At 52.0% G+C, this 67,541-nt stretch overlaps 6 protein-coding genes across 14 annotated transcripts in view; 2 read left to right on the top strand and 4 right to left on the bottom strand.

The window, feature by feature from the left end:
- Positions 1–6,518: 6,518 nt before the first annotated feature.
- Positions 6,519–11,636, bottom strand: CRABP2 (cellular retinoic acid binding protein 2). Its single transcript, XM_059902327.1, has 4 exons — positions 11,409–11,636; positions 7,762–7,940; positions 7,431–7,547; positions 6,519–6,962 (listed from the first exon to the last, which is right to left on the bottom strand). The coding sequence occupies exons 1-4, from the start codon at positions 11,476–11,478 to the stop codon at positions 6,912–6,914; spliced, it is 417 nt and encodes a 138-aa protein (XP_059758310.1). The 5' UTR covers positions 11,479–11,636; the 3' UTR covers positions 6,519–6,911.
- A 12,665-nt stretch (positions 11,637–24,301) lies between these two features.
- ISG20L2 (interferon stimulated exonuclease gene 20 like 2) lies at positions 24,302–31,567 on the bottom strand. Of its 2 annotated transcripts, XM_059934109.1 has the most exons (4): positions 31,226–31,567; positions 29,771–30,616; positions 27,457–27,657; positions 24,302–26,743 (listed from the first exon to the last, which is right to left on the bottom strand). In XM_059934109.1, exons 2-4 carry the CDS (start codon positions 30,500–30,502, stop codon positions 26,630–26,632), a joined length of 1,047 nt encoding a protein of 348 aa, XP_059790092.1. In that variant the 5' UTR covers positions 30,503–30,616; positions 31,226–31,567; the 3' UTR covers positions 24,302–26,629. The 2 variants fall into 2 exon arrangements, with proteins under 2 accessions (XP_059790092.1, XP_059790102.1); XM_059934119.1 differs by having other exon boundaries at positions 29,771–31,567.
- On the top strand, positions 31,255–38,502 carry METTL25B (methyltransferase like 25B). 7 transcript variants are annotated; one of them, XM_059934051.1, is made up of 9 exons: positions 31,305–31,391; positions 31,838–32,045; positions 34,807–34,931; positions 35,084–35,276; positions 35,741–35,803; positions 36,038–36,181; positions 36,650–37,134; positions 37,548–37,732; positions 38,164–38,502. In XM_059934051.1, the coding sequence occupies exons 2-9, from the start codon at positions 31,935–31,937 to the stop codon at positions 38,283–38,285; spliced, it is 1,428 nt and encodes a 475-aa protein (XP_059790034.1). In that variant the 5' UTR covers positions 31,305–31,391; positions 31,838–31,934; the 3' UTR covers positions 38,286–38,502. The 7 variants fall into 7 exon arrangements, with proteins under 7 accessions (XP_059790023.1, XP_059790054.1, XP_059790074.1 ...); XM_059934061.1 differs by lacking the exon at positions 31,305–31,391 and adding an exon at positions 32,551–32,692 and having other exon boundaries at positions 31,963–32,045; XM_059934040.1 differs by lacking the exon at positions 31,838–32,045 and having other exon boundaries at positions 31,255–31,391.
- A 333-nt stretch (positions 38,503–38,835) lies between these two features.
- On the bottom strand, positions 38,836–42,405 carry MRPL24 (mitochondrial ribosomal protein L24). 2 transcript variants are annotated; one of them, XM_059902341.1, is made up of 6 exons: positions 42,306–42,405; positions 40,057–40,298; positions 39,881–39,976; positions 39,565–39,668; positions 39,166–39,296; positions 38,836–39,066 (listed from the first exon to the last, which is right to left on the bottom strand). In XM_059902341.1, the coding sequence occupies exons 2-6, from the start codon at positions 40,237–40,239 to the stop codon at positions 38,930–38,932; spliced, it is 651 nt and encodes a 216-aa protein (XP_059758324.1). In that variant the 5' UTR covers positions 40,240–40,298; positions 42,306–42,405; the 3' UTR covers positions 38,836–38,929. The 2 variants fall into 2 exon arrangements, with proteins under 2 accessions (XP_059758324.1, XP_059758331.1); XM_059902348.1 differs by lacking the exon at positions 42,306–42,405 and adding an exon at positions 41,671–41,907.
- Positions 42,406–44,127: 1,722 nt separating this feature from the next.
- On the bottom strand, positions 44,128–53,481 carry HDGF (heparin binding growth factor). Its single transcript, XM_059934132.1, has 6 exons — positions 53,096–53,481; positions 46,741–46,817; positions 46,459–46,597; positions 45,602–45,781; positions 45,103–45,326; positions 44,128–44,919 (listed from the first exon to the last, which is right to left on the bottom strand). The coding sequence occupies exons 1-6, from the start codon at positions 53,180–53,182 to the stop codon at positions 44,913–44,915; spliced, it is 714 nt and encodes a 237-aa protein (XP_059790115.1). The 5' UTR covers positions 53,183–53,481; the 3' UTR covers positions 44,128–44,912.
- Positions 53,482–64,180: 10,699 nt separating this feature from the next.
- PRCC (proline rich mitotic checkpoint control factor) overlaps positions 64,181–67,541 on the top strand; it is a 22,509-nt gene continuing 19,148 nt past the window's right edge. Inside the window, exon 1 of the mRNA XM_059934142.1 lies at positions 64,181–64,910. Coding sequence (XP_059790125.1) covers positions 64,440–64,910 — 471 coding nt within the window. The 5' untranslated portion in view covers positions 64,181–64,439. The remainder of the gene's footprint in view (positions 64,911–67,541) is intronic.

Below are 67,541 nucleotides of genomic sequence, written 5' to 3' on the forward strand. Positions count from 1 at the left end.
CAGGCAGGAGAAATCCCTGGTTGGACTCCTCCCCACCTCCCCACCCCAGTCTCTCCCTTTCCACTGACACCTGAAGGGTCCTGAAGTCACTGCGGAGAGAGGCAGAGGAGCCAGCAAGAGGTGGGGGACTCTGGAGGACTCTCCTCAGAGCCTGCTCCCTTTCATCCTCCGCTACAAAGGGCCTGGCGGCCCCAGTCCCATCCATCTTGTGCCTGTGGCGGTCCTTAAGCAGCCCTTTGTTGGGACCTGGGGTCAGAGGGCCTGGGCAGCATGCCCCCTCTCCTCTGAGCCCCACCCCTGGGGCCCTTTCTTTCCCCCTCTTCCCCTCCTCCTGAGTATCTCCGCCTTCTCCAGCCTAGATCTCCTCCTGTCCCTGCCCACGCTGCCTTCTCCCGTCTTCCCCTCCCCTCGTCTCCTCCCTTTCCTCTCTCTCTCTCTCTCTCTCAGGGCTTCCTGCCTCTGGCTCCACCTCTGCCATTCCCTCCCATGTGGATTCCTGTAACGTGGCTCCTCCTGCCACACATGGGCACAGAGCTGCCCTCAGGCTCTGGAGGCCTCAGAGGTACCCTGGGCCCTGGCTTCCCCAGGGCTTTCTCCTCTCTGGTCTCAGCTGTGCCCTGATTCTCTTGGTTTTGACATTTCTAGACCTTTCTCTCAGCTCCACGCTCCTGTTTCTTGGTGTGTGTGTGTGTGTGTGTACTTCAGTTTCCCTAAGATGTCGGTGTAGACTGTCCCAGTGCCTGTAAGTGCCCCTGCCATGTGTGCCAGCCCTGACCTCAGGAGAGAATCACACATACCCCCTCCCTTGTCTTTGCCCTCCCTTCCTCTCTGGCTCCTCTTGCTCTGGCCCTTGTTGGGGCTCAGTGACCCAGGCCCCTCTGTTGCCCCAGAGGTTTCACCCTCTCCCTCTTCTCTGAGAAGCTCGGACTCTAGAAAAGACTCTGCCCACAGATATCTCACAGAATTTTCAGGATGCATGCAGGGGGTGGGGGGTCCTATGCATTTTCCCTCAAATGCACCGCTGAGTAATGAGGCAGGTAACAGAAGAGGAGCCCAAGAGGCCTTGGGTTGGGAGGGGAAGCTGGAGAGATTTTCTCACAGGCTGGGCTGGGCTGGGCCAAATGGGTGAGGTGGCCGCTCCCTGGTCCAATCTCCTGGGTCCAGGACTGTAACTTCCTCGTCATCTCAGGCTGGCAGGCAGGCAAGTACTGGAGAAGCAGAGCCAGGAGGAAGGGCCCGCCCAAGGGGAGCCTCCGTCTCAGGGTGGACACACAGCTACTGCTTTCAGAGGACCCCCAGTCTGATGGGGGAGTCCCAGTCCCTGCCCTCCGAGATCTCCTGGGAAAAATAAATGTCTCTTCTGTCTGCCATTCTCAACAACTTTATTCAGAAAGAGACAAGCTAGGCAGAGAAACAAGAGCAGATGCCCCAAATAGACAGACAGACCTCCAGCCGCAAGGGCCTGGGAAAGGCTTGAAAAAAGACCTCTCCAGGGTGGGAGTGGGGAGTCAAGTTGAGGCGGGAAGGGTAGGCTGGGGAGCCAGCAGCCTGGATTCAGGCCAGACAGAGCTGGAGTCAAGGATGGGGTGAGAGGGGAGGAGGTGATGCCGAAGATAAAGAAAGGGCTCAGGCTGACAAGTTAAGACTCTTCTGGGTTAAACCAAACACAAAACTGGCATCCAGAAGGCTCAGCCTGATTCATTCTTCCATTTCTGAAAACAGCACCATCAGCGACCAAAGCCAGACAGCCATTCTTTTTTTTTTTTTTCATAAATTTATTTGTATTTATTTATTTCTTATTTTTGGCTGTGTTGGGTCTTCGTTGCTGCGCGCGGGCTTTCTCTAGTTGCAGCGAGTGGGGGCTGCTCTTGGTTGCGGTGCGCGGGCTTCTCATTGCGGTGGCTTCTCTTGTTGCGGAGCACGGGCTCTAGAGCGTGCAGGCTTCAGTAGATGTGGCGCGTGGGCTCAGTAGTTGTGGCTCGTGGGCTTTAGAGGGCAGGCTCAGTAGATGTGGCTCACGGGCTTAGTTGCTCCACGGCATGTGGGATCTTCCCAGACCAGGGCTCGAACCCGTGTCCCCTGCATTGGCAGGCGGATTCTTAATCACTGCGCCACCAGGGAAGCCCCCAGACAGCCATTCTTGACACCTCCCTTTTTCTTCCTCCGTTCTAATGCATCACAGTCTGCACCCTCCCCCAAATTTTTCTCCACCTTCTGCCCAAGCATCTCACCAGTCTTCTGATGGCTTTCCTTCACGCCCCCTTTTCTCTGTTCCATCTCCACCTGGCTGCCAGAAGAAAATCCTTAGAACACAAATGAAATGCCACCCCTTTTTAAAAATCCTTCAATGGCTTCTCATTGCTCTTAGAGTAAAATAAGAAATAGTGGCAATTCCCTGGTGATCTAGTGGTTAGGAGTCTGCGCTCTCACGGCTGAGGGCCCGGGTTCGATCCCTGGTCAGGAACTGAGATCCCACAAGCCGCGCAAGGCACAGCCAGAAAAAAAGAAAGAAAGGAAAAGAAAAGAAATACTTACTGTGGCCCTCAGGTCCTTCAGGTTCCGCACGATCCAGCCACTGATGGCCCCCAGCTGCCAGGCACTCCAGTTATGGGACCTTGAACAGCCCCAAACTGTCCTTAGGGACTTTACCCTGTGGTTCTCTCTGCCTAGAGCACCTTCCCCTCTGCTCTACCCCACTGAGTCCTCCAGGGCCCCCCTAAGTGCTTTGTCCTCCAAAACACCTGCTCTTCTGATGCTCTGCCCACCCCCAATCTAAATGAGGTCTTCTCTATGGCACTCTCTCCCTCTACTCCGCTTCTCCTTCATAGCCCCTACCACAACAGGTAATTGCATATTTTTTTATTTTTTATTTTTTTTGGCTGCATTGGATCTTAGTTGTGGCACGTGGGGTCTTCGCTGTTGCGTGCGGGGTCTTCGTTGTGGTGCATGGGCTTCTCTCTAGTTGTGGCACCCAGGCTCCTGAGCTCGTGGGCTCTGTAGTTTGCGGCACACAGGCTCTCTAGTTGAGGCGCGCGAGCTCAGTAGTTGTGGTTCATGGGCTTAGTTGCCCTGCGACATGTGGGATCTTAGTTTCCTGACCAGGGATCCAACATGCGTCCCCTGCATTGTAAGGTGAATGCTTTACCACTGGACGACCAAGGAAGTCCCTTGCATATTTATTGATGCATTTACTTTTTAACCATCTTTCCCTACTAAAGGTCTGTTCCCCTCCCCCCCACAGGCCCCATGAGGGCAGAGATCTTGTCCATTTTATTCATTTCTGTGTTTCCAGTACCTAGCAGGGTGCCCAGCTCCTAGGAGGCTCTCAGGAAACAGTAGTTGGATGAATAAACAAAAGGGCCCCTCACCTCCCCCACCCCACACTCAGAGAGGGGACTTGCTTACCCAAGGACTCTGCACACTGTCTGCCCGCTCCCTGGCCCTGACCCTCTGCCCTCAGCTGCCGAATGTGGCCTCTCTTGGGGCAGGAGCAGGAGGCTCTGGCCCCAGGGCATCCCGGTCTTGCAGGGAGAAGAGGCTCCCCAGCCGACACAGAGACTCTGAAGCGTGACCACTGACTGTCTGTGCTGATGGAGGGAGAGGCCGCTTCAGGCCGTGTGAGGAGCTAAGCTTTGGAGAAGCAGCTGAATGCCAGCGGGTGAGAAGGCGGCATACCATGCAGGGGAGGTTGGAGCTGAGGCCTGCCTGGAGGAACACACACCCGAAAGGGCAGGGACCATGTCTTGAAGGGCCTCTAATACCTGTTTGGACTTTATTTTGGACAAAAAGATGGGGTGCAGCTAAGGGGATTTTGTGTCTTGTTTATTGTTTTTTAAACAGGGCTCTGACATAATAAAATGTATGTTTTGAAGGATCCTCTGGCAGCACTGTGGAGGATAGATCAGAGACACTAAGAGCTTACTATTTTTTTTTTAAATTTTATTTTATTTTAATTTATTTTTGGCTGCGTTGGGTCTTTGTTGCTGCGCCCGGGATTTCTCTAGTTGTGACGAGCGGGGCTTTCTCTAGTTGCAGCAGGCGGGGGCTACTCTTTGTTGTAGTGCGCGGGCTTCTCATTGTGGTGGCTTCTCTTGTTGTGGAGCACAGCCTCTAGAGCGCAGGCTCAGTAGTTGTGGCGCACGGGCTTAGTTGCTCCGAGGCACGTGGGATCCTCCCGGCCCAGGGATGGAACCCGAGTCCCCTGCATTGGCAGGCGGACTCCCAACCACTGCGCCACCAAGGAAGCCCTAAGAGCTTACTATTGCTAAGTGCTATGTACGTAATGAGATTTACTTTATTTAACTATTACAACATCCTTGTGAGGTAGATGTTATATATAATTGCTATTTTCTAGATTAGAAGCCTGAGACTCATAGCAGCCCTCTTCATTGGAAAAGTGCTCCTTCCCATCCCATGGGATTCTGATGGGATTGTTAATCACCAAGCCAGACCTGTTCCTTGGCCATGGGTGTGGCATGAGGTCCAGGCCTGGACAATCAGTGGGCCCCTTGCTCTGCCAACAGCACCTAGACCAAGGGTCCAAGGGATGGTCATGTGATATAAGCAGAACCAGACTGAGTCCTTCTGGGATGTTGAAGATATAGACCCCGGGAGAGAGTCCCACTTCTTTTTGGATCTCAAGAGGTAACCATGTAAGCTTGGGGCATATGAAGCCAATTTCCTATGATTTAGAGAACATTTCTTTGTGATAGGATTGAAGGTGACCAACGTACAAAGAAACAGAGGTGAGCAGGATGGATGCAAAGGGAGAGGCTGATGTACTTGTTTGGGTCCCTGGATTTAGCCACACCTGAAGCTAGACCCAGCTGAAACTTCCCAGTACATAAGCTATTAAATTACATTATTTTGTGTTTAGTTCAAAACTATACATGTACTCCCCCACCATGTTCAGAGCGGCACTATTTACAATAGCCAAGACATGGAAAAAAAATCCAAGTGCCCATCAACGGATGATTGGCCTAAGAAGATGTGGCATGCATATATATATATATATATATATATACACACACACTATGGAATATTACTCAGCCATAAAAAAGAATAAAATATTGTCATTTGCAGCAACATGGATGGACATAGAGATTATTATACTAAGTGAAGTAAGTCAGACAGAGAAAGACAAATATTATATATCACTTATATGTGGAATCTAAAAAAATAATACAGGGAATTCCCTGATGGTCCAGTGGTTAGGACTCCACACTTCCACTGCAGGGGGCCAGGGTTCACTCCCTGGTCAGGGAACTAAGATCCCGCAAACCGGGCAGTGTGGCCAAAAAAAAAAAATAATAATAATACAAATGAACTTGTTTACAAAACAGAAACAGACTCACAGACATAGAAAACAAATTTATGGTTACCAAAGGGGAAAGGGGATGGGGGAGGGATAAATTAGGAGTATGGGAACAACAGATACACACTAACGTATATAAAATAGGTGAACAACAAGTATTTACTGTATAGCACAGGGAACTATATTCAGTATCTTGTAATAGCCTAAAATGGAAAAGAATTGAAAAAATATATATATATATCCGAATCACTTTGCTGTACACCTGAAACTAACACAATATTGTAAACCAGCTATACTTCAATTAAAAACAAAAAGAAAAACAAAAAATCCAGACAACTGAAGCTCAGAGACACTAAGCAACTTGTCTGAGGTCACACAACTAGCAAGTGGCAGAACCAGGATTTGAACCTCTCTTATTCTAACCCTTGTGCTCATTTCGCCCTGTCACAGCATGATAATGTAAAGAGCAAACAGGCAAACCAGTTAGGAGGTGAGCAATGAGAAAGCATGGTCTAGGGCAGTGGCCTGGGGAAGCAGGGCAGGCATTTGAGAGAGATCATGATGGAATTTGGGAAGACACGGGACAGACCTGAGTGTGGAGGCTCAGGGAGGTGAGTGGGAGGAGGACCCAAGGGGCCTGGAAGACCCAGGAGACAGGGCAGATGGGGCAGAGTGAGGGATCTCAAGGCAGAGATGGGTTTGTCTCAGACACAGAGGATGTCTGGGCAAGAGCAAAGCCAGCCTGTGGGTGGTGACGAGCTCATCTGGAACCAGGTGGGAAGCCAAGGCCAGGCCCGGGGTCGTCCACAGATTGGGATTGGAGGAGAGAGAAGGAACAACTGGAGGAGGAGGAAGCTGTGTCACCATCATGGGAGAAGGTGGGAATCAGTTCCCCAGCGCCTGCTCAGAGTCAGGGGTGCCCTGGTGGCCTTGGAAGCCAGAGCAGGAGACAAAGGAGGCTGGAGGAGCGGAAGTGAAGGTCATGCTCATGGATTCAGCAGCAAATGAGGGGGTGGTGATGAGAAAGGTGAAGGGAAGGTGGTTCCCTCCCAGGTGTGTGAGTTGCACCGGTGCTGCTGAAACATCGACTCTCTCACACTGCAATTCAGAGGCGAAGTTGAACTCAGGTGACTTACCCAACCCCTTCCCAGTGAGCCAGAGACAGGTTTTATTTTCTAAAACATTTTAATAAAATTAACCAATAAATATTCTACACTGTATGGGCTACAGAGACAAAGAGTGGAAGACAGAGGGCCGGTCTTCCCAGTCGGGCCCTCGGGTCCCCTTGCAGAAAAAGAGAGAGCCGGTGCTCTGGGCTGGCTTGGGGCTGGGACTGCTCACTTGGGATGGGGGGAGTGATTCCGGAATGGGTGATCTGGGGTCCTGCCATCCATCCCACTCTGTTGGTGTATGGGAGGAGAGGAGGGGCCAAAAAAAGCAGAGCCCCTGCAGGAGGCATCCTAGCACCCCCAGAAGTGACTGGGGTGAGGGGAGAGCTAGCCTAGAAGGAAGGAATGGGGGAGGGGCAGCCCATGGGGCAGTGAAGCAGGGAGCATGGGCTGGTGGCGGGCTCTGGCGGCTCTTGGGCCACAGCCACTCACTCTCGGACATAGACCCTGGTGCACACGATGTCGTCCGCCGTCATGGTCTGAAAGGGGAGAAGTCATTGTTAGCCCGGGAGACCCCTGGGTCCTGTGCTTGGGAGCAGGAGGGTTGAGTGGAGGTACTCTGCTTGACCTCCAGGTCCAAACCTACTTCTTGGCTCAGGACTGACAGGTAAGAGCTGGTCACAAAATGCCTGGGCATCATGGGATGGAGGACAATACAGCCCCAGGGGTCCATCCTAAGTCTTTCTCCCCAAGCCAGGAAGATCCCCGCGGAGAACTGTTGGGACCTCTCAGCGCATGTCCTTTGCTCCACACGGAAGGGACACACTTTTACGTTTGCACAAGGACACTGTATGGGACAGGGACAGCCTAGTCCTGCCCCAGCAGCCTCATAGGAGACGGGGAGACCAGCCACAGTTGTTCTTAAATCTCCTGCACCCTGGAATGTCCTGGAAAATCTCTGAAGGTAGCACTGGGCTTGCTCTGAGCTGAGAGGACGCAGGCCTTACCAGGATCAGCTCTCCATCATTGGTTAGTTCTCTGGTCCACGAGGTCTTGGGACCCTCTCCCTTCAAAAGCCTCTGCTCGCAGACCATTTTGTTCTCACTCTCCCATTTTACCAGGCTCTGCATGAGAGGGTGGTCAAGTGAGGTGGGCCCACAGCAGGGACAATGCTGTGAGAGGTATAGGGGATGCACCCCGTTTCTACCCACCACCACTATCTAGGTACTTTCTCCATTGGAACTGGAGGAAAGACTCTAGGAAAAGACTGGAAAATGTCATGTTGAGAGGCAGGGCAATAGATGCCATGACCCTGAGGGACCCCGTCCCGGCACGCACCTTACAGGGTCTCCCGTCCACAGTCTGCTCCTCAAACTCTTCTCCGATATTGAAGTTGATCTCCGTGGTACGCACGGTGGTAGAGGTTTTGATGTAGAAAGTGTCTCCCTCCTGTTTGATCTCCACTGCTGGCTTGGATGCTGCAGCCACGGCGATCTTCCTCAGCATCACGTTTACCCCTGGAGGGAGAGGAGGGGCTCGACTTTTATGGGCACTCCAGGCACCTGTCTCACACTCTCCCCAGGAACAGCAGGAGCAGGCTAAACTTTGAGCAGCTGGGAAGAGGGGCTGGGTGCCTGGGTGTCCAAGAAAGTACCTTGGAGGGAGGGCAGGTGGTACAGCCCTGATGGCTGGTGGGTTCAGGGAGGAGCGACAGAGAGGCAGTGCCCTGCCCTTGGGAGTTCTGCTTCTAGCTACGGCCCCACCTGGATGAGTCAGCAGCCCTGGATCGGGATCCCCAAGTCTCAGCTCTTCACTCGATTCTTGGGGGCAGCTTCCCCCTATTCCTCTCATCCTGCTACAGCTCACCTTGGCTCAATTCACCTTACTTTTGGTCCTTTGTCCACCCTGCTGGAGACCATCTGCTGGGGTGGGCTCATCAGAGTCACTGCGTCTGCACCCCCGCCCAAGTGCAGGGCAGGCCTTCCCCAGCCAGGCCTCACTACTCACGTCCTGGAGCAGGGGCCACTTCCCTCTCTGCCCACTCACCTCCCCTGTCTTGTGGCCTTTATTTGCTGAGTCTCTGTCCCTCCCCAGGATGAGAAGGAGCAGGGATTCTCAGCAGGGGAAGAGGTGGGACAGCTGTTTCCCCCTACAGAATGGTCAGCAGCCTGGGGACACCACAGGCTGTGAAATAAGATCCATTAGGCTATGATTTCCACCTGGCTCACCCTCCCTTGCAGGCTGGGTGACCCTGGGCAAATGGCTTAACCTCTCTGAGCCTTAGATGCCACAACTGTAAAATGGAGACAGTAACTTCTTCAAGAGCCTATCACATGGGATGATGTGTGTTTAGGCCCTAGCACACACAGTGCCAGGCACATCTTTATGTTTTCAGGAAACAATAGCTACTCTTATTGTTGTTGTTATTTTCACTGATAAAAGGAAGGCAAAGAAAAAGCCAGAGTTGGGCTCAGACAAAGTTCCCTGCATCGGACTCCTGCCCACCTGCCCTCCTGGAACAGAAAGGGACACTCCCCTCCCCTCCCCTGATGTGGGCCCGACTCCAGGAACAACCACCCCACTTCAGGGGTCAGGTCTTCTCATTCAGCCTCTGTGGATTCAGAGTCCCTGTGCTGTCCCCCTAGCTTTTCCCAGATTGGACCCCTTCTCTCTATTCCCTAGTTATTTAAAAGGGGTAGAGGAGCTGGAGAGAGCAGCCCTCTGACAGGAAGTCAAGCAAGCAGGGAGGCACCTCTAGTCAGGGCCCAGGTCCAAGCTCTACACCGCTTCACCTGGCCTGGCCTCCTGACCTGAACTGGAGCAGAACGCTTCAGGGAAGCAATGGGTGGGATGAGGGGCCAAGCTGGGCTGGGCCAGGCAAGTGGGATTCCCTATCTCCCAATGTGGTCCAGATCCCCGGCCCTCCTCCAGACCTGGGTCCCTAGAGAAACAAATCCCCTTTCCCCTCGGCACCAGAGCAGACCCACTCTATTCCAGACAGAAGGGAGTGGGAGGAAGCCCTGTCCCTCAGGAGCCCCAGGAGCCCACTTCTTGGCTGCCGATCTCTTGGGTCCAGGGAGAAATGACTGAGGTTCCCAGGACCAATTGACTTGGTAAAAGAGACATATCCCACTCCACCTACTTGGACAAAAAGACTACTTCACTCTCTGGTGCTACCCGGGAAGTCCATCCTGTTATCCATCTTTCCTGTTACAGGAACAGGAGCTGCTAGCTATGTGTCATGACCATCACACTGGATGGGACGGGTATCCCTGAAACACCTGAGCATCCCTCCCCAGGAGAGAGACTCTTGCATAGGACAAAGAGGGGTGAGAAGGGACTGAGTTTCCTGTGGAAGCAAGGCTAGGTCCAGAGGAGACACCCCTCCAGCCAGCTTCTGGTACCTGTGGTGCTGGGGTCAGGCTCAGCCAACCTTGGCTGATTCAGGACTGTGTTTGTCTAACGGGTCTGTTTTCAATCTGCCCCCAAGCAAGCCCTGAGGAGGGCACGTGGCTCTGAGAGACCCCGCAGGGAGGACAAACAGACTGAAGACAGACAGACAACAAGGTTGGGTTTGGGATCTTATCCTCCAGCTGGGGCCTGGGGGTGTGCCAGGCCACTGCCTCCTCCACTGGGGAGAGGGGCCAGAATCCAGAGAAGTTGGGGGAGGGAATGGCATCTAGGCTTTCTGAAGGGAAAATTTTTATCCTTTGGCAGGATCTTGGTGGCACGCGGGATCTTGGTTGCAGCATGAGGCATGCATGCGGGATCTAGTTCTCCGACCAGAGATCAAACCCAGGCCCCCTGCACTGGGAGTGCGGAGTCCCCATTGGACCACCAGGGAAGTCCCTGGATCTTTAATTTCAACAAGGGTAGGGCAAGAAAGGCTGACATGATTACAAGAAATACTGTGGTCAGACTGCAAGAAGAACTAACGGTAAGGAAGGATGGAAATCCCTGCTTTCCTCACTGCGTTCCAGACCCTTCCTAGTTCCTGACTCATTTCTACAGCACCCTGCCCCACACAGGGTGCCCTCTGCTCATTCCAGCTGGGGTCTCTCTGTTCCGTTCAGAAGTTGATGGCTCCCGGGTTTCCAGGTGGCTTCCCAGTGGCTGGGTCCTTGACTAACCTCCATCTCTTTGCAGAGCCCTCTCCCCAGCCGGCCCAGGCTTTCCCCCGCCTCCCCAGATACCAGAGGGCACACAGAAGTTGGGAAGGGCAGTCTGGGTAGATTCAACTTCCTCCACCTTTAACCAACAGACCTAGCTGGGCTGCAGCCTGTCTCCAGGGAGGCAGGGAGAAGAGAATTCGGATTTTCTGAAAGGGAGGGGATGGCTGGGGTTTCACACGAAGCCATTTGTTGAAATCTAAGAAAGTGATAATTACCCAGAGCGAGCTTAGGATTCTGGAGTTGCTCGCTGTAGGAAAATATTTGTCTCACAGATGGAGGGTGGGGGGAGCAGAGCGGAGAAGTTCTGAAAGGGGAAGAAAGGGGGATCTGGGGGCCCTGCGGTGACGGATCACCTGGTGGGTGGAGCCCCGCGCAGAGAGATATGGAATCTGCCCGGGGATTGGGTTACCTGCGGGGGGCAAGGGGAAGGAGGCAAGAATGCCTGGGGTGGGGGTGGGAGGCTCGGCTGGGTAGGGACCCAGGCTCCCAGCCTGGATGCAGGGTTTGCAGATTCCGAACTGCGGAGAACCCCACTGCCTCACCCCAGGGAATACCGACCTCATGCTTCTGGTTTCTACTTGATTCAGAGGCTGAGTCGCCGCAGGAGTTGGCGTCTGTGGGCGCCCCGCCAGAGGAAGAAGGATTTAGGTGTTCGGACCCAGCGCCCCGGGACCCAGGCGTCTGACCCCTATTCTTGGGAATGCAGGCGCCCAGCTTCCCACGCCCTGATTCCAACTTCCCTTTATTTCTCGTACCCACCTCCGAGGCCTCGGAGCCCCCTCTCATCTCCCGGGCGCTCAAAAATCTCCTTACCCAGAACTTTGAGCAAATCCTCGAAGTTCTCCGATCGGATGATCTTCCAGTTGCCAGAGAAGTTGGGCATGGTGGCGGTGCTAGTGGCGGTCCCCTTAGATCCTTCGGCTGGAGCACTGGACGCTGAGTCCTTTAGTCGAAAGAGATGTCTCCGCCGCCTTCGCCGGATGGTGAGACTCAGGAACCAGGACTCGTCCGAGGACAACCCTAAAGCCGGCCTGGGCTCTCGCGCGGGCAGCTTTTATACCCTTCGTGGACCCGCCCTTGCCCAAGAATGAGGTGGCCCCGCCTCCCGCTCCCCCCCCTCCACCCCACCTGGGGGGCCTTGAGCCCCGGCCCTGCATTACCACCCCAACCCCACTCCCACCCCGTCCTCTGGATCTAGCCCAGTGGGCGGGTCCAGAATTCGCTAAGAGGGCCCGAAATTGCTGGCTCCCGCGCCAGTGGGTGGATGAGGAGGCGGACGGAGGACTAGCCCTCGGACTGGGCTCTCAACCAAGAGGAGAGGGCGCTAGGCCCGGGGCACAGATGCTGGGCTCTCATGTCCTGCAGTCCGAGGCACAGGGTCGCACCTCGCCTGTTCCCCATCCCTGCCCAACCTGACACGGTGCGCTCGACTCCTTGGCGCCGGACACCCGGCGACACCACCGGCGGGTGAACCCCTGCTTGCAAGCCAGAGCTGGGGAAGAGAGTGGGCGGCCGAGCTCCGGCTCCACTGAAGCTTGAGCTGGGTCCAGTGTGACCGCTCCGAACTCAAGAGTTCGGCTGGGGACCCCTGGGGTTCAGGGGCCAGGCACCTAAGTGAGGCAGCGGCGCCCCCTGCTGGAACAACTCGAAGAGGCTGGGAGGGGGCTTCACCCGCTACCCACCACCCTCGACTCCCCACCCGGTATCCGGCTCCAGTAGCGCCTGCGGACGCTGGAAGTTGGCGCAGGGAGACTCATTCTTCTTAAAGCGTTGGGCGGCCATCGAAGGGTTAAACAAGAGCCTGGAGCGCCAGGCTGGGGAGGGCAGAGGTCACAGCCAATCACTTGACACGAGCTCTTTATTACGGTGCTTTCTCTGTCACTCGGCTCCCCAGACCCCCGAGGGAATCGCAGTAGGCGGCAGGGAGGGGAGGCGGGGACTGAGGCGCGGAACCCTCGGCGCGCCGCGCTGCCACCTAGGTTGGGGGGAGTCTGGGTGCCCCGGGGAAGGGGCGGAGCGGGGTCTCAGGTGTCACCATTCTGAGCCGTAAAACGGGCGGAAGGAGAGGCCGCCCCTCCGCAAGCGGCTTTGAAGTGGGAGATCAAAGGAGGGGGTAGGGAACGACTCCCCGCGGAGACCCAAGTGGGAGTGAGCGAGACCCCGGGGGGAGACAGAGAAACAGAAATGGAAGTCAGGCAGGGAACCTCGGAGACAGGCCGGGAGACCCGAGACCGCCGACCGCATAGGATGCGGTACCCCGAGCGGGCGGAACCCGGGGGCCTGTCCAGCGCTGAGGGACACTGCGGCCCAGCTGCCCTCGGCGAATCCGTGCACGTGGCCCCGATGCCCGTACCGCACCGCACCCCCGCCACCCTGCCGGAGCTGTCCTCCCAGCTTCTTCCGAGGCGGGGAAGAAAATGCCCACATCTGGTCCCAGGCCTGGGTTCCTGCCCTGGCCCCTCCCTGCCAGCGTGGCCATGGGTGGAGCAGAGAACAGGCTCTCCGAGACTCTAAGCCCTTTCCCTTAGAGCCCCGGAACGGTCTAGGGAGGTAGGGGCCTTAGTTGGGGAGGAGCCCGGAGGAGGGGAGCCAAGGGAGAGGGGCTGGAGGATTTACCAAAGACACACTGGAGGTCGAGCCTCTGTGCTGTAAAGAGGAAAATCTCTAAATTATGGGTGTGTAGGAAAAGAATAATGCAACTAGGGTGACTCTGGAGCAGGAGGGATGGAGATTAGACTGTAGAAAGGACTTCTTGACAGGGTCCCACCCTGCAATAACCAATAAAATGTCAATTCTGAAGAAGGGAGCTGAATGCTCCAGCCTGGTTTTAGGGTTCCAGGTTTGGTGTGGGAGAGTTTATTTGGGGGTGTGGGTGGCCTGGTCTTCTGGGAGCGAGGGGGCAGCAGGTCGAAGGGCTCTCGGAGGATGGACAGACAAAAGCAGAGGTGGTGGAGGGAAGGGGGTGGTCCCTGGGGGGTGCTCAGGGCCTGGGGTTAAGGCACTGCCTGTGCTCCTCCCCCATCCACCCGGCTCCAGCAACGCTGTAGGTAAAGGGAGGGGGATTAGGTTCTGACAGTGAAATCAGGCTCCCAGCCAAAGGGATGAGGAGAGGCTGGGGGAGGGAACATGGCAGAAAGCAGATTCCTGCTGCCTCTCCTTCCCCCTCACTGCCCCCTACCTCTTCCACCCAGGTCCCATGTCCATCTCCACTCCAGCCCTCTTGGGACCCCAGCCAGAATAGTCCAGTCTCCTCCTCAATATGCATCCCTCCTGCTGCAAAAGAGAAGGGCCAGTGTTGGCCCTCTCCCCCACAAGCCTTGTGACCAAGGATGTAGAAACCTCGCTCAACAGATGGTCCCCAGAATGAGGGAGCCTAGACCTGCAGGAGCACAGAGGAGGGATGTGGTCTGGCTGAGGAAACTGGAGAGGCTGGAGGTGGGGGCTCCCTGGGGTGGAGGAAGGAGGCCTGGGCCCACTCCCCTCCCTTCATTTCCTCACTCCCCCCACTGGCCAGGCAGCCAGAATTTCCAAAAAGACAGAAGTAAGACAAAGGAAAGTTGGGCTGGGAGGGGAATTTTTTCCAGATGTGCTTGTGGTTTGGCAGCTCTGGGCCTGAGCTTCAGCCCCCGCACCCCAACCCTGGCTGAGGGAGGTGGGCAGAGGGTCCAGAGCATGGTGCTGCGCAGCTAGGCTGGATGTCTCAGCCTGCAGCAGCCCTGTTACCCCACAGAAGCATGGAGGCTCATGTGTAAGGGATGCTTAGGGGAGATTCAGGGGAAGGGGGTTGGGGGACTGGGGTTGGGGGCAGTGGGATGAGAGCGCTGGGGGTGCCGGGAAAGGGGGCTAACAGAGGAGGCTGGGGGAGCCTAGGGGCAAGGGGCAGGGGCTAGGGCCCTGAAACCAGGCGATGGGGAGGAGTTTAGCCAGCATCAGTCATTCAGTCACAACTGGCTTTAATTTCCCGCTGGGATCCATAAGGAGAAGGAATTTCCTAGTGTCGCTGGCCTTTTAATTATGACCAAATCTGCTGCAGATCTCCTGGGGCAACGCGTTCCCCTTTCTAGGAGCCTTGGTCATACTCCTCTTGGGGTTCCCCTAGGAATTTGGAGACTCAGGTGGGGGAGGGTGCCTAATTGGTGAGAAAAGCTGGGGGAGCAGAGGCAGGATGGGGGTGGGGTGGGGAGGAAACAAACCAGCTTGAGAGAGTTAGGAAAGAAACACTCTGGGGCTTTGTTCCCGTTGCAGTGTGGCTATGAGGAAAGTGGCTGGTTTTGCAGAAGGAATGGAGATGAGTGGGCTCTGAATGGTTGCAAGAGTGTGGGTGTGAGTAGATGTAGATGCTCCCCCACTCCTCTCCATTCCCTTGAAGCTGAGTGGGGGAGGAGTGATGGGAAGAGTGGGAGTGTCATGAACCCCTCACCCTCACCCCCAACCGGGACCAAGGAGATTCTCTGGCCAAAGCCAGCACTTGTAGAAGGGCCTCACCCTGACCAGTGTTATTGCATCTGCTGGATCACAGAGTTTGTTGGCTGGGAGTCACATAGAAATTAAACCCAGGTGGGGCTGGACACCTGGGTCTCTGCCACTCAGGGTAGGGGCAGCAAATAAAGCAGGACTTCTATAGAGGGTGGGGAAGTCGGAAAGTAGAAGAGAGGAGTTGGGAGTGCCTGGGGCAGGACAGCTGTGTCTCCTGGCCTCCCTGAGCCCTCAGGATTCCACTCAGCACCAAACGTAGACTTAGGCATCCTGCCTCCTAGTCTGCTCTGATCCTCGGTACCGAAGGGGGTGTGTCTCCCTGGGTTTAGGGACCAGCCCTTTTCAAATCTGGTAAGGCCGGCTCTGATTCTCCCCAAATGAAATTGCCATTGCAACAGGATGGATGGCAGTTAGACCAAAAAAGAGCTTCCAGCAAGCTAAAGTACAAGCTGGGAGACAGAGATCTAGAAAGGAGGCAACTCATTTCCCAGGAACATTTGGGCACACGGGAGAGACCCTGGGAACTAAGGAAGGCATGAAGCAGAGAATCTGAGCGACCAGGGGGAAGGGGCAGCTGGACTCAAAGGCAGGGGATGGCAAGTGGCCTCCGGGGCCAGCCCCGGGGCCCTGCAAAGAGGGAGGTAAGTATGTCCCAGTAGGGTCAGACCCACAGGGTGTAAGGAGGGGACTGACTGTGACAGGAGGGATGACAGTTAGACCAGGGGAGGATCTGCACCGCACCCAGGCAACCAGGCGGCTCCTCTGTTGTTTTTGGCTCTGCTACCTGGTTCCCAGCTCCGTCTGCCAACGCTTTCCTCAGGGCTGGGCCGGGCACACTGAGCCGGGCAGGCTGAGCAAGGGAGGGGAGAAGGAGGAGGTGGGGATGCACTGGCTGAAGACGTGTCCGGATTGAATCTCTTTCGTCTGAGAGAGGCCCCTGGCTCTGCTCGTCTTTTCAGGGGGCAGGCGCAGAGGTGTGGGCAGTCACTGAAGAGCCTGGAGACCCCCTGCACAAGGCCTGGCCACCACTGCACTGATTCTATTCCTTGACCCTGGGCTCTTTGTTCCTCTGTCCCTCTACCGTGGCTCCACCACCTAGACTTTGCTTCTTGCCAGTCTGGCATGGGAGGTCATCCCTTTCTCCACGTAGGGCCCTGCTCAGTTTTCTCTCCTACTGCAGTGAAAGGCACCAAACCCGACTCCCCTTCCTCTGGAGCCTCCATGCTTCTCAGAGAACCTCCAGGCTGAGGTGGGGATTCAGTGTGGCGGGGACTGTTGGTAGCAGTTGTCAACATCTGAAGCTGGATGGGCCTGGACCTGACTCTGGCCAGCTGTGGCCCCTCCCCACCTTCTGAAGGAATCCCCCCAGGGCAGCACTGCTGGATGAAGAAGTCAGTCAGCACTGTGACCTGCAGTTAAACTCCTCTTAGCTTTTATGATGCAGTGACTAGGGCCAGACCCCTCTGCCATTTCCACTCCCTGCCCTGCACTGGCCCCTTAACCCCTGGCAGCCCAAGGCAGGAGGGAGAAGGCTGTAGCTATGACAGGTTTGGCAGCCTGGACACCTGGGTTTGCATGGCACCTGGGGACAGTGGCTAACCCTGGAAAAGATGAACAGCCTGCAGTCTAGCCCAAGACTGGTTCTGGGGAGCCCGAGCCATCTCCCAGATGCCTCCTCTCCCACTCTCTGAGGATGGCAAATGGAAGAAGAGCCAGGGGTCTAAAGAACCCTTCTCTCCATTGAGATGATCTGGAGTTTCTAGAGGAAGAAAGAAATCGGCAAGGCTGCAGACTGGATGGGTGCTATATTCCTCCTCTGGCCTGAACTGCAGAAGGTGGGCACTGGGCCAGGTAATCAGACTCTGGGATTGAAGAGGAAAGAGCCAGGAGGGAGGCGAGAAGGGCGAGAAGAAACTGAGGGGGCCCCAGGTCTGGGCTTTGAGGTTCTGGATGGAGACAGAAAGAGGGTGTTGGACTCACTGTCCCTGGGGCGGGGGGGCAGGGTAAGGGGGGCTGATGGGTCAGACTCAGGAACGTCGGCCAGCTTGGGGAGAACACCTCTTCAAAGCTCCTTAGCTCTCCCATTTCCCTCCTGTCTCTAGCCCCCAAATGCAGCTACTGTCTCCAGATAAGACCTAGTAGCTTGGGACTCCCCTGGTGGCGCAGTGGTTAAGAATCCGCCTGCCAATGCAGGGGACACGGGTTCGAGCCCTGGTCCGGGAAGATCCCACATGCTGTGGAGCAACTAAGCCTGTGCACCACAACTCCTGAGCCCACGCGCCTAGAGCCCGTGCTCCGCAACAAGAGAAGCCACCACAATGAGAAGCCTGTGCACCGCAACGAAGAGTAGCCCCCGCTCGTTGCAACTAGAGAAAGCCGGCGCACAGCAACGAAGACCCAATGCAGCCAAAAATAAATAAATAAATTAAAAAAAAAAAAAAAAAAAGACCTAGTAGCTTGGCCCCCAGCCTGGCTCCTAGGGGCCTACGGAAACCAGCTGTGCTAACGGCTCCAGGAAGGAGGCTGAAGCTACAAGAGTCGGGTAATAAGTGCCAGCTTCCCCAACACCAGGGCCCTTCTTGCTGCAGACCAGGCCCAGGCCAGTGGGCCAGACTCCCTGTAGACAGAATCAGAGGTGCAGGGGGATTTGAGCAGAGTAAGGGAGGGCCCCAGGAGCCCAGATTCCTGGTCCCTGCCCCCATCCTCCCATCTTGAGCAGGCAGGGAATTAAGAAGGGATACAAGAGTTCAGAGTCTGGCCCCTTTGCCAGGCTAGGACCTTGTCCTTCCAGTGACCCTGCCATCCCACCCCTCCTTATAGCAGGGCTGGAGACATGGGAGGGTGGGGGAGGCCCCAGACTGACCTAGCCCTAATGGCTTTCCCTGGGCAGCATGAACAAAATGGGAAAAAGATGTGTGAGGTGGGAAGCTCTGATTTCCTTTCCCCTGTAGGCTCCAGCTCTGGAAAATGTTAGCTGTCAAAGAGAGACTGTACAGTCTCCCTGCCTCCCCCAACCCAGTACTCCTTACCCCATCCCATCCACCAGGGCCCCCCAGCCTGCCCAGATTCCCAGAGGGCACTGGACTAGTGCCTGTGAATTTCAGCTCGCCAGGCTGAGGACACACACTGTTGTGACAAAGCCCCCACCTCCCCCGCCCCGCCCCGGACTGCGTCTTCTCCACCAACCTGGGAAAAACATCCAAGCGGGAGCTTTGGCACTTGGGATCCTCAGGGACACGTCCCTGGGGGATCAAAGGAGCCAGCAGCTCCTGGATTTCACAGCTGCCAACCTCTCGCCACGGTCTCACGCCTCCTAAATCCCAGCTCTCTAGGACTGTCAGCCACACATTTCCAGGTTTCCAGATGACCTGGATTTTTGGTTAGTCTTCCCACTGAGCTTGCAGTAACTGGCCTAGAGAGGGAGCCATCCTGAGTCAAAGACACACAGGGTGTGCCTTTCTCCCTGCTTGCGGGCAGTGTGGTCTTGTTGGGCCAAGTCTCCTCTGATGAGCTCCCTGACCCGCTGGTGCTAGGTTCCTAGGAGCCCCAGGGAATTGATTCCAAAGCTGGGAGGAGGCAGTTCCTGCCTTGGAGTGGAGAGTGGGCATGGGGGTGGGTTCTAACCTAGCAGAAAGGCAACAGAACACTCTGCCCTTTCCCCAGCCTGGGGCCCCTTTGATCTGACCCCAGATCCACCCTCCCACCTTTCAGGAAAGCTTCCCAGACCTACCCACTCTGCCAGCTCAGCCCGGCATCCAAGCCCCAGCCTTAGGTCTCCAGCTGTCAGGCTGGATTATCTGCCTCTGCCTCCCTGTTGGTCCTGGGTGTGGGCTCCATCTCCCTCCCCAGCTCCCAGGGCAGGGGCAGTCTGCCTTCTTCCTCCTTTGGTTATGGTTTGGATCCCTCTCATGGAATCTTTCCAAGAAGCAACCGAGCAGGATTCCACAAGGTAGAAGGGAGTGTAGAACCTGCCCCTTGGGGAAGCTGCCTCTGGTCTAGGGATGCCAGACAATTTAGGTTCCTGGTGCTGCACTGGGACAGGGGGTCAGGGTCACAGGCACAGGGCCCAATCCTCAGTGCCCAGGTGTGGGAAAGGAGTGGCTCTGACTCTGAACCCACCACTGTGCAACAACTTTCCATGTACTGTCTTGGGTCTGTTTGATTCCAAAGCTTTGCTCTTAAACACTTCAGAGTGGAATTCAGTTGAGCCTGGAGGAAGATTAAGATGTACTTGTCTTTCCATGGCAAATTCTTAAAAATACCTTCTCTCTCTGCCTCTTCCCACCACCCCCATCTCTCTCAAAATCCTATGCATTATATACACTCTTTCAAAGAAAGCACAGAGTTGATGGTATCCCTAAATAAGGCTAGAAGCCTTACATATTAAAGAAAGAAACAAACAAAACCAGCAAGTCAGCACAGTTAAGCGGTGGGAGGGCAGAGAGGAGAGTGGAGCAAAAACCTGTGCAGCAGTTCCCACGGGCCAGGGGCTGGGGTGGAAGGGACTCACCAGGACCCCTCCCCTAGCAGTGCCACTAGATGTCACTTACCCATTTAGTCACTGTCCGAAAGAGATAGTGCAACCCTGTCTGCCCAGAGTCTGCAGCAAATCTCCACCCCTGACCATCCTTGGGCCCCCAGCTTCTGAGGGTGCATGTACTTCCTGAGCTCTCTTTGGTGGGCTAGTGTATACAGGAGCTTGGGTGAGAGTTGAAAAGCCAAAGATGTCGGTCTTGGCTTAAACATTTGTTCAGCATCAACCACACCAAATATCGTCCATGTGTATGTAAAGTTAGTCTCAAATGAGGCCACTTACCACATCCACTGCCTCAACTCCTATCATCTCTTGCCTAGATTACAGCAAGAGTCTCCTCTTTGGTTCTCTGTTCCCACTCTCCTCCCTTCACAGCAGTCAGGGGGAGTCCTTTAAATCCTGAGTCAGTTCACACCAGTCTGCTCAAAACCCTGCACTGGTTCCCCATTTTGTGCAGATATTAAGCCCAACTCCTTACGATGGCCTACAAGGCTCTATATTATCTGCCTGTATCTCCCCCTGTTCACTAACCCCAACTCCTTCCCCCTTCCCCTTGGCTTCCCCTGTTCCAGCCATGCTGGCCTCCTTGCTGCTCCCTAAATACACCAAACATTCCTCCTGCCTTTGCACCTACCTCTTCCTCTGGAAAGTTCTTCCCCTAGATATTTACATGACTTGCTCCTTCACTTTTTTCAGGTCTGCTCAAATGTCACTTCCTCAGAGAGGTCTTCTCTAAACAGCCCATCTAAAATCTTATGTACACATATCTGCCTTATCCCCTTACTTTTCCTCATGTCACTCATCACCCCACTACAAGGGAAGTTCGTGCAGACTTTGCTAGCCTACAACAGTACCTGGCACATGGTTTGTACTCAGTAAATATTTCTTGAACAAGTGAATGAAAAGTGAATGACATCAACCAAAATCAATGACTACTAAGGCTGAAAGAAATACCTGTCTTTCATTAGTACTCTTGTTCCTGGCTTAATCATTTATTTAACTGTCCTTGATAGGTGCATGAAAGAGGTACTCTGACAAACATCAGGTCTGAAAACGAGAGTGATAAAGCCCTGGCGGAGGCCATGACCGCTGCCTGGGAGGCCTCAGAACTCTGCGTGCTTCTCCATGATGCCTCAGCCGCCCTCTTAGAAATCCCTGACCCAACTCTTTGAGGCTCACGCCATATGTTTATTGCATCTTCAACTCCTTGTTTGCTGCATCTATCTACCTCAGGTCCCTAAGGATCTAGCTCAGGCTCCCCATCCTCCTGTTTCTAATCCTGCTGCTGGGGAATTCCCTGGAGGTCCTGTGGTTAGGACTCCACGCTTCCACCGTAGGGGGCACGGGTTCGATCCCTAGTCAGGGAACTAAGATCCCACGTGCCGTGCAGCGCAATCAAAAAGAAATCTATCTATCTATCTATCTATAGATATAGATCCAGATATATAGATATATAGATATATAATCCTACGGCCAGCCACCTGGGGGCTTCCAGCACTTACTCAATAGGTCAGCCTCTCAGGTCCTTGACTCCACGGACTCCAACAATCTCATCTCCATCTCAGTTCAGACACTCACCTCCAGGACCACACACTGTCCTCCCATTGCGGCCTATGCAGCCGCAAGCATTTAAACTCTCCTCTTCTCTTTTTGGGCTGCCGAGTGATGCTAGAAAAAACTGTGACAAGCAGCTTGCGGCTTGCAGCTTGCAGTGCTCCTGCAAATTCAGGTTCTGACCTCAGTCAGGAACTCTGCCGTTGCTCAGAGGCCCTTCCTTGTGTTCTCGGTCAGCTCGCTCTCCCGTCTTCTCAGTGGCTGCTGCAAACTGTCTTTATTCTTCCCAAGCTCCTGTCCCCTGACTTCCCCCTCATACTCAGCAGACCACTCTGCCTCTGATTGAATGAGCAATCGAGGTCACCAGGTGCTAATCACTTTATTCCACCGTCATCCAAAACCATCTCCATCTGCCCTACCCGTTCCTTTTTCCTTTCTGTCCCAGAAGACAAGGGATCCCTATTGCTGGCCAAGCCTAAGCTTGGCATCCCTTCCCCCTACTCTTTCAGGATCCCCTGTAGCTTACTTCACCTGCCCCCTCGTGAGCCACCTTATGTTCTACTGGCTTTGTCCATTGGCATCCTAAGACTTCTCACTCCTACAGCAACCTTCACCTGCTTCTCTTCAAAGCCAAGAAAGAGCAGTCCACACCCACTCCTCTCCTTCCTCACCTCCAATTTATTCTCCAGCACACCTCAGCTGAGCTTCTGCTGCCCTCCCCACCACCACCACACACATTGCTGAGATGAAGGGCACCAAATCACTACCAAATAGACCCTTTTCTTTGCTCTCAGCTTACTGGCTCTTAATGCTATCTCCTCCCTCCTGGGGAGTCTCCTTAGTTGTCCTCTTACCCAATAGCCCTCTCTCAGACCTCTCTTCTTCCAGCAGCTTATAAGGATGAGTACTTCCAGAGACTCTGATTTTGACCTTCTGTTCCTCTTTATACCTTTATATATAAAGGCTTCATTCCAATCCAAGGCTTCCATCCCACTGCTACACTCTTGTCTCTAAGCCTTAGTTTTCAGCCCCAGATCTCTTTTACTCTGCTAAACTCCAGTCTGGTACATCCAGCTGCTGGCTGGACATCTCCATTTGGGTATCTTCAGGCAGCTCAAAGTCAAGCCAGTCAATACCCAAGTCATCGTCCTCAAAAACCTGCTCTTCTGCCCACCATATTCTCTGTCTTGGTGAATGGCACCACTGCTGTCTATTCACTGTAATTCAGAAATATCAAGGCAACCTTTAATCCTCTTGCCCTGATCTCTAAGTCTTACTGATTCTACCTCCTCAGTGATGATCATATGCATCTTCCCACTTCATTAATTCAGGACTCCACCACTGCTCATCAAATTAGTCAAGCAGAAGAACTCAGCTCCTGGCCCTTCTCCAATCCTGCTTCCATTTGGCTGCCAGCATCGTCCTCCTAAAACCCAGATCTGACCACCTCACTCCCCTGCTTTAAATCCTTCAATGACTCTGGACAGTACTTGCCACAGGGCATTGAAATTAGTTTACTGGTTTCTCTTCTTCAGGTTGCTGTAAGCAACTCGGGGGCACATGCCATTTCTCTGTGCCTAGCACAATGCCTGGCACATAGCAGGTGCTTAATAAACATTTGAGTGGAAGGATTCCAAGCCTCATCAGGTGCTGCCTGAATGTGTTAACAGCCAAGTAGGGCAGCGGTTAAGAGCAGAGGCTTCAGACAGGCAGACTTGGCAGGTCTGAGTGCCAGCACCACCAAGCTCCAGCTATTTGGCCTGGGGAAGATTTCTTCCTTCTTCTCAGCCTCAGGTTCCTCAACTGCTAAATGGGAATACCACCACCTACCTTACAGAGAATGGGACAATGCTCCTAAAGGACTCAGCACAGTGCCTGACACAGAGAAGCACTCAATAAATGGTTGCCATTATTATTATTAATGACAGCAACCATCAGTTAAACTTCAAGGTTAGAGAAGAACCCCAGAATTTTAATGCTAGAACCACTGGGGCTCCAAGAAACAAACTGACTGACCATCACAAATTTAATAAGTGGCAAGATCAAACTTGAAACCTAGTATCAATACAACAATAAAATGCTGTTATGGGCTGTTTGGTGGACTTGCCCTTAATTACAGGGTAAATGAAAGTGCACTGTGAATAATACGTAGACTGTAGGCGTAGGATATTCATAAATGCACTTGGCATATTGCATACATGGGAATTTGTGTCTCTAAACTTGGACTTGTGCTAATGTGCCTTGGGGTAAGTTCATAATTACAGTGCTGTTCATCTTTCCTATCGTCAGCTGTAACCATCTGTTAAACTAGGAATCAAATGATTCCTTTAGAGCCTTGGCTTGATCAGTGATTCTTCTTTTTTTCTTTTGGCCACACCGTGTGACTTGTGGGATCTTAGTTCCCCAACCAGGGATTGAACCCACGACCTCGACAGTGAGAGTGCAGAGTCCAGTGGTTAACGGGACTGCCAGGGAATTCCCTCAGTCAGTGGTTCTTAAGGGTAGAGAGAATGGCAGTGCTATCACCTGAAATTTCAAAATACATCCCCCCTTACCCTTCTGAGAATCACTGTTACATGAAAATTTAAGATCAGTAATGTGTTTGGCATGATACACTTCTCACACTCTTTGCCCTTTATCATTCTCACCTGCAGAAGGGGGTCTCGGCATTAGAAAACATTATGCCACGAAAAGAATACTATTGGAAGAGTATGTGTTTTGTTATACGTATGCTCCACTCTGAAGAGCCTTAATACCCAAGGCAAAACAGGACTTGCTGATTGCTATTTCCATAGTAATCTGCAATGGGGCTTATCTGTCATCAGTTGGATGAAGCCTGGGAACAGAGGGGGCAGAGAAAGAGGGGATTAAAGTACAGGGATCCCCAGGACTTCCCTGGTGGTACAGTGGTTAAGAATCCACCTGCGAATGCAGGGGACATGGGTTCGAGGCCTGGTCCAGGAAGATCCCACATGCCACGGAGCAACTAAGCCTGTGCTCTAGAGCCCATGGGCCACAACTACTGAAGCCTGCGTGCCTAGAGCCCATGCTCTGCAACGAGAAGCCACCCAATGAGAAGCCCGTGCACCACAATGAAGAGTAGCCCCCCCTCGCAGCAACAAAGACCCAATGCAGCCAAAAATAAATAAATAAATTTATTTTTAAAAAAATAATAAAGTACAGGGATCCCCAGGCACCTTGCAGGGTGAGCTGGGCTCTGACCAGGAAGTGTGATAAGAGAAAAGATTAAGAAAATGTCTGCAAGGTCCTCTGGTCTCCAGGTTCTTCCTGGTGAGCTGAAGTGAGACTGAGCTCTTCCCAATGCTGGACTGAGGACACTTGAGTGGGGGGTGAAGTGGAGCATAAAAGCCAGTTGCTACTCACATGGATGGACCTAGAGATTATCACACTAAGTGAAGTAAGCCAGAAAGGGAAAGACGAATACCGTATGCTATCACTTACATGTGGAATCTAAACTATGACACAAATGAACTTATCTATGAAACAGAAACAGACTCAGAATAGAGAACAGACGTGTGGTTGCCAAGGGGAAGCGGGGTGGGGAAGGGATGGATTGGGAGTTTGGATTAGCAGATGCAAACTGTTATATATAGTATGGATAAACAACAAGGTCCTACTGTATAGCACAGGGAACTATATTCAATATCCTGCGATAAATCACAATGGAAAAGAATAAGAAAAAGAAATGTGTATATACATGTATAACTGAATCACTTTGCTGTACATCAGAAATTAACACAATATTGTAAATCAACTATACTTCAATAAATTACGAAGCCAGGTACCCTAAAACTTGAACTCAAATGAGAATTTCCCACATATCTTCTAGTTTACTGATCACAATGTAATTAAGACTCGCCTTCATTTCAGTTAAGACTTGTATCCCGTTTTTGGTGTAGCCTTCCTAGATTACTCCCACTTAGAGGTGTGTAAGGATGCCTAGTACCTCTTTGTGAAGTGTCACGGACACCACATATGTTGGGTTCAACAGGAACCAACTTGCTCAGAGCTCAACAGCTGCCTGTGCAAGCAGATCCTGTAGCGCAGGACACAACAGCAAGACCACGTCTGGGGTCCGGTTTGGCTGCAGGAAATTCCCTTCTATAGGCAGCCATGACTGTGACTCTGGCCCCTGGAGCCAAACTAGCCACTCAAGAGGGCACAAGCCTTGGTGTATACGTGGAGTCTGCGTTCTCTCAAGACAGAGTGCAGTGATCCCAGACACAAGGTCAGACCTGTGATTCACCTTCCCAACATGAGGGTGTATACCACCGAGGAAGGGCTGGCGGGAGCGACCAGGCTGGCGTCATCAAGCACCCTTCCTCCCCGGCTCCATCCCTCCCGCATGCCCACTCTCTGAGTCACTCTCCTGGTCACATACCCTCTGTGTGAAGGTGTTCGCATGGCTTGGGGTGTCACTTTAGGTGTGCTCGTTGATTTGTGGTAGGGACGAGGACAAGGCAGCAGAGCACATGGGCTACACACAAAAGGCTTGGTCAGCGCTTCTTGATGACTTCCAGCAAACCAGGGCCCAGTAAGTGTCATTCACACAGACCCTGGACCCCCTATCAGAATTACAGCTCTACAGGATCCTGTGACAAAGCTATTTAATGTGAAGTTATAAAGAAAACATCACACAATTGTTTTTCCTTTATAAAAATTTATCAAGGGAGTAATCTGAGTCTTAAGAGGCTTGGTTTAGCAAAGTAAAAGACTAAAAACCATTAAAACACTTTAAATTCTTCTTTAACCTACCAAGTGGGGTCTAAATTAAATAAATCCTCTATCACTTTAGGAAAGAGGCTGCTTTCCTAAATCAGAAAAATTGATTTCCAAGTCACACTCTCTTACCTCTACTGCCCTGTAACCCTAAGAACTAAACCTCACCAGGGATGGCTCCTCTGGAAGTCAAGGTGGAAAGAACAGGTGATATCCCGACACAGACTGGATGTAGACTCTGAGCCAAAAGAAGTCTGAGAGATGAACTGTGATCATACAAGTTATCATCCAACAGGATACTTTTGGGAAGTTCAACACGGTGCTGCTAATTACTTGAGAACAAAAGGCATAAAATGAGACACATGGTCACCCTAGTGATAAGGCAGTTTGGGAAACTACACTTCCCAGTATGCCCTGCCCCTTGAAAGTCAAAAGGCTTTTTCCCAGGAGCAAAGCACCCTGGGACCCATGGTTAGCACCATTTAAGAGGTAAACAGCCTATAGGGCTGGGTTCTGACATGGAGCCTGCCTCCTTCCATGGAACACTTAACAACACCTGAGGTGAAATTTTAATGGCTATTAAGTCTGGGGTGGAGCCTCACTCTCCCCAACAACTCTAGTTTCCAAAGGTGTAGAGCTGGTAGAGCTGTGCACTGGTCCACTGCCCTGTTCTCCCGGGTGTGGCGCTGCCTGCCTCTGCCTCCCCACATCACCAGTGTCCCCACTGGCACTAGTCTTTTGGGGGATTCTTGGCCAGGTGCTGTTCCCACTCAACTTCAACCAACTTGTACAGCTCCATGGTGGCCTGGGCATCTTCCACAGAGGAATGTCCGCTTTTCCCAACCTGAGGGAAGGAAGAAAAAGGAGGAAGAAAAGAGCATGAAGCTACAAGAGACTGTTTCTTCCTTCCCTTCCCAACTGGCTCCCTCCAACCCACTGATGCTGCTGCTTCTGCAGTTAGCGGGCTACAAAGGTAGACCTCTGCTGAGGCCCTACTCCTTATCTAATTTCAGGGGTTCAACTCCTATGCTACTGTCTGCCTCAATCCCTTCTGTAGCAACATGTACATACCATATTGTTCTACATTCTTCTGCAGAGGCAGAACAAACCAGATCACAAACAGGCCTTCTGAGTCTTCCATCTTCCCCAGTTCCTTAACTGATCTGTATATGACATGTGTCTACAGCCTCATGCCAGGCAGGCCATCCCCTCTTTGACTGCCAAACATATGAAATACATAAGAGCCTCTTGCATTCACTACATGGTCTTTTAGACCACCACAACTACCTGCTTTCTACTTTTCTTAGTTAGGGTTTTATCCCCACTTTCAGGCTTTTTTCCTTTTCCAAGTATCCTTTGGAACACTCCGTGAGGTAGAGAACAGGAATAGTTATCCCTATGTAGAGATGGACCCCTTTGCCCAAAGCTCTTCCCATCAGAGCATCCCACCCAGATCTCTCTACAACCAGAGGAATTTGAGGGTCAGAGCCTGGAGAGGCAGCAGGAGAGCCTTCAGTGTCCAAGCTACAGGTCTGGCAGCATTTGGGAAGACGCTACCTGGATGTCCCGGCTCAGCAGCTTCTTGGTGAGATGCTTCAGAGACATGGTTGCATTCTCTGGGCAGTCGGCCTTACGGTTGAGGAGGGGGATATGGGAGGTGTCTCGGGTGAGGGACTTAGGGTGAAAATACTGAAGGGCTTTGAAGTCGTTGTGGATGGCATGCCCCACCACTATCTTCCCTGTGATAATCTTCAAGATCTGAAACAGGCATGGAAGAAGAGGTGGTGAGGAACAGGATTCAAAGATGTAGCCCCTGCATCTTAAAAGCCCAACATGGCTGTCTAAGTCCTTCTAGGTTCTTTCCACCAATTGCCCACCTGCCTCATCCTTGAAATGCCCTCTTCCACAAGTTTTCTTTCACCTGAAATCTATCTCCTCTCCCCAAGATAAAAGTAGGTATTTTCTATGGTGTAACCCTGTTTGGATTTACATCAGCAGTGGCTCCTTATCTTCACATTAATTTCTATCCCAATGTGATGTTCATGTAACTACGTAGTTCAGTCCTGGCTTGATACTTGAAGTTCTTTAACTATGATCATTATGTTGGCCTTAGACACAGGCTGGGACAAATGTTGTTAAAGATGGGCTCCAGGAAGGTAATGGAAGCCCCAAATTATGTGCAAATAGATATGCATATGTTTGTCGGTTTTTTGGTTTTTTTTTTGGGGGGGGGGAATCCATGGCTTTCATCAGATTCTCAAAGAGCCTACAAGCCATAAAAGATTAAGAATTGGGAGTTCCTTGGCAGTCTAGTGGTTAGGACTCGGCACTCTCACTGCCTGGGGCCGGGGTTCAATCCCTGGTTAGGGAACTAAGATCCTGCAAGCTGTGAGGCACAGCCCCCCGCCTCAAAAAAGAAAAACATTAAGAATCATTTATAGACTAAGGATGCAGAGGGAAGTGATCAAGTGACCATGCTTATGCTGCTTCAACAAAATATCAGTCCCACCGCTTTATAGCTCCTCCTGCTCATAACCAGAGGGTATTTACCAGCTGGTCAGGAACCTTATTCACACTATTCTTGGAAACAAATAATTTCTCACCATTTCAGAATCTTAAACCATAAGGACATACTGCCAATGAGGATAACTACAGAATATGTCATGGGCTCTGAAGGCCATTACCAAAATGGGGTTCCAAACAGACTGTGAACAAGAGCAACAGGCCTGGAATCAATGCCTGGCCTCCCAATGGGACCCCTTGGAAGGGAAAAGACTCATTTGAATGTACCTTAGTCTCATACCCCAGCTTGGGCACTGGTTTTTATGATGAAAGCCAGATATAGTCCAATCAACTTGGTATTTAGTTGCTCCTAACTTCACCTGCAGTTTACTGACCACTAACACCTTTACTTTGTATTAATTTCAACATATAGCCTTCCTTAAAGCTGAGTGGATTTGCTGTTTCAGACCCACCCCATCTTCTGCTTCTCCCAAGCCTTTGCTCAGCTATGCCTCTGGTGCACAGGATGTTCTTCAACTCTTCAAGTTCTTTCTAAAATCCAGCTGTTCCACCTCTGATGAAATTCCTCCAACTGACTGCTCTGGCATATGAGGAATTATTGGAACAGTGTGTGCCTAGATAAGGCAAAGAATGTGGAGCTGAAATTACAAAGTGGACCACAGGCGCCCTCTGGAGGCCTTCCAAGACCAGCAGGCTCCCTTCCCCTTCACATTTGCCAGCTCACTCTCCTTTCCTGTTCATTTGTTGTGTCTCCAGTATTCAGCATAGGACTTACAGTGGCTAGGTTTGCTCAGTGAGTGAGATGAGAACCCCAGCATATCAGCCCTGTGTCTTTTATCCCCTCCACTGCAGGCTACCTGTTCCAGTTATACAAATATGCCCCAGCTCCTTCTGTCAATATTCTGCCTTCCCCTACCACCAACTTTCCACATTGCCACAGGCTACTTCTTGCTTGGGAAGCCCTCTCCACCTCTCTATTCTCAACCCTAGACCCCACCTCTACAAGGCATTCTCAAATTGAGCCCTTTCCCCCTGGCACTCATGCCTGTTGCTCTGTCCATCACTGGCTGTTATTTCTCTAGCAGATTCCCGGTTCTCCAGATGAGGATTCCACTTGGGACCTAAAAGATCTTAACTAATAAAGTTCGTTACACCAGCTAATTGTGACTTTCCAGACTCTCACCACTCCTTATCCCAGCAGAAAGCCTTCTTCATCTGCTCCTCCACCCATTCCATCCCTCCCTCCGCAATCCTCTGGCGCCTTCCCGGGGTGATATTCTTTGCAGAAAAATGATTTGGACCTCTCCCTACCCACCCCGCTGCTACCACCGTCTCCCATGCCTCTCACCTGGCTCCGAGCAATCTTGAAGGGAGTAGCATTCACCATGTGCTGCTTCCGGATACCGCTCCATCTGGTCCGGTAGTCCACAATGTGGCAGGGGGGAAGGATATACTCATCATAAAGCACATCTCCGCTATAGCTGACAATGCTGCATCGAGCCAAGGAACTGACATGCCCCTTGGGTCCTGTGCCCACCATCTCACAGTCAATTGCCACCATCTTCGTTGGCATCTTCTGGGATGCTCCAGGGTATTTATTCTCTGAATGAGCTTGGGTGGAGATCTGTGGGGCAGTCTTCTGAGGAGGGTTCTTCTGGGAGCCCTTCTTCTGGGGGCGAATTGGGAGGCTCTTAATCTTTGGTAGGGCACTCTGGAACTCCCCCAGCAAATCTACTTTAGCCACAACAGAACCAGCTTTCTGTGAAGGAGCAGGGGTCAGCCAAGGCACTGCAGCTTTCTTGTCCAGGGACTGCTCTGACCCACTGCTGGAAGCAGCAGTCTTCTTTTTTGGAAGGGGAGGGGGCTTCCAAGTGCCATCCACCTTGCGAGTGTCCCCTTTCTTTGAAGGTTCTGAGTGCAACTTAGGGACCTTGTTAGGGGGCTGCTGCTTCTTATTCAGAAAGCCTTTCCGTTCCAAGAGCCGCCGCTTCTTGACAAATTTTTGGTGCTTGGCATTCCCTTCTAATGCCTTTCTGGGGGGAGGTTCGCCAAAATCCAGATTGAGGAGTAAGGTAGACATGATGACGGTGGATGGTGGGAGAACAGTTGGGAAAAACAGCTTACCAATGAGAGGATGGACAACTCATCCTCTGCTGAATCCCATAGGCCAACATCTGGAGGTTTGTAGTATACCCTGGGGAAGAAAGTGATCCTGATAACGGAATCCATAGGCTTGGGAACCAGTAAGATAAGACCCATCTTCGTAGGACTTAAAAGAGAGGAAAGACATCAGAGTAACCTCTCAGATAATGTGAAATGTGAAATGATGGAAGGAGGACTTCCTTCTGAACCAGGAAGCCTGGGTTCCAGGGAAGCCCCACAATTCTCCAGCAGTATGGTATTAGGAAGGCCATTTCCCCTCTCTAGATCTCAGTCTCATTTGTAAACTGAGGGGGTTGCAGGGCCAACCAGCTGAAACTCTTGTGATCTGGAACGCCAGAATAGGTGAGCTCTATCATTTGCCCAGGGAAGAAACGTCTAAGTATGCTCGAAGGCAGTCACAGATTTGGCATAGTTGACCTCTGAATTACCCAGCGCGGGACCCAAGGACAGAGATACAAATTCAGGCACCCATTTCCCTCGTCTCCACGTGGGGGAAATCTCCACATGCATCTCACTCAAGTCCTTCTCCCAAGAAAGGACCTTTGACAACACATATTAGCGGAGGGGAAAACCGAGGCTGGGGACAGCACACTCTGGGCGTCCACGCCACGGAGCCAGTTTCCCACGCTCACACACCTACCTCCCAGATGGGCCCCGCTAAGACCGGAAGTGCCAGGAGCCGGATGCGGAAATTGGCGCGCGTCGGCGAGGCCCGAGCCGGCAGGCTCGCGGATTGGAACGCGCCGGAGGCCGGGCCCGCGTACCCGCAGAGCCCCTGCCTCCGGGAGCGAGGCCAGGGATTCCTAGTGCGTGAGAAGCGGCAGCGGCGGCTGCGACGGAGGGGGCGGCGTGGGTGGGGGCGGGGGCGGGATGCGCTCCCCGGCCCCTCTAGCCCGGTGGAGGTACAATTCGAAGGTGTGCGGAGGCCGCTACAAACTGGCACTGCAGCGCGCCGGAGGCCCTGGGCCTCACTTCCGGTAGAAGAGGGAGGTGTACGGGAAGGGGCGGGATCTGGAGGCGGGACCTGGAACTTGGCCTGCCCCACTCCGTGAGGTGGTCGCCGCGGCACGCCTCTGTGGCGTCACTGCGCTGGCACCGCCTCCCGGTTTGCATCCAATGCTGACAGCTTCGGGCTGTGGGACGTCGCGGCCTGTGACGTCAGGAGGGCGTCTCAAGTCTTCAACCCCAACCTCGAATCCCGGAAAGGCAGCGTCTGGGACCGGATTCTGAGCGCTTTCTTCCGGTCCTGCAGAGCTGAGCCCAGCCCGGGTACCGGACCCGCGTGGCCCTGACCCAGGTTCCCTCCTTCACTGCATTCTCCCTCCCCGCGCCACCGGCTGGGCCCCGGAATGCCGGGGGTCTCCGCCCGTGGCCTCTCTCACGAAGCGAGGAGGCAGCTAGCTGTGAACCTCACCCGGGTCGTGACGCTCTACCGTTCCATTCTGGACGCCTACATCATCGTGAGGCCACAGGGTTGTGGGTGGGGTGCTCCTGGTTATGTGGGTGGCTCCCTAGCCACGACAGGGGAAGAATGTAGAGAGTTAGCTTCTGATCTCTTTTCTAATATGTTTCTTCAGTCTTTTGTACAAGAAAGGGTTAAAGCTGGGGCAGCCCCCCCACCTCCTTTTTCTTTCAGATGACCTAAATATTAATAGTTTTAGCATCTAGGTTGGTTTTCTAACCTTCTCAAGTCCAAAGTAATAAAACGCATGGACATTTGAGCCATGCTGCTGCAGCTACGTTGAACTCTCCCAGGAACATGTGAGGTGTTTCAAGAACACACATGTTCATTCATTCAAGCTTTGAATAAATTCCTGGCTTTGCAGTGTAATGGACAATTCCAACTTTGGAGTTGACAGACTTGGACTAGAATCCTGCCTCCCCTATTGTGTTAACCTTAGGCATTAAAAAAAACATTCCTCCTAGCCCCAGTTCCTGAGTCGTAAAATGGATCTCTTTTTGAAGGATCATTGTGAAGAATAAATGAGATGATGTATAAATGGCACCAGCATCCACTGAATTGTTCAGCTCCCAAACCCAGAAGCCATCCTCGATTCAGCTCTTTTCTTCATTGATCTACGATCCAGCCCTTCAACAAGTCCTATTGGTTCAACTTCCAGAATAGATACCAAATTCACCCATTTGTCTCCATTGCCATTGCTACCACCCTAGGACAAGCCAACATCATCTCTCTCCTGGACTACTTCCTAACTGATCTCTGTGTTTGCTTCCTCTCCTCCATACCCAGTTCCTCACAAAACAGCCAGATTAATCTTTTAAAAATGTAAATCTCACCAGGACACTTCCTTGCTTGTTAGGTTCTTTGATGAAATTGTAATTCTTTACCATTACCTATAAAACCCTACATGATCTGTCCCCTGCTCCCTTTTAAACCCCAACACATTTCATTCTCTCCCACATTCACTGTACTACACTGGGTCTTTGCACTTACTGATCTGCCTGGAATGTCTTTCCTCCACAGAAAGGCAATTGAGTAGGGTGGTTAAGAGCAAGAACTCTAGAGTCAAATTGGTTTCAAATCCCAGCTGTGCCACTTACTAGCTTTTTGACTTAGAGTACTTAATTGCTGTACTTTGGTTTCCTTATCTGTAAAATGGGGGATAAAAATAGTACTATCTCATAGGGTAATTGTGAGGATTAAATGCATTGATATACGTAAAATGTTTCAGACAGTGCCTGGCATATTATAGTATTCTGTAAGTGTTTTTTTTTTTTTTTTTTAAAGTTTATTTATTTTTTGGCTGTGTTGGGTCTTTGTGGCTGCACGTGGGCTTTCTCTAGCTGTGGCGAGTGGGGGCCCCTCTTAATTGCAGTGCGCAGGCTTCTCATTGCGGTGGCTTCTCTCGTTGTGGAGCACGGGCTCTAGGCATGCAGGCTTCAGTAGTTGTGGCACGCAGGCTCAGTAGTTGTGGCACACGGGCTTAGTTGCTCCGCGGCATGTGGGATCTTCCCGGACCAGGGCTTGAACCCGTGTCCCCTGCCTTGGCAGGCGGATTCTTAACCACTGTGCCACCAGGGAAGCCCCTGTAAGTGTTTGCTATTACCTGAATTTTAAAAAATTGAGATAGAATTGACATTTTAGTTTCAGGTGTATAATATAGTGATTCGTATTTGTATATATTGTGAAATGATTACAGTAAGTCTAGTTAATATCCATCACCATACATAGCTACATTTTTTTCTTGTGATGGGAACTTTTAAGATCTACTCTCAGCAACTTTCAAGTATACAATACTTGCAAGTATACAATACAGTATTATTTACTATAGTCACTATGGTGTACATTACATCTCCATGACATTTATTTTGTAACTGGAGGTTTGTACCTTTTGACCCTCCTCACCCATTTTACCCACCCCCACCCCCTGCCTCTGGCAACCACTGTCTGAATTTTTTTACATGTGCTGTTTCCTGTTCATTCAAGTCTCAGCTCAAGTGTCACCTTCTCAGACAAGTCTTCCCTCATCACTCTATCTAAAATAGTACTCAAACTCTCCATTGTTACTGTTTTATTAGTGTTTTATTGTCTATGTGGCATTTGATGTTATCTGAAATAACTTTTTAAAATGTAAGCTCTGTAAGAGCAAGGATCTTGTCTGTCTGCTTCATTGTTTGTATTCCCTGAGCCTAGGATAGAACTTGGTGCCTAACCAAAGCTCCAGAATTTGTGTTGAATAAATGAATGAATAAAAATATATTCTGGCAGGGAATTCCCTGGTGGTCCAGTGGTTAGGACTCGGCACTTTCACTGCCAAGGGCCTGGGTTCAATCCCTGGTCGGGGAACTAAGATCCCACAAACCACACAGCTCGGCCAAAAAAAAAAAAAAAACAACCCCAACATTCTGACATATATAATGTCTGGCACATCTAACGGTAGGTTACTAGATGGTAACACAAATACTGGGTGTCAGTCACTGTGGTGTTGAGGACGCAGATGTGAAGCCACCATCCCTGCCCTTTAGTTGAGTGGAGGAAACAGACACATAAATAAGTGGGGACACTGCTAAAAGGAGAGGTGTGTCCAGAATGCAATTTGGGCTCAGAGGAAGGAGGGGGAGGCTAGAGCAGGTTTCAGAGAAGAGATGACAGCCAATGGGTAGAGGCGCCTGCTAGTTGCAGCCAGTGGCCATGTGTTGAGTGGGGCGGGGAAGAATGGGAAGAGTAGTAGCCTGTTGATTGCTTCTCCCTTTCCCCTACAGGAATTTTTCACAGACAACCTATGGGGCACACTCCCTTGCTCGTGGCAGGAAGCCCTGGATGGACTGAACCCGCCACAGCTGGCCACACTGCTGCTGGGGATGCCTGGGGAAGGGGAAGTGGCCAGGTACGGGCAAGAGGGACCTGTGTTGGGGGACTCGGTGCTGAGCCCTGCAGGGAGCCATTGCTCAGAGTCTCACAAGGGCCTCCTGGGTTGTAAACTGGCACACTCAGGATGCAATGGGACTATTCACTGGGGGCCTGGGTGGGCTATCTCAGGTACAGGTCGGTGTGGCCACTCACCCTGCTGGCCCTGAAGTCCACAGCCTATGCCCTGGCTTTTACCCGGACGCCTGGGTTTCAGACCCCCTCAGAGTTCCTGGAGAACCCCAGCCAGAGTTCCCGACTGACAGCTCCATTCCGGAAACATGTCAGGCCCAAGAAGCAGCATGAGATTCGGAGGCTGGGAGAGGTGAGGAGATGGCTGGGGTATAGGTGGTATCTGGGAGCCTGGGGACTCCTTAAGCCTATGGGTTACAAAGGTGTGGGCACCTTATACCACCTGCAGGACCAGAGGCCCTAGAAGGTCCCTTCCTTGGCAGATACACTATAATCATATCTTCATCCTTTTGCCGGGTTGTTTGGTGGCTATATTTGAATCACTGGCTTAGTTTTGTTCTGATAACCTTCACAATCTGCTCATGGCCTCACAGCAGGGCTCTTCTTCTGTGGAGGAGACTGAATCACTAGCCTGAGAGGAGCAAAGACAGTAGCCTGAGCCTGGGGTCAGCACACCCCATTGTGGTTTCCATGTCTCTTGTCTCTTCCCTCTACCCATCTTCCTCTGCCATCTTCAGCTCCTCCACCCTCATTGTGGGTGTTTGCCCTGGGAGCCAACACCAATGGCCAGGAGACCTTTGTTCCCTCCTCTTTCAGTTGGTGAAGAAGCTGAGTGACCTCACAGGCTGCACCCAAGTTGTGGATGTAGGCTCAGGCCAGGTGAGCCAGACCCCTAATGTTCTGGTTTTCTGTCATGGGGATAGAACAGCTGGAAGACAGGTTATCAGGCCACAGGCCCAGGGAGGCAGGTGCTAAGGAGTGGTAGAAGTAAGCTGGGCAGAATTTAAGCCTTCTGGGGGCCTAGGACCCAGGTGTCCAAACCACAGATAGGGAGGGGGACAGTGGAGAGGACACTGAACGGGGCTGTCTCCACCCTCCCTCTCGGGACTCCAGGGCCATCTCTCCCGCTTCATGTCCTTGGGGCTGGGGCTGATGGTGAAGAGCATTGAAGGGGATCAGAGACTGGTGGAGAGAGCCCAGCGCCTAGACCAGGAGCTCCTGCAGGCTCTGCAGAAAGAGGAGAAGCGGAACCCACAGGTAGACCAGCCCTTCCTGCAGCCAGGACCGTGATAGCAGGGTCTGCTTGGCTGGAATTGGGCACCAAGGCTGAATTCCCTCTTTTAAGTTTCTCAGCTTGAGATGGTGTGTCCTTATTTCTGCTACCCCTTTCCCAAGGTCCCTCCTTCACCGAAGCCTCCTCATATCTTAAAGGCACCTTCTAGTTAAAAAGTGCTTTCTACACCGATACGTTCTTCTCACAGCCACCTGTAAAAAGTGGCCAAATGAGGAAGCTCAGAGATGAAAAGACCTGCAGTTACTAATGACAGACCCAGAATCTATCCCATCTCCTGATTTAAAGTCCCACTTTCTCCTCTGCCCCAGTTTCTCTCCCACCTTCCTCCTTGGGAAGGAACTCAAGAGGACAGATCCGTTCCCGTGGCTTGAGGTGGCACGGGGACGGGAAACCGGCTTCCCATCTGCCTCTGTTCTGTCCTGCCTCCACAGGTGGTCCACACTGGCCCTCGCCACCGCCCCCACCACGTGGTTAGGTGGGTAGACCCCACGGCCCTGTGTGAGGAGCTTCTGCTTCCAGTGGAGAACTCACCTCAGAGTGAGGCCCGCTTGCTGCTGACAGGCCTCCATGCCTGTGGGGATCTGAGTGTTGCCTTGCTGAGGCACTTCTCCTGCTGCCCCGAGGTGGCGGCCCTGGCCTCAGTGGGCTGCTGTTACATGAAGCTGAGTGACCCCGGTGGCTACCCACTGAGTCAGTGGGTGGCTGGGCTGCCTGGCCGTGAACTGCCCTACAGGCTACGGGAGGGGGCCTGCCACGCCCTGGAGGAATACGCTGAGCGGCTGCAGAAAGCAGGCCCTGGCCTCCGAACCCACTGCTACCGGGCAGCACTGGAGACGGTCATCCGGCGTGCCCGGCCCGAGCTCCGTCGGCCAGGCGTGCAGGGGATCCCCAGGGTCCACGAGCTCAAGATTGAAGAGTGAGGCTGGGGAGTTGGGGGGGCGTGAGGAGGGGGGCGTCACCTACTGGAGGTATGATTCCCCTCCCACCCTCAACTGTTAGCATGTCCTGAAGAAAATCTAAATGTGCTGGGAGGAGGGGAGTGATTTTGAGTTCTGAGGCAGCTTCAAACTTTCTTTAAAAGGCAGTTGTCACTCTTTTATCAAGTTTTTGAAATGCTAAAAATATGGCTAAATTGGACAGATTTGGCTGAAAACAAATTTTTGGATTGATTTGCTATTGGACAGACAGCTCACAGCCAGAAAAACATTTAAAAATGCACCTTACGGTGGCAAATCTGTTACAGCTGGAATTGAATTAGGAATGGACAGTTTGAATGGGGGAGGAGGGTTCTAAAACCAAACTGAGTGCTGTCTGTGGCTGACCCCACAGATACGTGCAGCGGGGGCTACAGCGGGTGGGGCTTGACCCCCACCTGCCACTGAATCTGGCTGCCCTTCGGGCCCACCAGGCCCAGGAGAACCGTGTGGTGGCCTTCTTCAGCCTGGCCCTGCTGCTGGCCCCGCTGGTGGAGACACTGATTCTACTGGACCGGCTGCTCTACCTTCAGGAGCAGGGTGAGGGTGGCCAAAGCAGGGACCCAGGGCCAGAGGGGCTGGAGTTCTAGGGCTCTCCTTCAGGTCCCGGCCCCTGCACTTGCCAGGACTAGGTTCCTCGCTGTGGTGATTCTCAGACCAGCTGCTTCAGAGTCAGATGGGGGGGAGGGGAACTTGTTAATGCAAATTCCTACTGAATCAGCCTGTGGTGGTACCTCCCTGAGGTGCATTTTAAGCCAGCATCCCAGGCACTGAGAACCTATGATGTGCTGCAGACTGCCTCCTCCCGAGTCAGTGTCTTGGGCACTCATGTTCCTGGAGAGAGCTGGGTCTCCTTAGACCCCCTCGAGCCTCCCCCATGGGGAAAAGGGGCTATGCCTACAGGCTAAGCAGGAAGTGGCTAAGAGTTTGTTTCATTTCTCCCCTTCTGAGTAGCCCTGCCTTTCTCATAGGCTTCCATGCTGAGCTTCTGCCCATCTTCAGCCCCGAACTCTCTCCGAGAAACCTGGTTCTGGTGGCCACCAAAAGGCCTCTGGGTGAGACCTTCTCTGTTCTGGAGACTGAAGACAGCTGACACAGCCTGAGGAAGGGCATATCTCCGACCCCATCTGTAACTGCCAGGTACCACACTGGGTGGCGGAGTCTTCACCTCCTCAGCCAGAGAACCAGCATCCTCCGTGGAATCCTGGTTCCCTACAAACCTTCAGCTTCATACCCTTTCTCTCCCTCTGTGTGTTATGTAATATTATGCAAAAACTTATTTTTAATTTATTAAAAAATTGAAATCTTTACTTCTCTATCATTTCTATTAAGTATAGAAAAGGACAGACATGCACCCTCCCTACCGTATCCTGCAGGGGTGCTACATTAGGTCTCACATCCCCAATCCCCACTGTCTTCCCTAACAGGTAGCACCCTGTTACTCAGAGGTCTCCATGGAGGGAAGCTGTCTCTCCCTTAGATCTCCATCCCAGAATCTGCAGGCCCTGCCCTTTGGGAGGACCACCTTAAGGCTGGCTAACTTCTATCCAGGTTTTGTCATAACATCAGGACAGATGCTCCCTCCCTCAGTCCCTGAAACAGGGGTTAGGGGTGCCAGTCTACCAAAAGACAGCAGCTGCACACAGAGGACCCAAGGCTCTTTATTAGAGTCTGAAGAAGAGGTGGTCCCAACCTTCAAGGCTAAGACAAGGAGGGGAGAAGCAGCTCTCCCCAGACTCAATACCAATAGACTTTCTTATGTCTCCGTGTCTCCTGGATCCCCATCGCCTCCATTACCTCCTCCTCCAGTGTCTTTAGACTGGGCACATAGGTTTTTGCTAGAGCATCTTCCACTGATGTGTCTTTGGGGCCATCTGTTGAGCCGAGGAAAGAAGATGGGTGGGAAGGCTTCTTAACATCCCTGACTCCCACTCCTCCCACCCCCCTCTTCTTGCCGCCTCACCCAGCCTCACCAATCCATGTTTCAGGGACGATGCCATCAGCTCTGGGAAATTCAGGTTTAGGGATAATTCTTCCTGATCTTGTGGAGACTCGTACCCGCTCTCCTGCCTCAGTGAATCTCCACTCCACCTCAGTGGGTTTCCTAGGGGATAGAAGAAGTGAGGCCAGTCAGGGAGTTAGGTCTCCCTCCTATGTTCCAACCCGAAAAGCAGTGACTAAAAACACTAAGGTCACCATCTTGTTTCTCTGCCACCCCTGCACTGGGGTTTCCTATGGGGGGTCATGTCCATGAGATGGCCCCTCTCAATTTCCAGCACATCCAACCCACCACTCCCTTTGGATAAATATGGTTAATAGCTGTGTGGACTCAGAGGGCAAGAAACCCTCGGACCAGAGCCCCATGTGCTTGCCTGTCCACAGGATCCACAAGTTTGACCTGGTTGTGGAGCAACGGTGCTTCGCTGGGGATCATGGTTCCCCGGTAATCCACGGTCTTGCCAATATAGCGGTAATGCTGTCCAAAAGAGGAGGGGGCTATCAGAACCCAGGAGGTGTGAAGGGGGCTTGTCTACCACAACTCGGAGCATTCAGCCCAAGTTGAAAAGTAAAAGGTTCAGTTGTCTCACCATCCCCTCGGCCAGTCTCTGGCCTCCCTGTGCTGCTCTTAATGGACAGGGACGGATGGCACAGGCTTCCTGAGCGTCACCATCCTCACTCTTCACTTACTGTATTCAGCCCCTCCACGACCACCCAGTTTCGCTGCCGGATAACTTGAACCACTTTGCCTTGCTTCCCAGCGTCCTTGCCTTCTAGGATCTCTACCTGTGGGAAGAGATGACCGTCAGGGAGGGAGATCCTTGCCCAGGAGCACCCCGCCACCCTACCCCATGTGAGATTCTCACCCTGTCCCCATAGAACAGATGCCAGTCGTCATCAGAGATAGGTTCCACAGCCACCCGGCGCCGCCTAGTCCCTGGAGGGTTCTTCTTCTTGTCTGACAAGGAGCCTGGGCGGCTCATCCCATAGCGGTAATTGGGAGGCAGAGTGACCTTGGATGCCAAGGCCAGCAGAGCAGAGAGCCGCATGGCTGGAGGCTGTGAGAAATCCCCTGGCCGGCGAAAGACCCAGAAATCTTCCTAGTCAGCTGTGGGGTAGGACAGAAAAAAGGGGGCAAAGAAACAAGGGAAGCAACATTTTCTTAAGCACTTACTTCATGGCTCAATGGACTTGATCTTACTGAATCCTCACAAGATATTATCTTCGCTTTACAGATGACGATAGAGACTCAGAGAAGTTAAGTGACTTGTCAATGGTCATAAGGCTACTATGTGGGAGAATCAGCATTCAAAGCCACATATATCTGACTTCAAAGTCCAAAAATTCATTGAGGCCAGGGACCATGTTATCTAGATCACCCTTGAATCCAGCAGATCCCAGTAGGGCTTGGCATGTAGTAGGTACTCAATAAAAAGTTATTTAATAAACGCACCAACAGCAAGATGGAAAGAAAACAAGTAATGGACAAAACACTGACATAAAGCCAAAAAGCAGGCAGTTATAAGGTAAAACAAACAAACAGGTGGCAGAGATAAAAACTGGGATTAAAATGTGCCTACACAACGTCCAATTCCTAATCGCAATCAGGAAATAACCACTTCTCCCTAAGATAGTTTCTTTTCTAAAGGAAAAGGACCCAGAGCCAGACTCTAGGATTATAGGGTCCTACATTTCCAAACTAAGTATGTACTCTAAGCCTCCCAATTTTGGATAATGGACTAAACCAATAGGGCGGTGAGACAACTGAGGGCAAAAATAATAAGTGCTTGTTTGCTGAGCACTTGCTACCTTCCACTTGCCATGCTAAGTGCTTTCCTGTATCATCTCATTTAAGCCCAAGGACAACTGATGAAGGAAGTACCATTAACCTTGTTTCATAGCTAAGAATGAAGCCTAACTTCAAAGTACAATTAAAGTGCACTCTAATGACATTAAAAGCTCTGGACTGGGAATCAGACGACCTGGCTTCTAGTCCCTGCTCCACCATCAACTTATTCTGTGACCCTAGGCAACTTGACTTCTGAGCTTCAGTTTCATCATCCATAAAACTTTACAGGGTTGTTTCTGTCATTCGAGTTATTTTTAACATTTGAACAAAGCAAGGTACAGAATCATGTGGATACTATTATCCTTTCTTGGGTAAATTTAAAAATATATATTCTATCACAGACATAAATATTTACAAGAAGGCAACAGGGAACAAATAAAGTACTTGTTTTGGAGATGAGGAAGTTTGGGAGGGCTATTACTTTCCATCTTGTTCCTTTCCATAACGTTTGCATTTTCTAACCACGTACCTTTAAAATAATACATCAACTGGTTTATCTGAACAGTGAGATATCAGGTCATTTTTCTTCTCTATACTTTTCAATATGGAAAAGACCTAATATTATTCTTAATTAATGCTGGATGAATGTTAAGGGCCTTGGTGTTCCCATTCAGAATCAAAAAATGCTTACGGAGGACTACTATGTGAGAGGTCTAATGCTGGGAACTTCACTATTCCCAGCATTTGATCTTCACACTGCTCTCCGCGGGAGGTTGACAGGAGACGAGGAAACCAAGGCCCTGAGAGCTGGTGACTTGCCCTAGTTCATATGACTTGATAGAAGCAAAATTCCCTGGCGGTCCAGTGGTTAAGACTCTGCGCTTCCAATGAAGGACTGTAGGGGGCACGGGTTCCATCTCTGATGGGGGAACAAAGATTCCGCAGGCCGCACAGTGCGGCCAAAAAAAAAAAAAAAAAAAAAAAGCCAGCCCCCTAGATCTTTTCCTTTTTTCCCTCCAAACCCTGGAGAAGCTGGTGCCCTTCAGCAGTGGGGCTTTCATGGCGCGCTCTGGGGCGCCGTGCTAGGTAGTGAGGTAGAGCGTCTGCTCCCTCAGACCCCGGCTCCAAAGGCTCCGCCGGCCCCATCTTAGGTACGGGTGATGTCCATCTTCCAGCAGTCTTCAGCAACCACCCGCTCCGAGCTTCCGAAGCAGGGAGACCCCGGACGAGGCGACTGAGCCATGCCAGGGTAAAGGAAGGCCCTTCCCGCTCCCGCTCCCGGACCAGCCCAGAGGTGCCAAAACCTCCGGGCCACGCTGTCCTCACCTCCGCTTCCCGCTGAGCCCCGGAGCCTCCGTCAGTCCCCTATGCACGTGGGACCTAAGCCCCGCCCCACCGCGTCCCCCGGCTTTCTGGGAAAAGTAGTCTAATGGTACAATGGACGCGCAACAACGATCATCTAGCCTCTCTGCATGCTGGGAGTTGTAGTCCGCTGCTGCGAAGCAAGCGAGAAACAGGAAATTTGGCCTTGTAGGAAATCAAGGAAGCTTAAGAGCACCGTGAAGCACGTCGGGAGTTGAAGGCAAAGCGGAATATGCTATCGCGCCTGGCACATTCCTGCACGTGCTCTGCGTGGAGGCCGCTGGGAATTGTAGTTACTAGAGACGACGGCTCCATTTTCTAGGTGATTGCGGCTTCTTCAAAGCAGAGGGCCTCTCTTTCTAGTGAGGCTACAGTCAATACTCTCCCCGCCCGCCCTCTGCTGGAGGGAGCCAAGGCAGATGAAGAAAGTGTCATAGGCTTTCTAAACTAAGGGATGAAACGTGGGCCCTTCCAATGCCAGTTGATGATCTAGTCACAAAATGTCAGACTGAAAGAAACCTCAGAGAGGATCTAATCCAGCCATTCCACTTAATTCAGGAGTATTGGGAGGATTCCATGCTATCAACTTCCCCGACCCTCATCACCAGTTATCAGTACCGGGCATCCCTAGCTTTGCCCTTGAGGGTCAAAGTTGTTTCTACAACCAGCCCCAACACCCTAACTTCCCTGGCTATCATGAGCTGTGGCTGATATTGTCACCTCTCACACCCTACTTCTTCTTTTTTTTAATATTTATTTATTTATTTTGGCTGCACCATGTCTCAGTTGCAGCACGTGGGATCTTCCTTGCGGTATGCGGAGTTCTTAGTTGTGGCATGCATGCGGGATCTAGTTCCCTGACCAGGGATCGAACCCAGGTCCCCTGCATTGGGAGCGGGAAGTCTTTCCCATTGGACCACCAGGGAAGTCCCACACCCTACTTCTTGTGCAAAGTTTAAAAAAAACTTTCCCAGGTGTTTATGGGGGAAACTGTGTTAAACAGCGGCTGGGCAGAAGTAGAATACTGGGCACAGTATTCTGTGACTTTGCCCTCATGTAGAATTTTAGATATCTCTAACAGACTGAGAATGGAGAAGGCTGGCACACCTTACCTCAATCTGAAAAGTGGATTTGGAAATCATTTGCATTCCCTTTCCCATTCGCCTGCACCATCAGTTAACCAACACACCCCCAAAGAATCAGTCAAAATCCAATGTAGTAATCAACGGGTTTTATTTTCCTAGAACTGAAATCATCTACGGTTCTCAGAGCTAAACTTCCAAAGCTACAGTCAGCAATTTTTCATCAGAGCCCAAGGGAGGGGGGCAAGGGTGAAAGAGACAAGAGACGGAATAGCCAAATAGACCACTAGAAAGAGGTTGGGAGAGGGCGCTTATTTCCCTCTGGCCTCTCAGTGGGTTACAAATTGGATCTGGTGACAACACTGAGGGGACCAGGTGAGGGTATGTGGATGGGAAATGACACCAGAAGGAACACCAAAGCCCCAACTACAACAAAAAAAGTCATCAAGCCCCAAACAGAAGGGGAGCCTCCAAGTGCACCTCAGAAATGGGGGCAACAGTGGGGAAGAAAGGAGCAGAGTGGGGGGCACACAAAGGGATGGGGGGGGTCTTTAAAATTTTTTTTTTTGTAATTTTCTTTTATTAAAAACATCTCCTAAAAAATGTGTCTTTTCCTTTATGTCTGGGTGACGTATGTGACTGTAGGCTGGCCTTGAGCACTGTGGGGAGAGGGAAAAGGGCAGCTGAGGGTCTCCCCAGGGCATCCCAACTCTGGCCTGAGGTCTAAAGGTGGATGGATACTCCTCAACACTCCCATCCGAGCTGGGTGAAGTCAACCCTTCAGATCTCAGGTCCTTGACTCAAAGAACTTGGAAGACCCCAAATCTTTTGATGATAAACTGTAACTCCCATAACACCTAGGGTTGGCGTAAGAGAATGGGCATTGTCAACCATCCAGGATTTATGGAAGGGAGCCCCTCTCCCACAAGCTGTCCCACTTTCCCTGAATCCAGGTAGCTGGGAGAACAGGTGTGGGAGTAAGGGACAGGATGCCATCCTCTTGCCCACTCCACTCCCCCACCCCAATTTGAAGATTGCCCCTCCCAGGCCCCAGAAGCCCACCGTGCTACTTATTCTCCATCCCTTCCACTCATAGCCCTGATCCCAACCAACCCAGAGGTCTAGAATGCCCGGGGAAGGGCGAGAGGGGCGTCAGAAGATGGAAATAGCCGGTCCAGGCCCTAACAAATACACTGGGAAACAGCTCCAGGCAGAGAGCGACACAGTGGCCTCATCTCATCCCACAGAGCAGAAGACATGGACCTGACTCAGGTCACAGGGGTGTGGGGACATGGAGGTGAGGGCCAGGTGGCCTGCCCCATCCGGGTCAATCTCCAGGGTCTGAGCTCAGAAGGGGGAGAGTGAGTGGAAGAGGAGAGTGGGTTGGGGTGGGGAAGGGGTTCCCAGTTTGCAGGCCATGGCCAGTTTCCCCAGTAGCACCCAGACAGCAGCAGGAACGGGGCGGGGGCTCCTCTTGAAACATTGGTGGCTACAGGCTGCGGGGGAGGGTTGGAGGGGAGAAGGGTTAATGGTGTGGCCAGCCAGTGCCGGTCTCCTGGGAGAGCCCACCCTGCCTCCCTAGAGGCTGACTGCGACAGGCCCTCCTCCTCCTCCTCCTCCTCTCAGCAGGTGGCTGGGCCCTCCCAGCCCAGCTGCCAAGGGGCAGGGGGCTCACTCACCTCTCATGATCTCTGATGCCCGGGGCCTCAGCATCTTCCTTGGCAGCCTCTTCCTCTTCTTCCTCCTCTTCTTCCTCCTGAGGAGGCCCCCGGCCAGAGCCCGGCTCAGAGGGGGTGCTGTTCTTCTCCGCCTCCACTGGAACGGGCCTCTCACCCTCCAAGGTGGCCCCTTCCTTCTCCTCCCCTTCGGGGTCTTCTGTCTCCTTGGGACGTTTGGGGGAGTCCTGGGCAGGGTTAGCAGAGATGAGGTGGGCTGAGGCTCGAGGGGGAGGACACCAGCCTGCCCCTCCTTTCCCCAGAGGCTCTCCTTCCTAGGCAGACCCACAGTCCTCCAGCCCTCTGCTAGCTGAGATGTCTCCTGTGTCCCATCTTCTCAGCAAGACACTCCCCAAGACTAGGGGCCGAGTCTGTCTCTCAGACGGGCACTCCCTGAAAAACTCGTAACTTCCCTCCTCAGCCTGGGAGCCTTGCTCCGGGGCCCCAGGCAGGGGGCAGTTACCTCCAGCAGGTCTCCCGCTCTCCTCTTCAGCGCCCCCTTCTCATTCTTCTCCTTGGTCGGCTCATCAATGACCAGCTTCCCTTCCTCATCACTGCTACCTTCGGCATTCCCCTTCTTATCGCCATCACCCTCGGTGGCTTCGGGCTCGGGCTCTTCCACACAGCTCTTTTTCTGGGAGGACTGCGGCGGAGACAGCAGAGGCTGAGTGGCACCAGCGACTGCCACGCTGGGCCCCCTCCCCAGACCCCTCCCTCGGCCACTCACTCCTTCCTTCTCCCACCTCTCCCCCGCCCCCACCCAGGTGCCCAGTCTCACAAGTGATTTGAGACCCACCTCTGTCGGATTAGCCCCGGGGTAAACCCACTGGCCGGGCAGGCAGGGCTCTGTGCAGGAGGGGGGAGGGCTGGAGCAGGAGGCAAAACCTCGGGTCAACTTCTCCCAAAGGGAGCTGGGACCCTTTCCCCGCCAACCCCCGCCCCCCACCCTCCCGCCTCATCCTGCCCGGCTCACGAGCACCTCCTCCTGGAAGCCTTTGTGGAAAGAGTTAAGGCCACATCCTATACTCACACTGGGCCTGCCAAAGGCCTGTCCCCACTTACCGCCTCCATCCTGTTCTTGCCCCCCCAGGCGCTGTCTAACAGGTGGCCCCTGACCACAGCTACATCACACACCCGGAACCCCTTCCCCTCTGCAGAAAGCCTCCCCCAAGCCCCCACCCCACGAGCTCCTACTCTGAAAGCCCTGGTGTTGGTGTCTGAGCCCCCCGTTCCTGAAGCATCACATGTGGGCCCAGGGGCTCCCGGCACCTATGGCCACACCCGCTTTCCAGGAGGTCTCTGGGGCGGATGGCAGCTCACCTGGTAGCCAGAAGCCTTGACGGTAGGGTTGTTCTCGATCTCCCACAGCCCCTCGCTGAACCCTTTCCGTTTGTTGGGCTTGCCAAACTTCTCCTTGGACTCCTCGTAAGGGAAGAGGTCTTTGGGGCCCAGGAATGCCCTGGTGAGAGATGGGAGACTGTGCTCTCGAGTCCCTCACTGCATCTGAGCTGCGCAGCCCGATAGGGAAGGCGTGCCGTCACCACTGCTCTTTCCCCAAAGTGGTCCCCCCGTGGCCCTCCCCACCTCTGCCCCCTCACTCACGTCTCGTGTGTCCCGAAAAAAAAGACTTGGTATTTGTTGGCTGTTGACTTCACGGCAGCCTCAGGCATCTCGTCAATCTGAGAGCAAGATGAGTAAAGTGAGCGTGAGCTGGAGTCTTGAGGTCACGAATTTGGGGCCGGAGGGTAGGGGTTAAGGGGCTGATCTCTAAGGCACATCTGTGAAAACTCAAGACTGAGAGGGACCCAGGAGTTCACCAAAGGGGTTTCTGAACCATTTTTAGCAGTGTAACTTTGTTCAAGAGAAGTCAGGCATAAAAGCCCAGCAGGATCCCCGCCTCTCTTTCACAAACCAAACAGCATCCGTAAACAGATCCTGTCCATAAAGCTCCACGTCTTTGCCGTCACTCTGGTCCAACCACCGTCCCCTCTTGCCTGGACTAAAGCCACAGCCTCCCTCTCTTCTCTCAGCCTCCATTCTTGCCCCACTACAAGCCATTCTCCACACTGCAGCCAGAGGGGGCCTTTCCAAGTGCGGGTCTGAGCATTCCATTCCCCCTGCTAGAAACCTTTCGGTGGCTTCTCAGGACTCTAGGGCCCACCTGTTCACCGTTCTCCGTGATGTCAAGGTCTGAATTCCAATGCTGCCAACAGTATTTGTATGAGCTTGGGCAACTGACAGAACCTCAATTTTCTCAACTATAAAATGGAGATGGTCATAGTACTTAAGCCATAGCGCTGTAAGGATTAAATGACCATAACGGAGTACGTCCCGCGTACGTGCTTGCTATCATCAACCTCTCCCCATCACACTGCCCTTCTGCTCTCTGCTCCAGCCACACTGACCTTTCAGTCTCCTATACGAACTCCTGATCAGCCTTCCAACCTCAGCCCCATCATCACTTCCTCCAGAAAGCTTCCCCATCTCTCCCAACCTGGTCGGCTTCCCAGATAAAACTCTCAGCACCTCTCCTTCACAGTGCTTTTCACAATTCCAATTTTACGGTTCTTCATATTACCATTTGATTAATGTCTACGTGGACTATACCTGCCCCGAGAACAGAGAGGTCTGTTTGTAAGTCCAGCACGGTGCCTAGCACCCAGTGGGTGCACAGTGAAGATATGCTGAATGACTCTGTGAAACAGACAAAAGCAGCCTGCTCTGACTGAAGTGGAGAGGTGAGGCCAAGGGGCTGCCTATTCAATATCCCCCATCAGCAGCAGCTCCAAAAGACTTCTGGGGAACTCTTTGAAAGTCATGTGATGCAGTCAGACTCTCTCATTTTACAGACAAGGAAACTGAGGCCCAGAAAAGAAAAGTGATTTGCCCAAGATGACAGGACAAGTTAGTGAGGGCCAGATTTCAGAACTAGAGCTCCTGACTTGATCCTCTGCCTCAAATGTCCTGGGGGCATAAGGGATGGTGTGGTGGAGAAGGTGCCGAGGTCCGTCAGGGAAACGGTGAGAGGCAGTGGCCCAGATAGCCTCTCCCAGATCAGGCCCTGGAAGCCCAGGCCAAGCTGAGCTGGGGGGGAGGGGGTGTGGGGGACGGGGGAAGAGGACTACAACTCCCAGCAACACTTGCAGCAGCCCTAGCGGCCGGGCTTCCCACCGGACAGAGGCCAGGTGGCCATGTTGGCTGGGGCCCGGGGTGCAGATAGGAAAGAGACAGGCAGGCCAAGGCAGTGATTAAACACACAGAGACTAGGACAGAGTGCCTGACTGGGGGCCTGGGGAGACAGGGAGGCTAGGTGGATGGAAATAAGCTGAGACACACCCAGGAGATGGGGTGGAACCTGAGCAAGAATCTGAGGGGCATCTTGCTCCAGACATGGAGTCTTCAAGCTCCTGAGCACCTCCCCCCTTGCCCTGTGGCCTCTGGGGACAGAGGTCCAGCCCCTCCCCCCCAGGAAGGCCCAGCACAAACTGGGCCCTCCCCACAACCGGGAGACACTGGGGTGTGAGAGCTGGGGGTGGAAAGGCACGCTGTCCCCCACCCCAGCTCAATCCCCATCGCCATGACAACCCAACCCCGCCCCCGGGGCCACTCAGCAACCAGGAATGTGACTGCCCCTCCCCCCCAGGCCCTCTCTCCAGATTGGGGAGGAGGGGACACTAACACACACCCCACCCCCAAGCCTGGAGTCTGGCACCTGGGTCCCTGGCTGTGCCTGAAACCACAGCTAGGGCTGAGGGCTGGGGGCCCTTCTCAGGAAGCCAGAGCTGGGGTGTGGGCAAAGGAGGAGCCAGTCCTCTGCCAGGATACCTGGGTCCTGTTGCTAGCTCCCCACCCTCCTCTCAGCGGGGGAAGCAAAAAATAAAATGAGGGGCTCCAGGGCTTAGAGATCCCAGGAGACAGGCATAGGACAATAATAGCAAAAGCTCTTTCCTAGGCCTCTTCTTGGTGGATCTTTGTGCACCAGGAAAGAGGGCAGGGGGTGGGGGGCTGGGGGGGAATATCTAAGGGTCCCAGCTGGGAACTACTCTGGGCTCTGCATTTTTAGTGCCACACTTGAGCCAGGACATTAACAGGCTTGTAGGAAACATGTGATGAAAAGGGAGAAACTGAGGCTCAGGAAAGGGGGTTGGTGAGTGAAGGGGTGAGAAACAGGAGACATGAGGTCCTCTCAAGGAGCTCAGACCAGGCAAAGCAGCGCTCTGCCCATCAGTCTCTTTCCCGTGGGAAGCAAACTCAAAGAGAGGTAGCTGAACGCTGTGACAGGGGATCCAGGAGGCCACCAGCTGCCCAGCCTCAGGGGCGGGGGAGAAACCAAAGAATGGATGGGAATTAAAAATAGACAGAACGGGACACACCAGATATACCCGCCCTGCTGACTTCTAGCCAGATAAAGGGTAGGTCGAGAGGAAAGAGGGAGGCCAGGGGCCTGGGCAGATGGGCATCTACCTCCAAAGCATAAAGCCACCCCAATCCCACCTCACCTCGAGTGTAGGCACCCGAGGGGGAAGGGCCAGGAGAGGCGTGCTCTTTTTACTTAATGGAATTCCCAACCCCTCACCCCAAAAAGGGGAGACATTCCTTCTCTAGTGGACCCTTCATCCTTCAAGCCACAAAGGAAATGTCTTTCTGCATTTGGAAGTGAAGGGAGGTTCTTCGTCGACGACGACGACGTAGAGGATATGAGGTCTCAGGGGAGGCCTGTACTCCCAATACAGACATGTGTCTCCCAGGTGGTGCCTTTATATCCAGGTTGTGACTCAGGACAAGTGAGTCAAAGCTAAGTGGGTCAGGGTGGGGCCAGATGAGTGCTGGGTACCCCACTGCACCTCCTCCACTGGCCAACAGGGGAGGGGGCTCTGCTACTTCTCAGCCGTTCCAGGAATCCTGGCAAGTTACTTCCCCTCGGCTGGGGCTCATCCACTCCCACCACCCCCCCTCCCCCGGCCCTCTGCCCTCTGCATGTGCCTCATTCCATCACACAGGCCTGAGCACAAGAAGTCCCATCCTCCCAGAGCCCAGGACACCTTCTAAGGCCTGAAGTACCCAGATGAGGAGTGGGGAGAGAGGACTGAACACCTCTCCCCCAGCCTCATACCAAATCCAGGCCCAGGGGCGCCAGCTCAGCACATAGAAAGGCAGCAGAGAAGGTTAAGCCCACCCTGACTGCCAGCCAGGGTTCTGACCACCACACCCAAGGCCCAGGCCCAACCTGACCCAGGAATCGTAAAATCTGGGGCAGGAGACAGTTGGGGCCAGGAAAGTGTGGCAAGCCCAAGAGGCAGAAAAGAGAAGGTGGTGCCTGGATGTGGGGGAAGGGCAGAGGGAGGACAGATGGGCGAGGCCCTCTGGCTGCTCAGGTTTTCTGGGACTGTGAAACAGGAAGTGGAGAGAGGAGGAAGGAACCTAAGGGGGAAAATCCCTGAGTCTTGGAGGCTAACTGTTAAGTGCTTGGAGATCCCCCAGGAAGTCAGGCAGGAGGAAGAGGAAAGGAGAAGGTTAAGATGGAGTCACACCATCCTTCCAGGCAGGTCGTGCCTACCACGTGGTCCCTCTGGCTGAACTCTCCAAGCACTGGGCTGTTCCAGTCTCACCCAGAGTCAGCCATCCTCCCCAGAAGCAGGGGCTGAGGAAGGAAAGCCCACACAGTGGCCTTCACCATGGCTGAGGACTCTGGTTGCCTATTAGATGGAGCAGTCAGCAAGGCCCCCCTACTCCTCCTCCATCTCAGGAGGAGCCAGGCCCCGTCAGGCTCTGCCACTCAAAAGACTAAGACAGCACCCAAGGATGGTGAGGAGACTCAGATTTGTCTGCTCTTTCGGTGCTCAAGGAGAATGTATTTGGAAGATAACAACCTTGGGTGTACCACTCCCTCCAATTTTCAGAATCAAGACCCAGAGCACAGGCAAAGGGTGGGGTCCTATCTCTTTGGGATCCAGTCTGATCTCCCTCCCCGAACCCGAACTTTATCTAAAGGGCCCAGGCCTCAACAGAGCAAGAGACTGCCTCCCTGTCCTGCCCTTCTGTCCTGGAGGCCCAGGGTGAACAGAGGAAATGGACAGCATCCCCAGTCCCAGGCGCTGCCCTCACTCCAAAGGCTACCAGAAACCTGAAGGTCTTCTTCACAGGGGCCAGTGTGGGTCTGCATGGGCCCCCCTTTCTCTCTTCCCTGCAGCCTGAAGGGGTTCCCTACGACCCCCATTCCAGCTGAGCCCCCTCCCCAGTCTCTGGACTTTGTCCCACCCCCAGGAGGTAGGAGCAGTAGAGACCTGTGTTCAGTTCTTGCCCGGCCCACCAGAACCTTGGCATCTGGACCAAGAAGCCAGATGGATCAAAGGTGCAGGGTAAAGTACATGAGTGTTCACACACCACATACACACATGCACACACAAGGCTGTCTGTGGCTGCTTCCTCACATTGCCCCCCACCCCCCAAACCCAAGTCCCCTAGGAGGCCCTGGAGGCTGGGAGAGCCCTGCTTCACTCTGTACTTCACTCCCGTTCCAGAGGCCAGACATCTAGAAGTTTCAGGGAACAAGGAGCTCAAGGCATATGGGATTAGGTATATTCCTCAGGAGAGGGTACTGAGTGAGGAAGGGTCTCCTGGACTTTCTCGGAGTGGCCCTAAAGTTGGTCTGGACACTCTGAACAGGACCCAAGGGAGCCTGGGGCAACTTCCCAAGCTCAGAGCAGGGTCTGGCCCAGATGAAGACACAGACTCATGTGGAAAAGAGCAACCCACAGCCATAAGGCAGTTTTGCATTTGGCCCCCTTGTCCAGAAGACTCCCTCTACTCCTCTCTGCCCTTGGATTACACTCTACAGGAGTCCTGTACTCTAGGGCCGATACCAAAGGCCTCTCTCTACACCAACGTTGAAATAAAGTGCCAGAGACACTGTGCCCTGTGACACCCCCAACCTCCTCCAGCACCCTCTGGCAACCTCCCTTACTCCTTACTTCACCTGTCTCAGTTCTTAGGGGAAACATGATGAATGCGCCAGGCTGGGCATTTGGGCCCCACCCTCCCACCTGGCCAGGTGCTGGCGGGGGGTGGGGAGGGTGGGCGCCTCACATTGGCGGGCTGAATCAACCACATGGCAGACTGGGCCGTTCTGGCGGGAGAGGCTCAGAAATGGGGAGGAGAAGCAACTCGGGTTCCCCCCACCTCCACTGAGAGGCAGGGCAGTCTGGACTGGACTTCCCAATCCCAACAAGGGCTCTGCCACCCTCAGTCCCCAGTCTGAGTCGGCAGCATACGAAGAAATATTTTTGTGGGGCTGAGGAGTGAAGGGTACTAGCCGGTAATTTCCAAGCTAGACGGATCCCCTCTTCTGCCGCCCCCCAACGATTCCTCGACCCTCCCAACTTCAGACCTCTTACGGATGCCCCAAACCAAAGTTTTCTAGAAGCGAACTCCGCCTCCATCTAGCCTTTCAGGGCTGAGATCCTTCTTAACCATCTAATCTAGGAAGAGGAGAGTTTCAACTGGGGGTAACAATCAGTGAAGAAACTGGGGGTCCCTGAAGGGGTCCCTGAAGGGGGTAGCGGTGGCGCCTGGGGGGGTGGGTGGGAGGAGTTACACTGCTGGCCCAAACCCAGGCAGCGCGCCCGAAACCGCTGGGAGTATGGGGGCTGGGGGCGGAACTGAGCACGCGGAGCCGGGGGCCGGGAAGTGACCGGCGCCCTCAGATCCCCACGCCGCGCACACGCCACCACGCGCGGACGCCGTGTGGCCAGGTGTTCGCCGCTGCCGCCGCCACCACCCCCACCACCCCGCCTCCACCATTATATAACCGGCGGGTGGGCTTGAGTCGCTCGGGAAAGATTCGGGGACTCAGACGCCCCACACCCCCACCCCCTCCGCGCGGAGCGCTCTTGCCCTCCCGGGTGTTATGCAACCCAAGTCTGGAGGTGGATAGGGGGCGGCGGGCCGCCCTGCTCACCCGGGCCGGCCAGTGTGGGTAGCCCTTCATCTTGGCGAACACCAGGTCCCCGCATTTGTACTCCTTCTGTCGGTTGGATCGCGACATGGCGGGGCTCCGGGCGCCCCGGGCTCCGCGCCGGGCCGGAAAGCGCGAGCCCAAGTTTGCGCGTGCGGCGGTGGCGGCGCCGCTCCGCTCCGGCCCTCGCGCGGCCCCCGCCTCGATGGTGGCCCCCGGCCCGGGCTCCGGCGCGGCCACGGCGTCTCCGCCCGCGCGCCGCACGGACGGGGCGGGCGCGGATCCGGGGCAACGCTCCGGCGCGATGGGTGCGCGCTCGTGCAGTTGTTTGTGTTTGAAATTCAATTGCTCCCTCCGCTGCGCGAGGCCTCTTCCTCCACCCCCCTCCCGGTCCCCACTCCTCCTCCTCCCTCCTCCCTTTCTCACTCCTCCTCCTCCCTCCTCCGCGCTCCCTCCCGCGGCGGTTTGATGAGTGCGGCTTCTTGACGCCCTGTGCCTGCCACTGCCCGGCGCCCAACCTGGAGCCGCCTGGCGGTGCGCGGCGACACAGGCGTGAAGAGCCGATTGCCGAGCAAGCCGAGTAGGCTTTGTGTGCCCGCTGTCGGTGGGTGCCCGCCCGCCCGGGAGGAGCTGGCGCCCGGCAGGACGGAGCGGCCTGGCGCCCCTCCCCCGGCCCCGCGGGTCGCTCCCAACTGCGGCTTCGGCGCTGCCAACTGTCGACGTTTAGGCGCAGTGTCTCCCTGCCCTCGGCTCCATCCCTATCCACGAATGTTTGCTCGGCACCCAGTGCATGGCAGCGTGCTGGGCGCCGGGGCGAGGGCTGGGCACCGCGCCCCTGAGCGCACAGAGGTTTGGCCTGGACCTCGACGTGCTTACAGTCTGTGGGGTGGCTCCTGAAACGTCGGGGACTGCGCCCTACGACGGCCTTTGTGGAATTCGGTATCGAGGAAGCTTCGGAGGGGTTGTGGCACAAAGTGGCCACGTTCCATGTGCATTAGACAGGTCTCGGTTCTCTGCTACTTCCTGGCAAAAGAGATCTGGGCTTTACCACCAGTTAAGCCCTCACAGATGAGCTCTGTTCTAGTGGGAAGAGACAGTAGAATGCCAGTAAATCCCAAACCATCGATAAAACGTGAAGTCACTAGCTCTCTTGGGGCGGTGAGAGTGGGGGAAAATCTGGGAAGGCTTCACAAAGTGGTGACTTTTGAGTTGGGCCTTAAAGGACGAATGTGATCTTGCCGGATTCCGGAGACTACATTTTAGACTAGGTTATATGTTAAGAACTGATAGAGCCAAAACTTGAATTCACGTCGCTTACCATTAAGCCAAACAAGACTTTGCCGTAATTACATCTTTGATTTGCTGTCACTCTGCTGATCTTGGGTTTGCCGAAATTCCAGACACCTATGGTAACTTAGAAATAAGCTGTTTGGATCTTAAGTTATAGTATGTCCAGATCCTTAAAATTTTGCAACAAAATATTCTAGGTTTGAAGAGATAAAATATGTGTGTTTTTCTTCCAAGTTTCCTGATCCTACTTCAAAGCATATGCAGTCTCCCTGAAAAAGAAGTGCAGGATGAAGCCAAAAGGCCCAGATGCACATCCTACCCTGCTGTTCACTAGTCATGAGAACTTGGGCTACCCCCTGAACGTCTCCCTGAGCCTCAGTTTCTTCAACTGTGAGATGGGATCACATTACTTTCCTGCCAACATCACAGACATGGAAGGGCTGCTTATCATTAGCCGAGGCCTGATCTTGCTCCCTACAGACCTTCATATCAGTTGGTTGTCCTTATGTCCATGGCAATGCATTTCACAATTTTTGCTTTTATAAAATGTGGCCTCTCAGCATAATCCCACCTTGTGATAGGAGTCCTCTGGCCCTGTCCACAGGCACTCCAGGCCCCAGGCTGCTGGCACAGCGGGGCACTCTGCAAGGTCCTCATGCATGCCCTCAGCCACAGACTTGTCGATTTGTTTCAATAGCAAATCCAAACTTGTTGCAACAGAGCAGCTAGATCCCAGTTGGTGTTTACTCTACCATGCATTCCAGTTTGAAATGCAGTCAGTGTGATAGTCCAGATTCTGTCAGGCTAATACCCTTCTTTGTTGTTCTTATTGTTGTTAGGAGAGAATCTTGTCACAAGTTCTTAGAAATGTTTCAGTAAATCCAGTGTCACAATTGGTTTCCTTTATTTAGTGTTCAGGCCAGTATTATAAATATGCCATTTCAGTGCAACAAACATGTTTTTTCAACTATTTTCCAATTTAGCACACCCCAATTTAGTTTAAACCAAAGACTCCTATCCATTTCTCCACTTTGTTGCATGGAGATGGCAATAAGGCTTCTTAAATTCTTTTTGCAACAAATCTCTTGGGCCTGTCATTCAGTCTGCCATGCAGATGCTGGTTGCAATAAAACAACCAAGGTTCCCTTTGTTGCAGTAATCTCCCAGGCCTTGGTTGCAATTTAATATCCAAGTTCTCCTTACAATAACATCATCAACCAATTCACAGCTGCCCCTAACAACCAAGCCAAGAGCCACAGAGGGTCAGTTACATGGGCGGGCATAAACCTGCTTCCCCTGGGATTCAGGTCTAACTTAGCACTTTGCAGACTTTAATGTGCAAATGAATCACCTGGGGATCCTCTTAGAAAGCAGATTCTAACTCAGTAGGTGTGGGGTGCCCACATTTCTATTTCATCACCCAAGGTGCTGCTGCTTTGGACCTCCATTTGATTAGTAAGGTCTAAAACAGTCCGTCACAGGCCCCCGATTGCTAGTCCAGCTTGGAACCAATTCACAGATGTCTCAGTGAAATGATTCCTTTGATGCTGGTGCTTGATTCTACATTTGTGTGGGAGGGAGGTCAAGACAGACAGTGGACTTGGGGCCCTAGAGCAGAGAAGGCTTGAGGGTGCAGATCTGGCTCTAGGGTTCTGAAGCGAGTCTGGAGGAGCAAGGTCAGGGAAGATGGTGGCGGACTTCTTTCTTTCTGTCCATGTCAGGAAGAAGGAGGAACTGGCACAGCAGTTGGGTTGTACTAGAGGCAGGGGCAATGTGGTCTAGTGGAAACAATCTGTGTTTGTTTGAAACTTGCTTTTAGCAAATGACTTAACTAGAATTTCTAAACAAAATTTTCTTCCACTGCAAAAATACTAATACAAATAGCTACCCTTATGGTGTGGTTGTAAAGTGAAAAGGAGATCATCTGAGTGAAAACCTTACCTGCTCATTAGGTTCAAAGGAAATGTCAGCTTCCTTCCCTTTAACTCCTAAGAGAGAGTCGAGGGGTTTGGCTCCGGTCCCAGCCCTCAACGCTGTGTGACCTGCTCCCATTACTACTTCTTGGGCCTGGTTACCCCTTCTGGAAAATGGAGGAGAGAAGGATGGGTAGTTTAGACCAGTGGTTTTCAAAACCGCCTCCATTGGCCCCTGTCACTGGTGCCTCCCAAAATAAAAAAGCATTCATGCTTTTATGCATTTTACAAGGAGTCAGAGTGGTTAAGAGTCAGAGATAACAGGGTCTAAGTACCTGCTCTACCACCGTGACACACTGTATTGCTTTAGGAAACCTACTTCACTGCCCCCAGTCTCTGTTTGCATGTCTGTGGAATGGGTGAGTTTCAGTTTCTATGTCTTGTCTTCTATGTAAATGCTTGATAAAATCAGTTATCACTGTATTTATCAGATTAGATTGAGTAATATTTAGTTCAAGAAAATGGGTTACTTTGCAGTGAGCTTCTAGGTACTAGCCTTATGTGCTGGTAAAGCTGGCACTACTACAATGAATGTGGGTGTTCACATGGGCTTGGGAACCCATTTACCTGCGTTTGAGTCCCACTCCACCACTTACCAACCGTGTGACCAGACACAAGTTACTCAACCTTTCTGTGCCTCAGTTTTCCATCTGTAAAGGGGGATGTTGAGAACAGGCTTAGAACAGGTGCTTAGAACAGGCTTGTGGGATCTTAGTTCCCGGACCAGGGATTGAACCCAGGCCCTTGGCGGTGAGAATGCGGTGTCCTAACCACTGGACCACCAGGGAATTCCCTTAGCTATCTTTCTTAAAAGTGCTTATGTTTTATAACTCTTCTGTATGTATAATATCCTGTATAAGAAAAATATTTTTTTTAAAGAGGATTCTATTTTTATTTATTATTTAATTTTTTTGGCCACCATGCAGCTTGCGGGATCTCACTTCCCCAACCAGGGACTGAACCTGGGCCACAGCAGTGAAAGCCCGGAATCCTAACCACTAGGCCACCAGGGAACTCCTGGATTCTGTTTTTTAAAAAGTGAGAATCATTGGATTCATTCTCTAAAGCTATTCTTTTAACATATCTGACTATTTAAATGTAAATTAATTAAAACTAAATATTCCCTTCTTCAGTCATATGAGCCACTCTTTAAGTATTCAGTGGCCTCATGTGGCTATTGGCTACTGTATTGGACAGAGCAGATACAGAACATTTCCATTAGCTCAGAAAGTTCTGTTGGACAGCACTGTTCCAAGGCCATGGCTTTCCATTTGAGCTGTACATTAGAGTCACTTGAAGAATTAAAAAATACTAATGCCTGGGCCAGACTCCCCAGAGTTTAGATTTAATTGGTTGACAGTGGAAGCTGTTAAAGTGTTTAGGCAAGAGAGAAACATGAGCAGAGGTGAACTTCTAGAAGCTTCATTTGGAGGCAGCATGGGTGTAGAGTGGCTTGGAGTTGCCAGGTTATGGAGAGGATACAGCAGTAGTCTCTGCTGAGGGGCGTGTGACCCCACATGTGGAAGGGGCTATGAAAGCTCCCGGGAAACTGTATTCCTGGGTTCTCTTCTCCGCTCTTCCAAGAATTATGGTGGCAACGGCTCCTTGGCTCCTTAGCCCTCAGGGAGAGAACTTCAGCCTTCATAGACCAGGAAGGAGTCAGAGCATCTCAAGATCCCCATGAGTTGTAGATGCCATTTAAAAAAACTCAGCTTAATTTTTGTATATGTAATTAATATGTGTATATGATACAAAATTTAGAAAGTCAAGAAGATAATTTAGTGAAAAGTCATCTCATGTTACCCCTCCCTATCCCTTGCCACCCCAATTTTCTTCTAAGAGGCAAAAATTTACCAATTTGTATGTATTCTTCTAGTAATATTCTCTCTATATAATTTTCAAGCAAATGCAGAGCTATCTATTTCCTTTACACAAATTGTAGCATCTCATATACACTGTTCTGCACTTTACTACCTTTTACTTAACAATATATCTTGGGACTCCTTCCATTTCAGTACACAAGGATTGGCCCCATTCATTTTAATGATTGCATAATAGTTCACAACATTTCTGTGTCATAAATGATATAATCAGTCCCCTGTAGATGGATGTTTAGGTATTGTCCTTTCTTTTGATAATACCAATAATGCTGTAGTGAATAAAACTGTACCATTTCATCTCTTTCATGGGTGAGGATCCTCACCATTTTTCTCTCCCATTTGCAAGATGAAAAAGGTCATTCACAGCAACATTATTTGCAGGAGTTTGCTGACAAGTAGTGCTGGAAGTAACCTTGCTAATTATAGACAGGGGCATCTAAGGTTGAATGAGAAGCCTCCATTGTGTACAGCCACAAACCCCAGGTCTGTCTGCTTTCCCCTTGGTCCCTGAGACTTAAAGGAATGAGGTCTGGGACCAGAGTCAGGCTGACAGAATTGCTGTGGCTCTGATCGTGTCTGACCACACTTTTCAGCCCTCTCCCACCAAGGGCATTGCTCTGAGACACCAGGAACAGAGGCCGAGGGAGGAGAGGAGCCTGGGAGGTGCCTGGGTGAGGAGGGGCCAAGGGCCCTTTTCTGGAATGATATGATTGAGCCCTAGTGGTTTCTCTGCCCCTCGCCCCTCCTCCCCACCACCGAGGGAGAGAGAGCAGTAGTTTTGGCTCTGCTGGAGGAAGCTGATTATGGCTTCTGTGGGCACAGATGGCAATGGAGGTACTGAAAGGCCACCATTTCTGCCACCACATTGCCACGGGCTTGAAGCTTCATTCATTCACTCCCACATATATTCCTAGGGCATTGGTAGGTGCTGTGCCAGGCCCTGAGGGAGTGTTGGGGGCAAGGCGTAGGTTTGAAGATGAATAGGTGGCTGGCAGTGAGTAGTCTGGTCTCCAGCTTTCCTCCTGGAATCTCCCTTCCCAAGCATCCTGGGGATTCCCTTCAGCCCTCTCCTGTATTTTCTAAATCCTAGGTGTTTATTTTTCATGGTTAATCTCCCCTCCCCCCCCCCTTTTTTTTTTTTGATAGAGCACATCTTCTGGTAGCTTCCTGAGTAAAGGTGCTTAGAATGGAAAATTTTGGAGAACTTCTACGTCTGAAAATGTCTTTATTCTACCCTCCCACTTGATTGATAGTTTGGCTTGGTGTTGAATTCTAGGTTGGAAATATTTTTCCTCTGGATTTTTGAAGCCCTTGCACATTCTATCCTGATCCATTTTGTTGTTGTTTTGTTTTTGGGGTTTTTTTTGCAGCATATTTATTTATTTATTTATTTATTATTTTTGGCTGTGTTGGGTCGTCACTGCTGTGCACAGGCTTTCTCTAGTTGCGGTGAACAGGGACTACTCTCCGTTGTGGTGCACGGGCTTCTCATTGCAGTGGCTTCTCTTGTTGCGGAGCACAGGCTCTAGGCGCGCAGGCTTCAGTAGTTGTGGCATGTGGGCTCAGTAGTTGTGGTCCATGGGCTCTAGAGCACAGGCTCAGTAGTTGCGGTGCACAGGCTTAGTTGCTCTGCGGCATGTGGGATCTTCCTGGACCAGGGCTCAAACCCGTGTCCCCTGCATTGGCAGGCAGATTCTTTTTTTTTTGTTTTGTTTTGTTTTTTATTTATGGCTGTGTTGGGTCTTTGTTTCTGTGCGAGGGCTTTCTCTAGTTGTGGCGAGCGGGGGCCACTCTTCATCGCGGTGCGTGGGCCTCTCACTATCATGGCCTCTCTTGTTGCGGAGCACAGGCTTCAGGGGCGCAGGCTCAGTAGTTGTGGCTCACGGGCCTAGTTGCTCTGCGGCATGTGGGATCTTCCCAGACCAGGGCTCGAACTCGTGTCCCCTGCATTGGCAGGCAGATTCTCAACCACTGCGCCACCAGGGAAGCCCGGCAGGCAGATTCTTAACCACGGCACCACCAGGGAAGTCCCTGTCCTGATCCATTTTAAGAGATCTGTTTCTTTTCTTTGGGAACTTTCAGGATCTTCTCTTTGTCTTCAGTGTTCTGAAATTTCATATTGGTGTGGATCCCTTTTTATCCATTATGCTGAGCAGTGGGTAGGCCCTTTCAATCTGAAAACAAACACTTGTCCTTCAGTTCTGGGAAGTTTTCTGTAATTATTCCTTTGACGATTTCCTTCCCTCTGTTTTTTTTCTGTTGTCTCTTTTTTTGGAACTCTTATTATTCAGATATTAGACTTTCTGGGCTGGTTCTCTGATTTTCTGAACTTTTCCAACTCTTCTAGTGAGAATTTTATTTGTGTGCTTATATTTTGATTTCTCAAGAGCTCTATTTTATTTTCTGCTTGTTACTTTTTTATGGCATTCTGTTCTTGTTTCATGTATACAGTATTTTCTCTTACTTACTTGAGAAAATTGATAGGTTTTGGAAGTTTTCTTCTCCCTGCACTTTCTCTATTTTTACTTGTTTGTTTTGTCTCTATCATCCATGTCAGAGTGCCTGCTCATGTTTAAGAGTGAGGGACTTAAAAAAGAGTGAAGGACTAAAAAGACATCTTGTACCTATGGGCATGTGGTTGGGGCTTCTCAACTGAGAACTTGATGTGAGGGTATCTGGCTGGGAAATTTGTAGGGGGAATCTCTGATGTGGGATTCCATAGATCTTTCCTCTTGGGCTGAACACATTTTCCTGTGGAGATTTTTCTCAGCATCTAGCCTTTAGGGTAAAGGCCGGCGGCCAGTCTTCTGGAGAAATAGGTCTGGGGTCTCAGTATTCCATGTGCATATTGCTTTAATTCCTTTGATTTCTGTAAAATACCTCTGCCCTTGACTGTGCCTGGTTTTCCCCATAGCAGAAACCCTCTGTTTTGTTCCCTCTGGAAAAAAACAAAAACAAAAACCCTTTATTTTTTCTGGGATTGGGGAGAGGCAGTCTTCCACTAGCATGAAGTGGGGGAGGGGATTTAGGGATCTAACTGTTTGTTAACCAGCTTGTAACCATCCCTCACTTTTGCTCCCTTCCCTTCTCATTTACTTCTGGAGGTACTTGATGCCACCAATCCTGAGCCCTTTGAGGTTTCCACAGATACTTCAGATTCATTTTCACCATTCCCCAAGGCCAGCTTGCTTCTTGGCTCTCTTGGATATGCCAAGTCAGTACCATTGATGCCTCTTGCTCTCCACCTTCCAAATGTTGTTTCTGTGATCTCCTTTTCTCATGTCCCCATCTTTGTGGGTTTAAATCTTTTCAAAATGATCTTTAACGCCTTAAAAAAATTCCTTTAATTGAAGTTTTAGTAGAATTTCAGGAGGGAACCAAATTAGATTTGTCTATTCTATTCACTGTCTTTAATGGAAGACTTTATAACTGTTATTACTACTTTTGAATAGGTAATACATGCACAAGTTACAAATTTCTAAAGGTATAAAGGAGTAAGCAGTAAGAAATCAATCCCCTTCCCATCCTTGTCCTAAAGTTTCTATTTTCAATTTCTTGCACGAAAACAACCTTTCAAGGGCAGGGTATCTACCTATTAAGGTAAATCATTAATCCTTACAGTAAGAGGACCCTGCTTAGAAAATGTTTGTCAAAAAGATCTCTGCCCTTTTGGGGTGTCTCTTCACTGCAGGGCAGCACGATGTGTTGACCAGGAACAAGGATAGTCATTTCCCTTTGAAAGTTTCCCGTTCTCTTAGGGTTCTAAATCATTTCACTGTGTGTTAATATCAGATGTTTCTCACAGAAGTAGGGTAGGGTCCCTTCATACTCTAACCATTTTTCAAAGGAGGAAAGTGAGACTCAGAGAAGTGACTGTCCAAAGTCACCAGAAAGTAGGTTGGGGAACCTAGATTCGAAAAGGTGGTATTAGAAGTCAGCACTGTGCAAAGCATACCAGCTGCGAGGGAGGACTGGCAGGTCTAGTTTCTCAACGCGGTTCTCAGTGCACCTGCTTTGCAATCAACTGAGGAGTTTCTTAAAAATTCAGACTTCTGGGCCCCACCCCACACTTACTGAAGAGGAATCTCTTAGGCTGGAATTCAGAAATTTGCATTTTTAAGAAGTTTTCCCAGTGATCTTAGGCACAATAAAGTTTAAGAATTGGTGGGCAGAAAAAATGCTCTGGGCATCCAGAGCAGGGAGCAAACAGATTTAAGCAAACAGATGGAGAAGGCAACATATGAGTTTGTTGGTGAAGGCAGGGTGAGATTTAGACACATGGAGAAGGTGGGGAGGAGGGGGCCATAGCAGGCCTGTCTGATGGAGAATTCACGCTTGGGCTTTCACTGTCCCTCTCTGTTGTTGCCATCATCATCGCCCCCCTTGTCATCCTTTCCATCTTCCTCTGTAGCCTCCTCCCCAAACCTCAACAGTCTTTACGGGCTGAGCTCAGTAGAGCCTTCTGCTCTGGGAATAGGGAGATAGAGCCCACACAGAGGTGGTTTGGCATATACAGGACATGCACAGAGTTGACAAGTAGAGGGCACCCAGTCACAGGCAGACAGGAAGGGGCAAAGATGAATAAAGAAAAGGACACAAAATTACAGGCAGACAGGGAAGGACAGCTGCAGAATCACGGGCAGACATATGTGAGCTGGAAAAGGACACACAGAAACATGGATGGATATAAGAGGCACTCACAGAGACAGATTAACAAGGTCACACACAAAGTCACATGAATACCAGGCACGGACACACAGATACAAAGGACATATGCATAGAGATGGACTCAGGTGATGCCTCAGATCTGTGAAGGGGGCTCAGATGTACCTGGCCCCCTTAAACCACTGGGCTGAGGGGAAGGGATTAACCTCAAGTGCCAGGCTCTGCCTTCCAGGGCCCTGCCCATCTTTCTGTCTCACTGCAAAGAGCAGTCAGGACCCAGGTTGGAAGGGCTAGGTGTGCTCCTGGATATGCACCTTGGTCAAGGTGAGGGAGATCACTTACTCCCTCTTATGTCACATTTATTTCAGCTCTCAGATTTTTTTTTTAATTAATTAATTAATTATATTTATTTTTGGCTGCATTGGGTCTTCGTTGCTGTGCGCAGGCTTTCTCTAGTTGCGGCAAGTGGGCGCTACTCTTCGTTGCGGTGCACGGGCCTCTCATTGCAGAGCACAGGCTCTAGGCACGCGGGCTTCAGTAGTTGTACCGCGCGGGCTCAGTAGTTGTGGCTCCCGGGCTCTAGAGAGCAGGCTCAGTAGTTGTGGCGCATGGGCTTAGTTGCTCTGCGGCATGTGGGATCTTCCCGGACCAGAGCTCGAACCCGTGTCCCCTGCATTGGCAGGCGGATTCTTAACCACTGCACCACCAGGGGAGCCCCTCAGATGTTTTTAATTAGGCCTGAAGTCTTGCTTCTTTCTGGCTCGCAGCCCAATTCCGTACAGGTGTCTCGGGCCCTGGCTCTTCTTGGGGTGTTTTATTCCAACTCGGGGTTTCAGTGGCCTCGGAAGCTTCATCAGTTCATTTACAGACCTCTTTCCCTTTAAGCTATTTTCCCTCAATCCGTCACCTTCCCAGACTCCCTCTCATTCCCGACCTCACTTGCAGTTTCTAAGAGCACTACGTCTCCCATAAATCTTAGCGCCCAAGCAGCTGTTTTAGGGAACTTCAAGTACCGAAATGCTCTCCTATCCGTCTCCGTGACTACCGCGGTGACTGATGGGGCTTGTAGTTACCTAGGAATTGTCAGGAGACCAAAAAAACTACTCATCCCAGGAGCCCTCGTGTCAGAGGCGGGTTTACCTCCTGTCTTTCTCCGCACCCCTTAATCCTTCCTCGGACTCCAACTCCCACCGTGCCTTGCGCTGAGCTCCCTGCGGCGGAGAATGGTGCTGTGGCCAAAGTGTTTTCTGGGAGTTGTAGTTCGTATATTGGTGAGACGAGGAGGAGGTGGAGTGACTCGGCGGCCATTAGCTGTGTGTAGTTGCCCGGGACTAGGAGCTTAAGTGGAGAGGGAAGGCTTATTCGGTGGAAATCAACTGTGGGCATGGGCCTCTACCGGGGCTACCCCTAGAGTACGGAGAAGGCGGGCTTTTTGGTTCCCCGCTCCGCTGACTGGCGGGGCCCACTAGGCCTCCGGACATCCCCGGTGTCAAGTAGGCCTCGTCTGCCGGCAAGGGCGCCCCAAAGGCGGGAGGCGCCATGTCGCTGGTTGCTTACGCCAGCAGCGATGAGAGTGAGCCGGATGAGGCTGAGCCGGAGCCGGAGGAGGAGGAGGAGGCGGCGGCCCCTACACCTGGGCCCACTTTAGGGGGCTTGTTCGCTTCTCTTCCCGCGCCCAAGGGTCCGGCCTTGCTGCCTCCGTCCCCCCAGATGCTGGCCCCAGCCTTTCCCCCGCCGTTGTTGCTGCCCACACCCACCGGAGACCCCCGGCTCCAGCCTCCTCCCTCCTTGCCCTTCGGTCTGGGAGGCTTCCCCCCACCTCCAGGCGTGAGCCCGGCTGAAGCGGCGGGAATTGGGGAGGGGCTGGGATTGGGGCTGCCCTCGCCCAGAGGCCCTGGCCTCAGTCTGCCCCCCCCTATCGGCGGGGCCGGGCCCCCCCTGGGGCTTCCCAAGCCAAAGAAGAGGACAGAGCCGGTGAAGATTGCGGCGCCAGAGCTGCATAAGGGGGATGTGAGTATCTGAGGAGGGCACCCCCAAACTGTCCGTTGGGTTTGGGCATGGGCTCAGCTGTGGGAGGGACTTGTGGAGATTCCGAGACTCCCTCCTGTAAGTGCATCCGTTGATTCCGGACCGCTGGATTCCTGGTACAGTGCGATTAATTGAGCTGAAGTTTGTCAGCTTTGGGGAGTTAGGGTATTTGTCCATGCGGGTGTCTTCAAGCTGGATTCGCCTGCAGAAGGGCCATATACCATCACCTGGCACTGACAGGCCCAGGCCTAGGGACACTTGGTTCCACTCCGCTTTGTTGCATCTTCACCGCAGGCCAGTTTTTGGTTTTTTTTCCTCTCTCTCTCTTATACTGAGAACAGCATAAAATCTGGTACCTGAGGTAACGGGAGACAGGATTCCTGAGGCCTTGCTGAACATTCAGGACTAACCTTTTCCTTTGCCTCTGAACTTAAAAGCATCAGGGTTCGGAACGAAAAGGATAGGAATCCTGGATTCTGTTTTTGAGGGGAGTTAGGGAAGAAATTGAGTATTTGTTGAGTACAGATCATTTGCCAGGCACTGGCCCTTTCCTTCAATTGTTACAGAACTCTGGGAGATAACATTCTAATTTTTACGGATAAGAAACAGGTGTCCAGCACGCAAGATCTTACCTGGCAAAGGGCAGAGTGAAGATTAAGGGTTTATCTGAACTCCAGGCCTGTGCCTCAGTTTCACGGTTTAGGTATTTCTCAAGCCTAGGTGAATTAGGACATTTGGCTCCTAGAGAGGCAACCAAGCTCTTGTCGTTTTCTGAATGTTGTATCAGAAAAATTGAAGGCCTTTTCTGGAGTGAACGCTTTGGGGGATAAAGGAGACAGCCTAGGGGCAGGTGATACTTTAGAGTTATTTGGAGTTCTTTTCCATTCTCTCTCTCCTAAAAGGTTAATTGGGTCAATCCCTGGCTCACCTTTGGTAACCCTCTGAGAGAAGCTGATTTTTGCCCTTGCTTTTCTTCAGACTTCCGGCTCTGCCTGGAGGCTATTTCTCTTCTCCCCCCCATATGTCCTAATGTTCTTTCCCTCACCTCTTTCAAATCTTGGCTTAAAAGACACGTTCTCGGTGAGGACTTCCTAGCCGACCTATTTAAATTGCAACTTCCTGTCACACGCTCCTCCCCATCCCACTTTTATTTTTCTCCATAGCACCACCATCTAAAATACTTTACCGCCGTCTAACATACTGTATATTTTATTTGCCTTTCTCCTTTTGCTAGTATACAAGCTCCATGAAGGTAGGCTTATTGTTTATTTTATTCGCTGCTATATCCCTGGTGGTTAAAACAGTGCCTGGCACATGCTGAGTACTACCTAAATATTTTGAGTGAATGAACTCAAATGAATATGGATTCTTTATAGAAGGAGTTTCCAGAATCTCCCTCACTACCATGTTCCAAATTTTTTTCCATATCGTTTCCCCCTTCTTTCTCACCTGAGTTTGTCATTTCTAAGTTTAGGTTCCCAAAAAGCCTTGTATTGCTCCACTGAAACTTAGTTTGGTCTTGATTTAACCTGGAACAAAGGAAAGTCCCTGAGTAGGACAGAGGAAAATAGGTTTGTTGTTTGGGGTGTTTTCTTTTCACAATTTTCCCACCAACTTTTCTCGCAGCCTAATTGTGATATATGGTGGAAGATGGCACTTTGAGCCTGCCTCCCTCCACCCTCCACCCTCCACAGTGACGGCGGAAAGGCTCATTTTTAGGTCTGCAAAGGTAGCATTAGGAAAAGTTGCTGGTAGAGGCTGTGGAATCTTCCATTTAGGCTGGCTGAAGTGGCAGAAAACTCTGAGGACTTCTAACTATCCCTCCTTTGTAAGTATAATTCACTAAATTCCTGAGGTGAATCCTGACGTGGATAATTAAAATAAAGCCAAATCCTAGCCCTTAGCCGGTCCAGTTTCCCATTTTTGTTCTGTTCAAGTTAGTATTTTTGTTTTCTGAACATATAGTTCCTGGGAAGCGTAGCCTAAGAGTTCCAAGATGATTAGGTGAGGGTGACCTTTACCTTTGAAATAGTTGTGGTTCTAAGGCCCTGTGGTTCCAAGCTCTGTGTCTTGTGCTTATTGGGCTCTCAGTAAACATTTGAGTGAATGAATTAGGTTTCCTTAAATAGTTTCTCTTTAGGGTTTGGTGCTGAAGTAGAAGTAATTAACTCTGAATTTTCATTCATTCATTTGTTAGTTCAGTATTGAGCTGCTTCTCTGTGCCAGGAGCTGAGAGTACAGTAGTGAACATGATAGATCCTGTCACAAAAGGAGTTTATGGTCAATGGGGGGAGACAGACAAGGAAATAGATTTTAGGTCAAGTCAGAGAAGAACCATGATAGAGCTGGTGCCATGGGAGCACTCCTTTGGGGGCACTAATCCAGTTCACAGGTTGGGGAGGCTTCCAGGAGGAGTCGATGTCTAAACTTCAGAGATGCGACAGATGAGCAGAAGGTAGCCAGAGAAAGGGGCGATGGAGAGGAGAACATCAGGCAGGGGGACAGAATGTACAAAAGCCCAGAGGTGAGAGAATGAAAATGCTTTGGGGGAACCTTTCGTAAGGCACCATGGCTGGAGCGCATGGGTGGGCGGGGCAGTGACGAGAGATGAAG

This window comes from Balaenoptera ricei, chromosome 1, assembly GCF_028023285.1.
Source record: "Balaenoptera ricei isolate mBalRic1 chromosome 1, mBalRic1.hap2, whole genome shotgun sequence".
In the NCBI taxonomy this organism is placed as follows: domain Eukaryota; kingdom Metazoa; phylum Chordata; class Mammalia; order Artiodactyla; family Balaenopteridae; genus Balaenoptera; species Balaenoptera ricei.

Coding starts and splice junctions, on each gene's coding strand:
- CRABP2 (XM_059902327.1), bottom strand. CDS start 11,478: ATGCCCAACTTCTCTGGCAACTGGAAGATCATCCGATCGGAGAACTTC. Junction 7,941..11,408: donor GGATTTGCTCAAAGTTCTGG/GTAAGGAGATTT, acceptor CTCTCCCTCCAG/GGGTAAACGTGATGCTGAGG. Junction 6,963..7,430: donor ATGATGGAGAGCTGATCCTG/GTAAGGCCTGCG, acceptor CTCCCCTTTCAG/ACCATGACGGCGGACGACAT.
- ISG20L2 (XM_059934109.1), bottom strand. CDS start 30,502: ATGTCTACCTTACTCCTCAATCTGGATTTTGGCGAACCTCCCCCCAGA. Junction 27,658..29,770: donor TCAAGATTGCTCGGAGCCAG/GTGAGAGGCATG, acceptor TGCCTGTTTCAG/ATCTTGAAGATTATCACAGG. Junction 26,744..27,456: donor TGCTGAGCCGGGACATCCAG/GTAGCGTCTTCC, acceptor TCCTTCCCTCAG/GTTGGGAAAAGCGGACATTC.
- MRPL24 (XM_059902341.1), bottom strand. CDS start 40,239: ATGCGGCTCTCTGCTCTGCTGGCCTTGGCATCCAAGGTCACTCTGCCT. Junction 39,977..40,056: donor ATCTGTTCTATGGGGACAGG/GTGAGAATCTCA, acceptor CTCTTCCCACAG/GTAGAGATCCTAGAAGGCAA. Junction 39,669..39,880: donor TCGTGGAGGGGCTGAATACA/GTAAGTGAAGAG, acceptor TCTTTTGGACAG/CATTACCGCTATATTGGCAA.
- METTL25B (XM_059934040.1), top strand. CDS start 31,269: ATGCGGAAATTGGCGCGCGTCGGCGAGGCCCGAGCCGGCAGGCTCGCG. Junction 34,932..35,083: donor GGGGAAGGGGAAGTGGCCAG/GTACGGGCAAGA, acceptor GGGCTATCTCAG/GTACAGGTCGGTGTGGCCAC. Junction 35,277..35,740: donor AGATTCGGAGGCTGGGAGAG/GTGAGGAGATGG, acceptor CTCCTCTTTCAG/TTGGTGAAGAAGCTGAGTGA.
- HDGF (XM_059934132.1), bottom strand. CDS start 53,182: ATGTCGCGATCCAACCGACAGAAGGAGTACAAATGCGGGGACCTGGTG. Junction 46,818..53,095: donor ACCCACACTGGCCGGCCCGG/GTGAGCAGGGCG, acceptor TCTTGCTCTCAG/ATTGACGAGATGCCTGAGGC. Junction 45,327..45,601: donor GAGCGGGAGACCTGCTGGAG/GTAACTGCCCCC, acceptor AACCCTGCCCAG/GACTCCCCCAAACGTCCCAA.